Raw genomic sequence first — 67,014 nt, forward strand, 5'->3', positions numbered from 1 at the left:
TATTTGCTGCACAAATACAGAATTTTGTGTTTATACTCTGCTGCGATGCAAACATGCTCCGTTTGGGTCTTAGTACACACATACACACACACACACACACACACACACACACACATTATATATATATATATATATATATATATATATATATATATATATATATATATATATATATATAAAAGAAATAAATTACTACAGTAAAATATTTAAACCAGAGTGGCATTAACTTTGGCTCTTATAATAAACCGAACTATACCGACATCTAGTGTTGTTTATGAGAACTGCAGCTAGTAAGCTTTAAATCCTTTACAAAAACTTTCTTATTAAAAACATGTAGGTACTAATTAGAAATTATAATGTTTTATGTCCAAACAGAAACGAAAAGAGGAAATTAAAAGGTTTACTAATATGTAAGTACAAACTAATCAAACGTTTTCCCACTGTATCCCAGTGTCTGTGTTTTACATTAAGAATCGAAAAGCATGATGTTATTCTTTTACAAAAATCACATCTTTCTCTGAATCGTTTTGTATGTTTTCAGTCATTTTTAAATGACTTCAAATACTCTGACTTTGTAGAAACTCTCATAGAATTTCTGATCTTTTAAAATGGGAATTGTATGTTTTAATGGAAGCTGTAGTGGTTCCTATGAGTCTCTACTGGTAATTTATTGCCTTCTATTGGTGGCATATTATGTCTATTGGATACCATTAAGGACCAGTAATGGTAATGGCAATGGTTTTTATGCTTGCTGGTGGTTTGTTATGGTATTTGTAGAGGAAACCATTAGAATTTCTGTGATTGTTTCTATTGTGTGTTTTTTTCAGCAGGGATTGCATTCATGTGTTGAATTTATCTCAACTTTTGCACTCATATTCTTGTTATATTCAAACTGACAGGGCTTTCAATGTATTAAATTGCTTATTATTTTACGTTTAAAATAATTACTTCACGACTTCGAACCTCCCCCCACCCCCGTTGCTATGTGTAGCTTTTCGCCCATTGTTGTTACAGGGGAGTTTCCCCGATGAGTAACTATGTGACGTAAGACGTCATGAGTTACGTTCAATGCGGAAGTAAAAAGAAGCTTCATATCATTTCCATCATCGAAATTGGTTACGCCTGTATAGTCTTCACACGAAATCGAAGAAAGGTAAGTACAACAATAACTCCTACATTTCTAACTTGATACCGATTCATAAAGACTTGTTTCAAGTATACAGTTTTTGTTGACGTTCTTCCTTTGACGTTAGCGACCTAAATAGCCAGCCGGTTCGTGTTATCTCTTCCTGGAGTGATTGCTCGCGTTTCTGGGCCTTGTTTTTTCCCCCTACCTGTTTTCCGATTCCTGAGCTGTGATTGGGTTAGGTAGTTCTATACGAGCAGTCCATTGGTTATAAGCGATGGTTGACGCAGGCGTTTGGCCTGCTAACCAATCGTAATGAAGGGGCGGGATTTCTACGAATACGGGTAATGGAAATAACATTTCCTGGTTGCTAGCTTAGTGGCCGCTAAGTTATTTATTTACACTCGTGAACTTGATATATATTATTCACAGAACATTAGTGGATTATTATAATATATATATATATGTATATTTTTTTTAAATGAGAAATAATTAGTAGTATAAGCATTTCGACAATAACGTGGTTTGTATGAGAATTAGTTGGTTGTAATGTTTATCCTTTCACGCAAATATATTTAGTTGGGTAGCTTAGCTTATTTTAACTGTACTGTGTTGCATGATTTATTAATTTTTTACTTAGTTTTATGGATACTTTTGGATTAAAAAAACCTATTTATTTATTGAAATAGGGAAATGGTGCAAGATACAGTCGTCTTATAATTATAGCTTAAATAATTGATGGTCTGTTGCCATAGCACCACCCAAAAAGCAGTCAAGCTGAGAACTTTTCAAGCTCTAAAGCTGTAACAAGAATCTGTACATATAACACTGACTACGTTTACATGGAAAGCAGTAATGTAATTATTGACCTTACTCTGAGTAAGACAATATTGTGATTAAGGTGTTTACATGAGTCGCTTTTAGAATACTCCTTTCATGTACCCGTTTTACGTGTTCTAGAACATAGTTCGATTTACGTCACCGCGCCACGCCGTCCGACGTTCCTCTAGAATTTCACGTATCAACATACAATTCGTCTTCGTTATGGTACCATATACAGTTTTGGGTATTTTTATAAAAATTTTTTACGAACGCTTCAAGTGCGGTTAATTATTTGACGTGCTAATAGACAACTGCTTGAAGCCTTGGGCTGCGTTCCAAACCGCGTATTTACTTTCTATATAGTAGGCGAGATGCATGTATTTCTCCTACTATAGGCCTATAGTAGGTAAGTACGCGGTTTGGGACGCAGCCGTGCTCTCTTGTTTGCCGTAAGACGGTTGTGTCCTGTCGCAAAATGCGGTGAAAACTCTCACACGACGTGAATAATGTGATTAAGGTGCGCGCATGTCTGTAATACACCTGGATAATGCGACTAAAATATGAATACTCCACATGTCTTAATTCGATTTGTGTTTACTCTAAGTATGACTTTAATCGGATTAAGGTCATTAAAAATCGCTGTTTACATGATAGTTTCTTAATCAGAGTATCGTCTTAATCGGGTTAATATCGGATTATTGTTGTCCATGTAAACGTACTGACAGTGTCCTTTCTGCTTGTTTTGTGTTTTGTAATCATCCGCAGTGATCTCTCCATCATGCTCGGTGGTGGATTCAAAGGAGAAAGACTGCGAGTCAATCTCAGACTCGTCATCAACCGCCTCAAACTGCTTGAGAAGAAGAAAAGTGAGTCGTCGTCATCGTCGTTCCTCCTTACTTGTTGTTGTTATAAAGAGGTAGATGTTCTCGCTGACTCGTTTTTTCTCTGTATCTCCAGCTGAATTAGCTCAGAAGGCCCGGAAGGAGATCGCAGACTACCTGTCGTCGGGTAAAGATGAGCGAGCACGGATCAGGGTGGAGCACATCATCAGAGAAGATTATCTGGTGGAGGCCATGGAGATCCTCGAGTTGTACTGCGATCTGCTGCTGACACGCTTCGGTCTAATCCAGTCTATGAAGTGAGTTTCAGAGGCAAGCGGTTAACTAATAATCGTCAGGGTTTGTAAGAATGCGTGAAAATCTTTGATTTGCAAACGTGCTTCTTCGTGAAAGAAACAACCAGAGAATAACGAGCTGTTCGTTATGTATGTAAGGATTAAAACACATCAAGATGTGTTTTTATTAGAAAAGAATCAACAACAGGGTGGAGTGAAGCGAAGTGAAGTGGAGTTCCTGGGACCAAGCTGAAGTTAGGGCTGGGGGCGATATGCTAAAAATATCATGTCACGATACTTGAGGACATTTCTGAGATACACGATGCGTATAAAGATATATAATTTAGCTGACAAACTGTCTGCAAAACAGTCGTGAAGTAAACAAAAACAGTTAAACTGAGTGTGACGATACTTTTTCTTTAATGCCTACGAAGACAGAGAAGATTACGTTTTTTAATTTATTTTTGAAATTACATCAAATCAACGGCATCCATTCAGTAGCAAAAAAAAAAAAAATACATCACCATACCAACAATATCTCAGAAAAGTGTATCGTAAAATCATTTATCGATATTTTTACTCGATATATATCACCCAACACTATCTGAAGTTGATTATGTTCTAATAACAGCACACCCTGAAGTGTTTTATAGCTTTTATCCCACAGAAATATGGCATTAGTTGTGATTTTTATTTATTAAACAACCAAAACATTGTACTTTTTATCGGTTTACAGTTATATTTAATGTTGTGGGACATCCTCGGATCAATTTGGATGGATGGATGGATAGATAAGATAGATAGACAGATTGACCTATCTATCACTGTATTCATCCCAGAGGGAAATTCACCTGTTACAGCAGCACAATGAGTTAGAAGTATAAGGTTTCTGTTATTACTTACAATATAGCAGCTATAAATAGTTATTCCTGCACCAACCTGTGTTTTTTTTCTACTTCTTGAGAAAGCACAGCTTGTCATGTTACAGAGAGATCCAGTATCGTAATATGTAAAGCCAAAGCTTTAAAGGGTCATACCAAACACACACAAACTTTTTGAAAAATGCAACTTAGGTCCTGTTAACACTAGTGTGTTTCGGTTTTAAAATGAAAACGATCCTCGTCCACACTGGCGTTTCCGCTGTGTTTCAGAAACGGTCTCCGTCCACACTACACGACCGAATACGCATGACACATGACCATTCATGCACACTGGGCATGCGCATACGAGTGTAAACAGGAAGTTGGTTGGTAGTCACCGGCAGGCACAACAATGCTAGTCACCGGCCGGCATTCCATGTAGGGCTTATGCCGCTTGAGACGAGATTTTTTGCCGATTGCTCTAATTATAGCTTGCTTCCTGCGCATGTCGGCAGCTGCAGTATTATAAAATACAGAATTTAACTGCACAATGGCAGCTAAGAATGACAACAAAGCCAGCAAAGCTTGCGGTTCAGTCTCCGTGTTGTTGTGTATACAATCAAGGTAGTGTCATATGGTAGGGGCTCGACGAATCGGGGAAAGATACGCAATGATCTTGAAGACCCAATCAGGGGGCGAATGTGGGCAGAGCCACGTCTTCGTTTTGGACTGTTTCCAAAAGTCTCTGTTTTCGAGGGTGGAAAACGCCGGAGTATTGTAGACGACAGGCGTAACCGTAGCAACAGTTATGCGTTTTAAAATGAAGACGCACGAGTGTAAACAGGGCCTTAAATGGGCGTGGATGGCTGTGAGAAGAAGTGGGGGAGTGGGCGAGGCAGGGGAGGAAGAGGGTTAATGTGCTGTCATGAATAATTAAGAGACAGCGTCTTCTCATAGGATAAGAACACACAGTCGTGAATAATTGAGACACCCACACGTCATCGAAGTACTATAGTACATTGCCACGTCACGGCCTGTGACTAAACTCACGGTGTAGATTTTAAACGTGGAAGATGAACATAGCGGGGAAAAAAGCTCAAAATTAACCAGTTTTCTCCTACAGTTCAAATGAACGGATGCTAACGTTGGTCTTTTATGACGTGCGACACAAACACCTCTGTTAAGATCACAGAAAATGTAGTTTAGTGTTTCATGACTCTTTAAGCGCTTGCACTGGAGACTCCTTCCAAAAATGCAAGACGATCTTCTCCTTACAGGAAGCTTCACCATATCAATATTTAGTTATTTATTTATTTTTAAAATCAGGTGTTGTGGAATGTCTGCCATACAATTCCTTGTGAATGAGTCGCTACTGTAGAAAAGATACCGCGTTAGAGCGAGCACGTTAATATTAACCTGTGATTTGAATTACAGCTGGAACTATTCAGAGCTGCAGTTATAGAAAAAGAACCAACACCTTCTGAGCAGTCCGAATTGAAAATTCAGCAGCGCTGTGGAAAATATTAGCATGTCTTTCATTAGCACAGTTTCCCTGCGTGCCCACTGAGCCCGCAGCGCCAGATTAATACATCTTAATAGAATTTAATGTAATGACTATAATCAGATTCTAGCACCGGATATTAAACAAGGAAGGTGGCCCGTTCGAGTAATTAAATGATTACCGTTATACTCTGACATCTGACCGGCAGATGTCAGAAGTGAATACAGAGGGCTGAATACACAGACAGCAGAAAGGAAATAGACATCCTTCTGACTTCTGTAATTTGTGCCATATAGCCTACAAAGGCTTTCTAACATTTTTATGACAAAAAATGCTATCTGAAATTCCGTCTATGACACAGCTGTGTGCTTGTATATTGAGCTGAATCTCCTGTGAACGATTTACAAACTATCCAGCTTGATAAATGTAGTCGGACGAATCAAGGAAATTGAGTTTGGTTTTCTTCTTCCTCACAGAGAGCTCGATCCTGGCCTTCAGGAAGCGGTGTCCACTCTGATCTGGGCGGCTCCTCGCCTGCAGTCGGAAGTCACCGAGCTCAAAATCGTAAATATCTTCACGCGCAAGTAACGCAAATGTACGATATTTCACCCCCGCAATATATTGATCTCGTTTCTTTTGTAGGTTTCAGACCAGCTGTGCGCCAAATACAGCAAGGAGTACGGCAAGCTGTGCAGGACGAACCAAATCGGAACAGTCAACGACCGAGTATGACTTCGTGCCAGATAGAATTTATTACTGTATAAAGAGTGCACTTTTATGCTTAACTTCTGTGTTGGTCGTGTTTTACCAGCTCATGCACAAACTGAGTGTGGAGGCCCCGCCAAAGATCCTGGTGGAACGTTACCTCATAGAAATAGCCAAAAACTACAATGTCCCGTATGAACCTGACGCGATGGTGCGGGTAAGGTGCATGCACGTGTTGCTAGGTAGCACTTGTTGTTGTGGTTTAGTCGGATGATTCTGTCTCATCGAGTGCTGTGTTTGTAGCCGGAGGTAGGAGAGGAAGCAGACCTTATAGACGTGGACAGCGACTTCAAGAAGCATGGCGGTGGAGGCGGAGGTGGTGGAGGTTTCACTGCTCCGGCTGCTGCTATGCCTATGCCTATGCCTATGCCCATGCCCATGCCCATGCCAACACCCACAGCCTTCAACTACCCTCCATCCAAAGGAGCTGTGAGTCCCCGTCATTCACACCTCCTTATCAGTCACATCGTGGATTAATGCTAATTTAGCATGCTTTTCTACCACTCTCTTCTCCTTTGTCTATAGGATCCCTTCAGCGCTCCTGCTGCCACTTATGATGTTGGCTTTAACAACTTCCAGCCTCCAATGAGGGGAGGGCAGCCGCCTCAGCTCCCCAGCTGCCCTCCAACCTACGAGTCTGTAAGTGCAAGTACCCCTGCCCCATTCTCACCCTTCCAGACCGAGCCGGACGTCCTGTTGACCTTTCAGGAAAGAGCAGTTTGTTCTAGTTCATACGCACTGTCAATTGTTGCTGCTTTATGTCTTCCTTTTGTTTGGAGAAACTAACCCCTGGGTCTTAATATTTACCAAATCCGGATGCTGGCGTGAATGGAATAGTGCATGGATAAATCGAAATAGATGACCTTCGACCTGAATCACTACACTATAGTCGAGTGCAAAAGTTTTCACACCCTTAGGCGTGAATGAAATGATGAAAAATATGGTATTTATAGCTAGTGTTGTTTCTGAACCTTTGGGGACCTTCAACAAGGTCCTTCTCCTCCTATTTCCTACCACCGGAGTTACTTCCTTCTTCACTTTCTTCATGGCTTCCTTAGTTTGTTCCGTCCTTCCTTCCTTCCCTACTTTCTTCCTGACTCTTTCATTCAGCCTGCCTGATGTTCTTTGTGGCTTCACTCTTCCATTCTTCCTGACTTACATCCTTACTGACTTTCCTTCCTTCTATCATACCTACCTACAGTATCTACCTACTTCCTTCCGTCTTTACTTCCTTACTTTGTGGCTTTCTTCTTCCATTCTTCCTGACTTGCATCCCTCCTTCATGTCTACATCCTTATTGACGGACTTTCCTGACTTCTTCATTGTCTTATCAGTAGTAGCAAAATTTATCAGTATTTTAAGCTGCTTATAAACGTGACTTAAAAATAAATACAAAATTCTCTAATTACTACCGATCTAATTAAGAAGATTCTAGCAGTTGTGGGACATCTTATTTCATAACATGCTTATTAATAGTTTATATGCCGCTTTAATAATTTTGTGTCTGTAGATAAAATGAAGGAAAGAAAAAAAACTCATTCAGAAAACATGGGGGTCCAAACCTTTGCACTCACCTGTATGTAGTGGTTATTGTATGATGTAATTATTTAAATTTTATTTTTTTTAAATGCAGTGAACACGTGCGCAGTCAGTCTCAGCGATTAACATGACAGCAGCAATTAACAGCTGTAATTAACATGCTCTGATTTTTGCTGCTCAATCATGAAAGAAAAATCAGAACTGGAATGAGCAAGCGATTTCCTTTTCCTTAAAGGAATAACACACTAACCCCAACGTCTAATCTATAATATTCAGAATAGTAGCACGTTTTGAATTCTCTCTAACATGCTTTGTGCTTTTATTGAAGATTGATGAGTTGGCTGATTGTCCCCAGGTTGTCCCAGGTACGTATCCCTATTCCCAGACTACCGAAACCTCACGTCGTGGTTGTAGATGTTCATTTCCTCCAGACACCTCACTGTGCGTTTCTCTGTGCAGCCTCTGGCCCGTCTGCTCAGACCTACGATAACAACATGCTTCCCGAGCTTCCCTCGGTTCCCGACACACTCCCTAACTCGTCCTTTGGCGGCAACAACGGTGCGTCAGACGACATCGACTTTGACGACCTGTCACGGCGCTTTGAGGAGCTCAAGAAGAAGACCTAATCTCTCAGAAGCCCACGTCTGTCCACATGTACGTCCGGTGGATGGAATCTTCAGGAGAAGAGGGGCAAAAAAAAAAAAGAAGCCCTGATCAGATTATTAACCCCAAATCTTCATCTGGAGCAGTGATTTCTAATTACTTCAGACATCAGTGTAACATTTACCTCATGTGGAAAAAAACGCACACAAAAAAAACAAAACGCACTGGTGTCTTTCTGGTGGAGGTTATTTTAATCATAACATCTCAACATGAAGGCTCTGATGGAATTTTCAACACCATAAATCAAGACTTTTCACTAGACTATTGCTATAATCCCTTTTTTTAAGCACTTTCCATATATGGCCTTTCTGTAATGTAATGTAATATAGCTAGAGCATTGCCACGCCCAGATGGTGTGACGTCATCGCCAGGCCACCGTTTTACTTTGTTACCGTCATTCATCTGGATAAAGGAATATGATTTAGTTATTAATAAGAAGAAAGATTTAATCCAACCCTTAGTGTTCGTACTATGTCAGAGGTGTTGAATGACTCAGCAGTTGTTTTCAATACTAACAGCACAGACAGGTTGAACCTGTTGCTGCTGATCACACCCGGTGTCAAGGTAGGGACTTTTCGAATGACTTAATCCACCACGTGGGCTACGTCACTGCTCAACACGGCTAATCTGATTCGTCGTGTGACCTGAATATCTCTGGAATGACACAGCTACCTTTTAATTGTTGATTTGAATAAATTAGCAAAGCATCACCTGATTACTAAGTGAAATATTTAGAAGTGGCAGACTTGCTTATTCGTACTTAACGCTAGGAATAACCTTATTAGCAGATTTACCATTTTTTGATGAGATGAAAATTTTCACATGGTCTGACCACATGATAAACTGACTCACTGGTTTTTATCTTCGAAGCAAACACTCCCAGAGTATTATTATCTTCGTCATTATATTACCATCTCCTGATCTGTGGCCTTGCCTTTTATTCCAGTTAGGTCCAGTTTCTAAATGTGTGTGTGTGTGTGTGTATATATATATATATATATATATATATATATATATATATATATATATATATATATATATATAATATAAAATTTTGGTGAAGGTTTTCCGTTTGTTTTTCTTGGCTTCTGGAGAGTGTTAATAATTTCGACATATACAAAAACTGTTTTGTTTGTGTAGTTCCGAAGGCTTTTCTTTTTTTTTTCCTTTTTTTTTTCTTTTCCTCCCCTCTTTCTTTATTCCCCATCCCTGTAACACTACTGTGCACCAATGGGAGCTTTAGGAATGCTTGTTACAAGTTTTACCATGTAGTGGACACATATCAGAAGGTTATATAATAAAGTATATTTGCTCAGAACTTTTCTCACACTATGAATTTTATTAAAAGGACTAATTTGAGCCACGTCTTTGTAAGGTACGTTTCTTCATTAACGGCATGTCACCTGATTTTAATTCCACGTGTATTTACCGCGATACACTTTGTAAAAAAAAACAAAACGACAACAAAAAAAACATCACATGCCAACGTTACATTCTCAAAGTCTTCACCAGAGGGTGCGCTAACTTTTAACTGCGGCTTAGTTGCAGTCTAACCTCAAAGTGCTTTGGATAAGCAGTAGCAGCTTTTTATTTAAGAGCATCACAGCTGCTTTACATTAATGTCCTATAGCTGTGTTTACTGCATTAAGTACTGAATAAAACGCAGTGGTGTGTAGTGTGATGTGTACCATTCAGAAGTTGTTTATTTGCCTCTAACAGCATGTCCTGAAATGTTTTATTCCTTTTAGACCTCAGCAACATGCCAACAATTGCGATCTTCCTTTAACAAAGAATGAAGTCGTACTTTTTTCAGTTTATAATTACAATTATACGACAATTAACTCAGTTTTGCTTATCTGATTGGACGAGCGTTCCAAGAGTGCTTGTATTTAGTATAACCGCATTGGGATGTTTCACTGTGTGTATCACTCTGCTCGTGTTTGTTCGCCACGTACGATTACACTTCTAGTAGCGGTCTCACTGAATCTGTTCCTACAGTAAAGTTGGTGACATCATCATTGGACATACGAAACACAGCAAGCAGCAAGAAACCCCTCTGTCCAGAAGATCTCCCACGGCCGAAACATACCGACTATTACAAACCGCTGACGATGGAGACTCTTTCCTTAAATGTTAAATGAATGTCTTTTTACAGAAAACTTCACCATGATCAATAATTATCATTGTTAAACGATATTGTTTTTGGCTTTTTAGTCTATTCTAAATTTTGTTCCAATAATGCACTGTATAGGGAATAGTTTCAGACATGACAGGAATTAATCCAGGGTCAAGGTTGTAATCGAAAGGTTAATATTTTAGTCATTGGTTTTGTTAAGTCATGGTTAAAATCAAGCGCTGCAGGACAACTCAAATCTAAGCTGAATAAATCTAAAGTGAACAAGTCCTTTATTAAAGCTAAACTCTATTGTTGGTACAAACCACGACAGACTTTTATGAGTTCACCAAGCAAGGACACCGATAAGACACTTCAGTACTTTCTTCCTCTCTCTACACTTTTTCTCCCACTCTTTATCTGTTAACATGCTAACGTGTCATGAGTTCATCCCTGCTGTTTACCATCGGCGCAGGCCATGACACGCTCATAGAAAAGTACGCGATTTAGATTACCTACGCTCTGTGCAGGTGGCCACACTAGACTCCTTGTTCTCAATTGGGTTATGGTTATGGAACTGCCAATCAGCTGTCAACAAGGCTGATTTCATTCCTGCCTTTGCCACCCACTTCTATCGTAGTGTACTGGCTCTGACTGAGACCTGGCTTCGAATAGGGAACACTACAACACCTGCTGCCAAGGTGTCCAATTTCAACTTCTCCTACACCCTCGAACATGGAAATTTACATCTCTCTCCCCCTTGCTCTAACACTTCCTTTGAATTTCAGGCTGCAGCCATTACTGACCCGGCCAAACTGCACTTTATCGTTATATATCGTCCTCCAGGTCAACTGGGCAAGTTCATTAAAGAGCCTGGTCCACCATTCTGGATGATGGAACTCCTCTTGTGGTCCTTGGTGACTTTGATATCCACCTAGACAAACTGCATACATCTGACTTTCTTGCTCTCATGCCCACATTTGACCTCAAGCAGATCCCCACCTCAGCAACTCTCAAAGCCGGCAAACAGTTGGACCTCATCCTCACGTGTAACTGCACCACACAAAATCTTCTTATGACTCCTCTCCACACCTCTGACCAGTTCTTTATCCAGTTCTCTATTTCTCTCCCCTCACCCCTCTCACTGCCTCCACCGCTAATCTTCTTTCTTTACAATCTTGGCTCCCTTTCCCCCACACACTTTTCCTCCATTGTTGCCACCTCATTTCCCTGTAATAACCGCCTCTCCTCACTGGACTTAAACATGACTCAAACGTCCCCTGATATCATCTGCCTCCAAACCTCCAAGCCATCTTGCACGTCACCCCTTAGCCCTTGGCTCTTCGTAACGACCGGACCAAGCTCAGGGCAGCAGAAAGGAAATGGCGTGAATCAAATGATCTAACTGACCTAACCAATTACCAAACTATTCTCTCCTCCTTTTCCAATGGTATGTTTACAACTAAAGCTGCATACTACAAGGAAAAGATTGGCAGCTCTACTAGCACTCCACCTCCTCCTCCTTCCCCAACTTCTCTGACTGCAAATGACTTTGCCACTTTCTTTTCCAACAAGGTGACAATCAGGAACCAATTCTCCACCCCAGTCACCCATAGACAGGCTCCTCCTACATGCAACTCTCAACTCGCCTCCTTCTCCAACCTCAGGGAGTCTGATGTCTCCAAGCTCTCTAGCCATCCTACAACCTGTCCTCTAGACCCTATCCCTTCTCACCGTTTTCAGGCCATCCATCTCAGCACCCATCTCTGCCTGCCTGTCTGACATCTCGGACTGGATGAAGGAACGCTACCTTAAGCTCAACTTGGCAAAAATGGACCTTCTCGATATCCCTGCCTGCACCTCAATCGACCACAACCTCACGGTACAGCTAGGCTCAACAACACTAAACCAACCATGACAGCCAGAAACCTTGGGTTGTCTTTTGATGACCACTTGAACTTTACAGACCACGTTTCTACAACTGCACAGTCCTGTGTACAAGAAAATAGCACCTTAGCTCACTGATCAGGCCACATAGCTATTCATTCAAACTCTTGTTATCTCAAAACTGGACTACTGCAACACACTAATCCCAGGCCTCCCAGACAGCTCCATCAAACACCTTCAGATGATTCAGAATGCTGCAGCACGCCTTGCTTTCAACCAGCCCAAAAGAACCCATGTCGCATCCAGCTTCGTTTCCCTCCACTGGCTACCTGTAGCCGCCCGCATCAAATTCAAGGCTTTGATGCTGACAAACAAGACCTTGTCTGGAACAGCACCCCCTTACTTCACCACTCTCCTTGAGGTTTATGTTCCCTCACGCAACCTGCTATCAGTTGCCCATCGACGACCGATGCCTGGTAATACCTATTAAGTGAGGTATGAGGTCCCTTTCCAGGGCCTTCATACTGACAATCCCTCAGTGGTGGAATGAACTTCCAACCTCAATTTGGACATCAGAATCCGTCACTATCTTCAAAAAACTTCCGCGAACACTTATCTAAGCCCTAACTTGACCCCACGCAACAAACAAATAAATAAATAAACCTACAGGTATGTAAAGTATGTAACACACTGTGAGATTTTGACTCAACGTAAGATATGAGAAGCCATTTATTCCAGAATTTCCATAAAGATACATGAACAATCAAATAGAGAAGGAAATTAAACTGATCTGGTAATGTGTCAATTTCTCTTGGATTTTAGGATGACTGAAATAAACATATGAATAAGGATATATTTACACTTACACCCAACGCTCTGAAATGGAAAACCAGACCACTTTTTCCACTTTGACATTCCCACAAAGCTGTGACGGTGGTTAATTATTATTATTATTTTTTTTTTTTACACATTCTAATGCTAATCATATAATAAAATGCACAGTTGTTAAAGTTTTACTAAGACTATATATTGTAAATAAATTGCAAAAATCAGCACACTCTGTAAGCAATTCACCAGTGACTCGATTTATTTTAGTGCAGAGGGCTATGGAATTAAATATGGCTCCAATTTGGACGTAAATACCTTAAAGATGACGTTGCACTTTGACCGCTTAAGTTATTTATTTCAAATCCTGTGTGCACGTTGTGTCACTTTATAGTTACTTACAGGTTGCACTGCACTTTTGCATGCATTATGGGTTTTTATTAGGAAAATAAAGATACATATAGTACACATTTATGATACAAAAGATAAAACCTCCACCGTGATTGTTGTTTACATCAAGAGTCAGTTTAGGATTTTTGCATTGGTCAAAATCACATTATCAGAGAGGATCCGTCTACTCGTCCGAGTGCCGGACTTTACTCAGAACCATCAGTGCATGTGGCGTCCGCAGTATGACTCGCATTTTTCACGTTGTTCTGCAAAAATAAACACGATCCATTAATATGACTCTTAATAAGACATTAATAAATATTAGAAGCCAAACCTGCTATTCTTAATAAACCAAGTCATCAAAAATATGCTGAGCTGCATGCACTCTGCTTTAGTTCCTACCGTCTAGCAAAATCTCAACCTCCTGGTTGTCTTCGACTGCCACCGGCCTCAGGATGAGAGCGAGGAAGATGGCCAGACCAACAACCTGTAATTTCAACCAGCATCCATGAATTACAACATGCTCCATATCAACACACTGCATATACTGATTTCTAGTGATGTCGTGATGTCATGATTGCATGTACTAATGCCATTACTGCATGTAATGGTGTCATTACTGCTTGGAGTGATATTACTGGATGTACTAGTGTTATTATTGTATAATACTGATTTCATTACTGCTTGGACTGATGTTATTAATACATCAATACTTAGGTCATTACTGATATCATTACTTCATGTACTAATGCCATTACTGAGGTACTGATATCACTATCATACTGCTATGATATCACTGATATTATGTATTGATAGCATTACTAATGTACTGATGTCATTACTGATGTACTGATGGCATTACTGATGTACTGATGTCATTACTGCATGCACTGATGTCATTACTGAATGTACTGATGTCATTACTGATGTACTGATGGCATTACTGATGTACTGATGTCATTACTGAATGTACTGATGTCATTACTGCATGTACCTATGTACTGATGGCATTACTGATGTACTGATGTCATTACTGCATGTACTGATGTAATTCCTGCATGTACTGATTGCATTACTTATGTACTGATGTCATTACTGCATGTACTGATGTAATTCCTGCATGTACTGATGTACTGATTGCATTACTTATGTACTGATGTCATTCCTGCATGTACCGATGTACTGATGACATTACTGATGTACTGATGTCATTACTACATGTACTGATGTCATTACTGCATGTACTTATGTCATTACTGCATGTACTGATCGCATTACTTATGTACTGATGTCATTACTGCATGTACTGATGGCATTACTGATGTACTGATGTCATTACTGCATGTACTGATGGCATTACTGATGTACTGATGTCATTACTGCATGTACTGATGTCATTCCTGCATGTACTGATGTCATTACTGCATGTACTGATAGCATTACTGATGTACTGATGTAATTGCTGGTGTACTGATGTCATTACTGATGTACTGATAGCAATACTGCATGTACTGATAGCATTACTGATGTACTGATGTCATTATGATGTACTGATCGCATTACTGCATATACTGATGGTGTTGATGAGTGACCAAAGCATTCATGTTCACCTTCAGAGGTTGGATGATGAAGATGCTCTGGAACATGGACAGCGACAGGGTGATGACCCATTTAATGGATGACTCCTTCCCGTACTGAAAGCCGTAGAGCAAGGTGAAGAAGGTCGAGATGCCGCTTATGGCAACGAGAAGACCCCAGCCGATAAAGACAAACCACCAGGGCAGCTTGCAGCCGGCTTTTTTCTTCTTCTCTTGCACAGGCACAAAGCTGAAAATGAAAAATGAATGAATGGGGGGGGGGGGGGGGGGGGGTTAAATAAAAGTGATAACTAGTACAAAAGTCTCCCAAAGAGGTTTTATTTAATCCAATTTTTCTTATTTGGTTTATTACTAGTCCAAAATACTTCATTTAACACATTAAATTCTTAGCTTGTTATGGTTATCTTTATTTGTCAGGATCTACAGTGAAACTAACTGGAAAGGAGTGTAGCGTACCACAGTCGTCGGAGATTTATGGGTTAAAACTGAAATAACGCTCGTAAACAAACTGAATTCCTATTTGAGGCATTACTGCATTTGATTTTTTATTACTGATGAAACGAGAACACTTTTTGGCAGGTGACAGACCTTTAGACCATTAGAGCAATGTTTTGAGCCAAGAGGATTTAAAAAAATCTGTCCTTAATTATTCTATTTCTTGCTCATTTGTGTGATAAATACTCTAGTAAAGTGTTTCAGGGCATAACACGTACCCCTGGACAAATACAGTATCTCTCAAAAGTGAGTACACCCCTAAGTGAAATGTCCAAATTGGGCCCAAAGTGTCAGTATTTTGTGTGGCCGCCATTATTTTCCAGCCCTGCCTTAACCCTCTTGGGCATGGAGTTCACCAGAGCTTCACAGGTTGCCACTGGAGTCCTCTTCCACTCCTCCATGACGACATCACGGAGCTGGTGGATGTTAGAGACCTTGTGCTCCTCCACCTTCCGTTTGAGGATGCCCCACAGATGCTCAATAGGGTTTAGGTCTGGAGACATGCTCAGCCAGTCCATCACCTTCACCCTCAGCTTCTTAGCAAGGCAGTAGTCGTCTTGGAGATGTGTTATCATGGATTTCACTTAGGGGTGTACTCACGTTTCTTGCCAGCGGTTTAGACATTAATGGCTGTGTGTTGAGTTATTTTGAGGGGACGGCAAGTTTACACTGTTACACAAGCTGTACACTCACTACTTTACATTGTAGCAAAGTGTCATTTCTTCAGTGTTGTCACATGAAAAGATATCATCAAATATTTACAAAAATGTGAGGGGTGTACTCACTTTTGTGAGATACCGTATTTAAAGAAATCAACCAAACAAAAGTGTTCAGTTTCTTACTATCTAGAACCTAGAATTTAAATGGAGCTAAATTCTCCCGCTACTTGTTTTTTTTTTCTTTTTTTTTCCCCACGCGTTCTTTATTGGTTCATTGGATAATCAATTGTTTGTAGATAACTCAGAATTCTGACCTCTGCACTGGGTGAGTGCTGGTCAACGCCTCAGCCTTCTTCAGCATCAGGTTCACCGTGTTCTTGGCCAGATTGAGGTCCTCGGGGTGAGGGAACACTTTCTCTCCGGCGCGATCCAGTAACGACGACAGATGGCATGACGTGTGAAAGACAAAACGGCTGCAGTGGGCCCAGTGCTGATCCCCGACAGTCTGGCCTGAGTGGACGGAAATGTATGAAAGGTTTTTAGTCTTATCTTCAGAAGAAAGAAAGCATATCACGTATTTCAAAATAGTGTTAACGACGTATTAGATGTAAAGGTGACACAGTGATTAGACGCGTTTCTGTAATGCCTACCTTGTATATGCATTGTGACGTCGTGCATCTGATTAAGCGCAGCGAACAGATCGGCGGTGGTCTCGAGATTTTGCTGCAGTGCAATCACGCAATTTTTGGGGCTTTTGCTGAGGAGACTCACAATATCTTGCGTGTCCTGAAAAAAAAGACGACAATTACGTACATGAGATACAGGTGATCCCCTTAGGATGAAAAGAAGACAAAGAAGTTCAGGAGAAAGGAAAGGACATCAGTTCTTCTACCCCCCCTGATATCATCCCATGACCGAGGAGATGCAAATGTTTAGTCTTATTAATTGTATTAATGAGTGTAAATCTTTAACATTACAGTGTTCATTATACAACAAATAATCAAATGTTACGGAGAGCAGAGCAATGACAATATTTCAGAGCTATTTGACTTGAGGACCTTGAGGATAGTCTGCATGGAAACAGCGGAAGATTTGCTGCTGTTGTTGATCTTGGCCTTGTCCTCGTCTTCTTTTTGAACTCGCGGTTGTATGCTGCGGAATATGGTGACAATGAGGATGTTAATCGGGAACATGAGCAGGGCGCTTTCCACTGCGATCATGATCTGTTGCCAGGTGAGTTCAAAGGACCCTGTGGAAGCAACAGGACAAGGAGTTAGACTTTGTATTTTGAATATATTTCACTCTTTACTATGTAAGGCATAAAACGTGTTGAAGGATAATAATCAATGACAAGGTGGTGTGATGTAGTGGTTAAGACGCTGGATTACTGATCGGAAGTTCAAACTCCAGCACTGCCAAGCAGCCATTGTTGGGCCCTTGAGCAAGGCCCTTAACCCTCAACTTGCTTGGTTGTATAAATGAGATAAATGTAAGTCGCTCTGGATAAGGGCGTCTACCGAATGCCGTAAATGTAAACCACAGCAATTTGCCAACGATTACAGTTTTTATTTGATTAAAGAACGACACATCGTAATTTTAACCATTTACTGTACAATATAATTACATGTACCGCTCTATCTGGTCCAATGTGTACTGTATTCCATGTACAACATAGGAAATATGTCGATCATATATGGACTGCACATTAGCGCACGGCCAAAAAACGATGATAGTCAAGGGTATGAAATGTTTAACATCACTCTGACCTAACTTAATGATGACAGGAGACTCTCCATCTTTGGGAATGTTCCAGAACATGATGTTGATGACCATGGTGCACAGGAGCAGGCACATACAGCAGGAGACTCGCTGCACTCGGCTGAACGGGCTGTGGCGTGGAGGATTCACGATAGACATCCAAATGTGCTCGTCTCGGAACCCGGTGGATGTCCGCGCATGGAATAAATTGCTGGAGTGGGTGGGACACACGGAACGGGAGTGTGAGCGGCATTCTTAGAAATAAAGGTTCAATCTAGAACCCTTAAATGTTTTTCAGTTGTCCGTCTAACGGGAGCTTGTATGTAGAACCTTACAGCAGAGTATTTTCCTGTCAGAACGTTCCAGGTAGAACTCATAGCTCCTTAAAATCTCAGCTGGTTATTTAGTTATTCGTTTTAAAGCATATTATTCACTAACTATAGTGGAACGTTAGGAAACGTGTCTAAGTATGTAGGTCTGGATCTACTGACTAGCCAACGAATCTATCTATCCATCCATTGAAGAACCATCAAGAGTGTAATTATAAACCATAATAAAGTGTAATAAAATGATATGAGCACAAAGTATTAATCAGAACCATGATAGGAAAAAAAAGAGTTCCTCTATGGTTTTTTGTCTAGCTAGAACTGCTACCCAACCTCTCCAAAGTTTTACATAGAACCTTCCCAAGGTGGAACAAGCTGAAGCTTTTAGGGTGCTAGATGGATGGCTTTCGCTAAATACTTTTCATAAACAATTTGTATTTAATTCATCATGGTACCCAAAACTGGTGATCTCGTTCTTCTTTGCAGGATTGAAGGTTCTTTTACAAGGGGTGTCGCCGTTGCCCTTTAGCCAGGTATTACACAGGAAGTGCCAGACCTGACGAGTCTGCAAGTCCTGCACTGTCACCTTCTGCAGGTACCTGATGGGAGACAATTCGCTCGAGTTAATATGACCATCATTTTCAATAATTTGGCTTTGTTTTCCAAAATGTACACTGTTCGAGAAAATCTCGTCCCTATCTACCTTCCTGCTTCTCATCTATTCAATGTATTAAAACCCTGTGTGGAAAAACGAAAGAAGACATGTTCACCAGTCTGGACTTCCTCCAGTGTTGTCATGCCACAGTTTAATGTTCTGCAGCTCTCCCAGAGGGAACGGAGTGCTCAGCATGAACATGTCCACTCCTCCTTTCTCAAACGCAGGCTGGTCTGGGTAAGCTAAGTTATGGATGTCGGTCTCGCCATCTGTGCCCTCTACAGTCATCATAACCTGTTCAAAACACACACACACACACACACACACACACACACACACACACACACACACACACACACATAAACATAACACGACCGCAGTGTCACCTATGAAAAATATGTCTGGTGGTCTGGGAAAACCAAGGTTGAAAATGACTTTTTGACTTTTTCTTGTATAAGCCATAAGTTTGAACCCCCTGAAACACTTATTGATCATTTTAAATGCTTACTCGTGGGTTTCTGACAGCACACAGACAGCGCAAATGTATTTCCTATGCCTATTAACGGACCTTAAATAACTCAGTGATAAAAAAAAATGAAAAATAAAAATATACATTGTGCTTGTTGGATTCTTGGATTTTAAAGGGATAAGTTCTTGTGATGTGACAAATTGCCCGATCGGATCACTTGTACACACCTTGGCCGTGGTTCCTGCTTGCTTCCGGTTTCCTGTCTGTATATTCAGCAGGTAGTTATAATGAGCACACGGATGATTGTCCTCCAGCAGCATTATCTTGCGCTGAAAAGATACAGAAAGAAAGTATTCTCATCTCTCTGTCTCTTTCTCTCCCTCTGGTTAGCATTATCATAATTTCAGATCATATGAGGATGGAAGTGGTCTGTACCGTTCTCTGGGCTTTTTTGTCAGCATATCGTGCCCAGGCCACAAGGATCAGATAGAGGAAAAAGAAAGCACCTAGGACAGAGGCAACCACATAATTCTGATTGATGGTGGCGAAGAGCGCAGCTGTTTTTGACAGGTCTATCGGATTGGGCATCACGAAGAAGGAGCTCCCGTAGAAAGTGTTATGGTTACATAAGCAGTGAGTCATGTTCGGTAGTGTTTTAGGACCAACCTGTGTGAAAGAGTTGACACAGTTATCACACACCGCACACTTTTATCTCCAATCACTTGGATTATATTGGTACTCCGTTTGTAATTCTGTGCCATCTTTATAGATAATGACACACTTACCCAGCAGCCATCTCTGCTCCAATCATTTTGGTTTACATCCCAGTACACGCACTTAAAGTTCATGAGCGTGACATTGACGGTCACTGGACGGCTTGACGTGTAGTTGAACACGGTTATGTTCACATACATGGTCCCGTTAGTAGCACCGTTCAGCATCTCGGGGTGGATGAGCCAGCGATAATTGTCGCCTTCACGTGTGACAGTGAGAAAAGAGGAATAAAAATCACATGCGAATCACACGACGTATGCAAACATGCAAAAACGAGATGATTACTGAGAAGGAAGTTGCATTAAAGCTATATTTAACAATCAAGATTTGAACTCTAGGACTTTTTATGCGAGCAATATTTTGTTGTTTTTTAAAACAACCAAAAAATAAATGAATGAACTATTTATAAACTATAAATTTCCTTCTTTGGTCCACATTTTCTATTCCAAATTATTTTCAGGCTTAAAGGAAAGTGCTTGGGTATAAAGGAAGTGGTCTAGACGCTACTGAAAACCCCACACAAACCACTACTTCTAAAGAAGAATCTGGCAACCCCAGAGACGTAAACTACACTCAGGCTGTTTGTATGTTCTTATTATTATTATTATTATTATTTTTTTTTAAAGTTTTCTATTGCATATATTCCATCTGAAAGCCTGATGGTTTAAATAATCTCAAAGATTTGTATAAACCTTGATTTTTTATTTTTTTTGCTTTCCAAAACACTCCTTACCATTGCCAGTCAGGATGGTGCGCTGACTGCGATTGTTTGATTGGTAAGTGGAAGACAGGAGCAACAGAAGAGAGACATTTTGATCTGGTACTGCAGTTACAATGACAGTTGAGTTTGGATCAGTGATGTTGAAGGATGTGATGAGAGCAAACCCATATTTCACAGGCATGCTTGCAATTGCTGGCTCAGTGGCTCCGGGACGTGGGAGAAATATCTGCACAGAGGAGAGAGAAGAATGCGTAATTTATGCCATTACATGATTCAGATGTGAAATTTAGTCGTGGTTTTTACAGACTTCACATGTTAATGTTTCATACATTTTTCACAGGTGGGGTTTTTCCCACGTAAATTTTCCCCACGATTCATTTTTCAATGTATTTATTTTCGGGTGACTTTTTGTTTTCTTTTTACATAATTGTTTATTTTGCATGATTTTCCCCATATGATTCAATCTTTACATGAGTCATTTATTTTCATGTATGATTTCCCAGCCCCCCTCATCTGTTTTTTTTTTCAGAATTTTTTTTTTTTTATGATTCATTTGTTTCGCAGGTGCTTTTGCACTTGATTCATTTATATCACCTGATTTTTCACATGATTCAGTTTTCACATGATTCATTTATTTTACGTGTCATTTTTTCACATGATTCAGTTTTCACATGATTCATTTATTTTATGCGTCATTTTCCCACATGATTCAGTTTTCACATGATTCATTTATTTTACGTGTCATTTTTTCACATGATTCAGTTTTCACATGATTCATTTATTTTACGTGTCATTTTTCCACATGATTCAGTTTTCACATGATTCATTTATTTTACGTGTCATTTTTCCACATGATTCAGTTTTCACGATTCATTATTTTACGTGTCATTTTTTCCACATGATTCAGTTTTCACGTAATTCATTTATTTTACGTGTCATTTTTTCCACATGATTCAGTTTTCACATAATTCATTTATTTTACGTGTCATTTTTTCCACGTGATTCAGTTTTCACAAGATTAATTTATTTTACGTGTCATTTTTCCACATGATTCAGTTTTCATGATTCATTATTTTACGTGTCATTTTTTCCACATGATTCAGTTTTCACATGATTCATTTGTTTTACGTGTCATTTTTCCACATGATTCAGCTTTCACGATTCATTATTTTACGTCATTTTTTCCACGTGATTCAGTTTTCACAAGATTCATTTATTTTACGTGTCATTTTTCCACATGATTCAGTTTTCACGATTCATTATTTTACGTGTCATTTTTTCCACATGATTCAGTTTTCACATGATTCATTTGTTTTACGTGTCATTTTCCCACATGATTCAGCTTTCACGATTCATTATTTTACGTGTCATTTTTTCCACATGATTCAGTTTTCACATGATTCATTTATTTTACGCGTAATTTTTTCACATGATTCAGTTTTCACAAGATTCATTTATTTTACGCGTCATTTTTCCACATGATTCAGTTTTCACATGATTCATTTATTTTACGCGTCATTTTTCCACATGATTCAGTTTTCACATGATTCATTTGTTTTACGTGTCATTTTTCCACATGATTCAGCTTTCACGATTCATTATTTTACGTGTCATTTTTACCACATGATTCAGTTTTCACATGATTCATTTATTTTATGCGTCATTTTTTCCACATGATTCAGTTTTCACATGACTCATTTATTTTACGTGTCATTTTTTCCACGTGATTCAGTTTTCACATGATTCATTTATTTTATGCGTCATTTTTTCCACATGATTCAGTTTTCACATGACTCATTTATTTTACGTGTCATTTTTTCCACGTGATTCAGTTTTCACATGATTCATTTATTTTACGTGTCATTTTCCCCACATGATTCAGTTTTCACATGATTCATTTATTTTACGTGTCCTTTTTTCCACATGATTCAATTTTCACATGATTCATTTATTTTCACATAGGATACATTTTTCATGATTCAATTATTGTCATGTGATTTACATGATTTTTTTTATATGATTCATTGTGCGCATGATTCATTTATATCACCTGACTCTTTTCACATGATTCATTATTTTCTTCACGTTATTCACAGGTTGTGCTTACTTAGTTCACTTGTGCAAGTTCAGGGCATACCATATAATCATATACACCTGTGAAATAGATGTCTTTTTTTTTCTAATGGTGATCCTTGTAGTGTAAAATGAGGGCTCAGTAAAGAGCTCACTGGAACTCACCTCGATGAAACTTGACAGATTGCTGAGTTTGACATTAGACTGCCCATCCGAGAGTGAGAGGCTGCAGACAGTGCCAGTCACGCTAAAGTTTGATTCCTCAGCCATTGGGTTTGTATTATAACTGAACATCTGCACAGAGATGAACAAAAACAAACACATTTTAAACAAAGAAAATGGTGGAAATTATATTAGAGATTTTATTATAGGTATTAGGTCCTCGAATGCTGCCATATCTTCAGCAGACAGCTGAAAATCAGCGCTATGTGCTACTTGCCTACACAGACATGCCAGTAAAAGTCTGTGATTGGCTGAACAAACCTGAACGTCGATAGGGCTTTTTGGCAGCTGTGACTTAAATGTATCCAAAGAGGGAAACTGGACAACACTCGTGTCTGGACTCCCAAGCATCATGTTTTCCATATTTTCTGGGTTCTGTCTTTAAAAGAGAGAGAGAGAGAGAAATGTGTATGAAATTACAAACCTATTCTTTAAAAGATTTTTAAAAATGTTTTTATTAACCAGGTAAGTACTGTATGGCTTCATAACACCTGCATAAGCTTTTTATGACAACTTACATAAACCTACATAAACATTTACAAAGGTGTTTCAGCAACACGCATCAGCTGAAAAAGACTGCCTTCTTCAATTTTTACTTTTAACTCTTGGTTTAAAAAGTTTATATCAAGTGTCACGAAGGGCTTATGCAGGTGTCCTGTAGCCTTATGAACACTACCATTAATTAAAAACCAAAGAAGGCAGTGATTTATTTTAAGGCAGAAATTTATTGAAATAAACCTTTACAAATGATTATATAGGTTTATGTCAGTTGTCATGAAGGGCTTATTCAGATTTTGCGCAGCCTTATGAACACTACCCTTATGTAAAAATTGAAGAGTGCCGTCATTATGTCAGCTGATGTTTATTGAAATAAACCTTTACAAATGATTATGTAGGTGTTATGTATGTAGGCCTTATGAACTCTACCTTAAGTAAAAAAAAATAAAAAATGAAGGCAGTCTATATGTCAACTGATGCCTGTTTTTGAAACTCTTAAAATAATTATATACATTTATGCCAGTTGTAACGAAGGGCTGTCATGTAGCCTTATGAACACTACCCTTAAGTAAAAATTGAAGAAAGTAGTATTTATGTCAGCTGACAGTTATTGGAATAAGCCTTTATAAACGATTATGTAGGTTTATGTGAGTTGTCATGAAGGGCTTATTCAGGTCTCATGAACATTACAATTATGTCAAAATTGAAGGTAGATTAAATATCAGCTGATATTTCATGGAATAAGCCATTATAAATGTTTAGACAGTTTTAAGTCAGTTGTTGTGAAGAGCTTACGCTGGTGTAGACCTATGTAGACCTATGTCAGCTGACATTTATTGGAATAAGCCATTATAAATAATTACATTGTTTTTTATATAGTTTTTATTATGTCAGTTGTCATGAAGGGTTTATGTAAATGTTTCACGTAGCTGTATGAACACCAGCCTTATATAAAAAGTAAAGAAGGCAGTTTTTATGTCAGCCATTATAAATTGCTGTACAGGTTTATGTCAGTTGTTGGGAAGGGCTTATAAAGGTTGCATGTAGCCTAATGAACCCTTAAGTAAAGATTAAAATGCCGTCTTTATGTCAGCCGATGCCTCTTGTTGAAGCTCTTAAAATGATTATATAAGCTCATGTCAGTTGTCATGAAAAGTTTACGCAGGTGTCATGAACACCTGAAGAAGAAGAAGGCAGTTCTTATGTCAGCTGGCGTTTATTGGAATATAAATGCTTACGTAGGTTTATGTAAGATGTCATGAAAGGTTTATGTAAGTGAGCAATACCTTGAGTAAAATGTTACAAAAAACGTTTTTATGCAGTACTTGAAAGTATGTATCATATACTTACCCGGTTAATACCTACAAGAAAACCGAATCCCAGTATATAACAAATCAAAGTTTGTAAGAGTGTAAATATAAAATATACCTACTTGGTTGCAAAAAGCGTGCCTGATACAAATTCCAAGACATATACCATACTAGTGTCTTGCTGTGTCAGTATATTTATCTCCTGATAAATCTGGACAGCCAGAATAAGCAGCTCCTCAAGCTGTTTGATTCAAAGACACACACATTAAAATTTTTTTAAAAAAGAACAGCACATATCGGTGGTTATGAAATGCTATATGCGTCCCCAGAAATTCTCCCTCTTTTTTTTTTGTTCTTTTGCTTACATGTTCTGGGCTGTCATCTGGTCCACACTGCTCGATGGTGTACAAAATGATGCCTCCGGTACAATTAATAGTGAGGTTCTTGCTCGGGTCATCTATATTTCTAAGAATCTTCACGGTTTTTAGTATACTGTTTAGGTATTTCTTCTGCGAGTTGAAAAGAGTATAACTGAGATCACACACTCACTGACAAATGATTTTTTTTCCCATCTGACACTGAAAGAATCATGACAGAGTTATTTTTAGAAATGGCTCAGAGTATTTAGAGACATGTCACCTTTGAATCATGCGTTATCTCCACCAGTTCGTTCGCAATTTTGACTAATATTTCCTTAGCGAGCTGCAAAATACATGACAAGATTAACGGCAAAGAATATTACAGATCGCCTTATAGATATGTAATGACTTTTTTTTTTTAATGTATAAAATTCACTGACATTGAGGAGAGCTTGCAAGTCCGATGTTGATGAATCCATTTGTGTTAACCAATCAATTACTGAAAAGAAAGAGAAAGAAATGTTAAAAGATCTTTCTACAGAATATAAGGTCCCATATTCTACTGTCATATTACAACGGTTTACTCGTGTTATCCGTGCTCCTCCGGACCCGAATGCTCCTCTGCTCTTGCATATTTTCATCTTCATCTGCTTGGGAATCTGTAAGAGCACAGTATCCGTTATCTTCGGTTTCATTTAAAGAACCGGAAATACTTTGTGTTACATAACACAGTGGAGTTGGTATTTCTATTGGCTCAAAATACATGTAAAAAGCGTCATATGGAAATTTTGTTTTTACCGTGAGTGCACAGGTAACCCAAGGTCATATTGCAGTAGGGCGTGGTCACCAGCTGTAATGGCTCCATTATCATGTAGGTGCAAAATGGTGGACTGGGTCTATCAGCAGGTTGAGCAGTGGGCATTGCTGCACATTTAGCATATGAAGAAAAAAAACATTTACTCTTTATATTTACAGAGCATAAATAAATAAGAGATATGGTCATGCAGGTAAATAGTAAATATGTGTTTATGTTTCATTCCTTAAACAACATGCTGATTCAAGCATATTATTCAGTACAGACTACGAACAGAAGTGAAATGAACATTAAAATAGAGGCAGTTACTGAAGTTACTTATTACAGTAACCACAAACATTCGCATATATTTAGAACAAAATGAAAAAGTAAAGAAAGGCATCTTTAAAGCAATTTTACATTGAATTTTACATCAGTGCCTTTATTACCACGTAGGCCTAGGTGATATGATGACGTAATATCAATATTGTGATAGATATTGATCGATATTGTGATAAATTATGTCACAAAACACTTTTGTGGATACTGTAATATTGTAATTTTCTTTAATAATTACAAATTGACTGCTGATTTGATGTTCAAATTTTGTATCTTAATTAAAGAATTCTCCTTTTAGAGTTAAATGTATATATATATATATATATATATTTTATAAATAAAACTTATTTTTAAGACATTATCTGACAAACATTTTATAGACATTATCAAACATTTGTTTTAAAAATGCAACGCTACTGTATTGCTAGGAAACCGATATATTGCCATACATATCGTATACTTTAGAAATGTATTTGAGAATAGTACCGATAGTGCCTACACATTCTTCCTGACATTCCTGCTAGATTAGTTACGCTGAGTTCTTCAAATCAGTTTTTTCCCCCAAACAGTTTTTCTCTTCATTTTGGATTGTGGAGTTAACGCAGGATCAACCCACATTTCATTCGGAACAGTTTGGAAGTCTGTTGTCTTTCGAGCGATTGTGAAAAACACATACATTTTCACTGTTTTCTATAAATCTTTTTTTAAAAACATGGGGGATGCAAACATTTGCTCTCAAGCGTAAAACTAGATGTTCCACTCTGAAGGATCGGAAAGTTTAAAACCTTTAATCCAATCCAACATAATTACGGTAGTAGTTTTATTATGAAGAACGAACTACCGTGTACATATCACTGCAAGATCTGTGCTTATAATCCGAATCAAAATCTCTAATATGTAATTTGCTAAATATGACATAATCTGTAGTAGAAGTGTGTGCAGGATTGACAATCTCATTCCTGCCTACTTCTGAAGAAATTCAGACGCACTTGACTAATCCTGTGAGCTCCCGGAGAAATTATTTTTGTTTGCTTCTGCAATATTTTTTTAATTAAACTACCTGGTTTCATCTAATAATCTGATTATAAAATCTGAATACAAACAAATTAGCCATTTACACCAGCTGACCAGAATAAAGCAGAGACTGAAGATGCATTGTAGAAGCAGCTCCCATATTAATGAATGTAGACTTTCTTTTTTCCACCATCCTCATATTTGACGCAGTTGCTCCACTATCATCAGAGTAGAATACTTAAACTACGACTATGTTGGGTGGCCAGTCCCTTTGGACACCCTGAGAAATTAAGACTCTGATTCCAAGTAACTAGGTTCAAGACAAAAGTCATTTACTCTGGCTTTGTCATGTAATACCATTTATTTTGATTGGCTAATTAGCTTGAGAAAGAGATAAGGGACATCTGAGACCAATCACAGGCATGTGTTACTAATAATACTATTATTGTACCATCTGTGACAAAGAAAGAACTTTGAATGTCAAACATTTAAAGTCAATCCTAGACAATACTTCCATCCTGCAATATTTGTTACAAACTGGTGACAAACTGGACAGGATTTTTATTATTTTTTTCCCTACTCACCCTGAATAACACATTCAGCGTAAGATCCTGTCAAACCTTCACCGACCCAAAAGCCTGGAGCTGTGGTCTGGACGTCCTTGAACACTTTGGAAAAGAAATCCTTGATCTCACAGTCCAGATACTTCAGAAGTTTCCCTCCTTGAGTCTCGCAGATTTCATTCGCCTGTCCCCATGACTGTGGGTTTGCAACGAATTCGTACGATACGTTCTGAAAAATGGCCTCGTTGATATATTGGTCGTCTGATACATCTTGGGATGTCTTCAGGGACACGGTGTGAGCGGATAAGAGAAAAGTCCCTGTAATCCAGCAATAAATGCAGAATTGCTTTAGGAAAGGCATCGTGGGAAGAGCGAAAACGAGCAAACTTCACTTCCAGCCAAGACTTTGTAGACTGGAAAACAGGGAGCTTCAGTCCATCTTAGGCAAATCGACAGCAACTCTCTTTGTGAAAACAGTGCATGTGAGCTAACTTCCTCATTTTCATTAGGAAAATGATAGGAGACACTCAAACTACATGCAAAGTCTGATTTCAGCTTGCCTCACAGGTTGCTTAGACTGTGCAGTCCAAAACGAAATGATAATGGTTTTTGACTGAATTTAAGTGAAGAAAAGAAATACAACAATTGCTTTTGGCTGATTGATGGCCTACTTGAGCAAAATATAGTTTCACAATTGGATAAATTTGTAAAAAAAAAAAAAATATATATATATACATTGTACATTAGTGTATAGGCCTCATTTTTAAGCTGTCAATGTTTATCTTGTGGAAATCCCAGTTGTCCGAGATGAAAAGTGTATTTCTGAATTAGGATTGGAACATATGAACATTCGGTACATTGTCATATCACTGTCCACGACTATATTACAATAAAGAATAAATGAAACTGATATTTCTATATCATCCCTGCCTGTTTTCATTCTGGCTATAGGTTACCTTTGATTTCATATGTGACACATAAATGCTGCTGTAAATAACATTTTTAAGAAAAAGATCAAAGGTTTTTGTGACAATTTTCACATTTCAATATAGAGAACAGTGTGTTCAATGGTAAAATGAACTTATTTTGTATGCATATTATCAATGAGGAGTTTCCAGTGCTCCCTCCTTCTCTGCACTGCATGTGACGTCGGTGATGCGCACATCTCAGTCAGGAAGTTAAAGGTTATATACGTGCGTATGGGTGTGTGTGTGTGTGTGTGTTTGTGATTTTACCCTATTGTCAATACTGCTACATTCGTAGATCTGTATTTCTGTTTGATGCTGAGGATCTTATCCTGACACAACTTGTATACAGGGTGAATTCAGATACAGTGCCCTCCACTATTATTGGCACCCTTGGAAAATATGAGCAAAGTTTGTCTTTATTGTTTAACCTTTTGATTTTTTATTCAAACTTTTTTTTTTACAAAAATACTCTGCTCTCATGGATATCGAACAATTGCAAACAAAACACAGGTTTATTAAAAAAAAATCTTTGTTAAATATAGGTGTGCAACAATTATTGGCACCCTTTTAGTCAATGCTTTGTGCTACCTCCCTTTGCCAAGGTAACAGCTTTGTGTCTTCTCCTATAATGCCTGATGAGGTTGGAGAATACATGGCGAGGGATCTGAGACCATTCCTCCATACAGAATCTCCCCAGATCCTTCAAATTTCAAGGTCCATGCTGGAGGACTCTCCTCTTCAGTTCACCCCACAGGTTTTCTATGGGTTTCAGGTCAGGGGACTGGGGTGGCCATGGTAGGACCTTGATTTTGTGGTCAGTAAACTATTTTTGTATTGTGTTTGATGTATGTTTTGGATCATTGTCCTGCTGGAAGATCCAACCATGGCCCATTTTAAGCTTTCTGGCAGTGGCAGTCAGGATTTCATTTAATATTGATGGAGTCCATGATGCCATGTATCCAAACAAAATGTCCAGGTCCACTGGCAAAAACACAGCCCCAAAACATTAAAGAGCCTCTCTAATAGCTACCTCTCTGTGTGCCAAAACCACCTTTTATCTGACCATAGAACCCGATCCCATTTGAAGTTCCAGTAGTGTCTGGCAAACTGAAGATGCTCGAGTTTGTTTTTGGATGAGAGTAGAGGCTTTTTCTTGAAACCCTTCCAAACAACTTGTGGTGATGTAGGTGACTTTGGATTGTAATTTTGGAGACTTTCTGACCCCAAGATGCAACTAACTTCTGCAATTTTCCAGCTGAGATCCTTGAATATGTTTTGGCCACTCGAACTATTCTCTTCACAGTGCAACAATATAGACACACGTCCAATTCTAGATTGATTCATAACATTTCCAGTTGACTGGAACTTCTTAAGTTGTGCCCTGATGGTGGAAATGGGCATTTTCGATGCTTGTGCTATGTTCTTATAACTACTTCCCATTTTGTGAAGCTCAACAACCTTTTGCCGCACATCACAGCTATATTCCGTGGTCTTACCCATTGTTATGAATGACTAAGGGAATTTGGTTTGTGTGTTACCTCATATTTATACCCCTGTGAAACAGGAAATCATGGTTGAACAATTTCCTGTGCCTAGTCACCCAGGTCTACTAAAAAAAATAAAATATCAATGGGAATATAGTTCAAATATATTTTTCTCATATCAATTCATAGGGGTGGCAATAATTGTTGCACACCTATATGTAATGAATATATTTTTATTTTGGATAAACCTGTGTTTTGTTTGCAATTGTTTGATATCCATGAGAGCAGAGTATTTTTTTTATAAAACTTTTGAACAAAATATCAAACAATAACGACAATTTTTCCACAGTCTTCTTTGCTCATATTTACAAGGGGTGCCAATATTAGTGGAGGGCACTGTATATCGGGCCAGTTTTTGAATTTCCACATTGTCTAAGCTCTTTTGTCATAAGTAAAACTAAATACCCAACACATGATACATTTCTGAAATCCTCAAGGTGTTCTCTATCTACATGGGAAGGAAACATGTTTCATCATGTTCTAAAGAAGGATATTTGACCCATTTTTAATGATGTTTGGTCGTTCAGTCCAAGGTCAGACTGTTTAATGCTCAGAGATATAAAGAAAAACCCAAAAGCTACACACCAGAATATTCTTGAGATGTTAGGCCATCAGTCCAGGAGTTTAAACTGGGTCCAAATTGGGTCATACAACAGGACAATGATCCAAAGCACACCATCAAATAGAAATCTGAATGGCTAAAGAAGAAAAAAATCAAGGTGTTGGAATGGCCAAGTCAAACTCCAGACCTCAACTCCATTGAAATGATGTAGTGAGATATTAAGAGAGCTTATAAAGAAAAAGCCCTCAAACATCATTGAACTGAGGCGATGTTGTAAAGAAGAGCGGGGAAAATTTCCACAACGACGAGAGGCTGATAAACTCCTACAGAAAACGTTTACTTCAAGTTATTGTTGCTAAAGGTGGTTTTACATGTTACTGAATTATAAGCTGTATTTATTTTTTCTCAAATGCTTTCTGAATGTTGGTTTACTGTACTTTTTGCAAAAAAAAAGACTACATACTGAAATCTGTTGTGCTTTTTATGTTGTCACTTGAGGTTATTTCTTTGTATATAGAGGTTGGTGAGCATGACAGGATTGTTATTTCGATAGATTGAATTGAAGGAGGATGTACTTTCTTTTTCCCCTGAACCATTTGCTCAGTTTAAAAAATAATAAAATAAAAACCCATCAAGGGCGTAGTTTATTATAAATATAGACCAAAGTGACATATTTAATTATTAGTTTGTTTCTTTAATTACACGTTTAATGCAATACGTCACTTTGGACTAATACTACAATGCACGCCTTATAAGTGGCAAACATCGCGAGAACTCACGAGAGTTAAGTCAAATCACGTGACTACCCATCCCGTGTTTACAACGTGAGTGATCATGGCCGGGCAGCTGAAGGTAATTTAGCATTCAGGATCTAAACAACTACAACACTACAAGAATACCAGAAAAAGTGCGACAAATACTATAATGCGATATATAAATATTATATAGCATGACGTGTTTAACCCGTGACTTTTACCAGTTCAGACTGAATATTAGACATGATGAGTTTTCCCTCTCAGATTCTCTTCTATCGTGTGTTAATTCATGACTAATTCACGACTTTCACAATTCAGAGGCTATGAACGGTGTACTTTGAGAAGTTGTGAACAATCGTGTCACACACGCAGACATTACTGGTGCTGATGAATGTCCTCTTGCCATGTGATTGCTGCCCTTCTGGGTTCTGCCTTGTGCACATGCGCAGTATGTTGGCGATTTATTATCGCGATACTGGCCTTTTGCACCAGCGATATCGCAGTCTGCAATATGTAAATGATGAGAGTTTTACAAATCAAAGCACTTTTATGATATTCTGAGATAATCCTGATTAATTCCAAATGTTCGTGAAGAATACATTCATGCGATCAGAGAGATGTGAATAGTTTGGGTCCTATTTATACAGGACGTGGATAGTAGTAAACTGTCAGATTTTCCTAAATTCATCCATTCATCCATATTCGTGTTCCTGTCTCACGCCCAGTTTTCCTGGATTGGGCTCCCGGTTCCACCATGTCCTTGACCAGAATAAAGTGTTCACTGAAGAATGAATGAATGAATGAATGAATGAATTAGAACACACCTGAGGCCACTGAGGTATAGACAGTAATCCCTTTTAAAGGATATAGTGCAGGATAATGTGTAATGTTTAAAGGAAATGTGTTGCGCTATTGACTGGCAGTTTCCTATTGTTACTATAGTTTGATCCTTCCTTTCACTGTTTTACCTGTCAGAAGTCATTGTCCAAGTCTGAGACATATCGACGAAATATGACCATGAACTGCTTTGTTTACTAATATGGTCATAAAAATCAGGTTTAATTTCCTTCTTTTCAGTTTAGTCATCCAGACTCCTTTTTTCCCCGCCACCACAGGAGCGTCTGAAGGACGCTGTAAAGATCCTGGGATGTGGCAGCACCTTATTCCTGGGATACCTGACCGCAACCGGGGACGAGCGCTTCTACGCTACCACCCTCATGCCCGTGCTGCAAAGACTTGTGGGAGCAGAAACAGCTCACGTCATGGCTGTGCGGTTACTCAGCCTGGGCCTGGTGCCCAGAAGTCGCTACCAGGATCCTGCATCACTGGTGAGTGTACAAAATGTCCTTAAATATCGCTATTACTATAATTATTTTAAAAGACTAGTGTTAGAATAGCTGATGTACTTTTTAACAGCCTGATGCTTGGATTGTGTTCTGCTTCAGTTATCGATGGAATTTTTTTTGTCCCAAGCTTTCGATACAATTTGACATGCATCATGTGACAGTTTGTACAAAGTAGGCCTGTCACGATAATTACATTTTCGACTTATCGTACGATATATTTTTCTGACCTATTTCCCATTGTGTTTACATGCGTGTTTGTTTACATAAGAGTGAATGTCACCAACATTTTAGCCGTTCGCACTGTCAAATTAAAATTCCAACTTGGAATATCCGTCGAATTTAAGATAAAAACGCTCATTCGAAAGCAAAAACTGTCTGCATTCGAGTTTAAGACGTGTATTAAGCACTAGCACCGATTTGAATGAAAACATACCGTGGAAAAAAAATTACTTGCGTGCAAGATATTAACAACGCACTAACAATGTTTTTTGAAGAAGAAAAATCTAGAAAGAATAGTTTTACTGTTTCAGATAATCCAGTTGGGGTCAATAATGTCGGGGATTGAGCCGCTTAAGCTGCGTGAGCTGAAGCGCTTCGTCAGCGGGTTAATTAACTCACCTAAACGCATCCTATACACATGTGAGATTAATCAGACATTTACACAACATAAACCTAATATTACAACCCACTTCTGCGCAAACTGACGCAAATACACACGTGAACTTGAATCGAAGTAGGGCGCCGGGTCGAACGGTAAGTCACGTCGTGAAGACGCTCTTTCAGTAACAACGCGCTAAAACACAGACAATGAACAACTAAAGCATAAGGAAATCGCAATATTGTATTCCCGTGTCTGAATGTTCTTAAGAATGAAAAGTTCATGGCTCTTTGAAAGGGTGTACTTGCATTATTATGCTCTTATATTATCATTATATCAGTTGCATAAAATGGTCTTAAAATGACAATAATGTCGTTAATTGCGATTATTTCTGGGACAGTGTATCGTCCAACAAAAGTAGTTATTATAACAGGTCTAGTACCAAGCCTTAGCAATATCAATCTAATTAGATATTTTTTATGTGCTGATCCAGGAGGTAAATGTGATGGGACGGAGGTTCGGGAATCCTGTTGGGATCGCAGCAGGCTTTGATAAGCACGGTGAGGCGGTGGATGCTCTGTATCGGTTGGGCTTCGGCTTTGTCGAGGTGGGCACGGTCACACCGAAACCACAGGAGGGAAATCCAAAACCCCGCGTGTTCAGACTCGAGGCTGACCAGGCGGTTATTAACAGGTATGAGGCAGCTTTGAGCTTTGTTCCCCTTCTGCAACGTCTGACACAATTTATACAGCTTTCTGCTGCTTGGCCTGTCACATTGCACTGCTTAACTATTGCAGATGACCCAAAACGCAATAGTGCACCTGGTCTTCAGTCAACCAAAACATGTCTGCTCTAATCCTGTTTATATTGCAGTGCTTTTGAATCGAATCTGATTGGTCAGATGATGTCGATTAACTCCGACATCAGTGCCAGCTGTAATTCAAAAGATTTAACAATAGCTAAAAAGCATGCCGAACCATGTCCGAGGTGTCCAGGTGATATTTTGATGTAAATAATGAATTTAGAATGTGAAGTCGTTCAAACGGGCAGGAAAAAAAAAAAAGATCTTTGCATGTAGACGTGACTGGCTGCTAGGATTGTATTCTGCCGCACCTTTAAAGTGTCTTTGAGTAAAAGTGTAAAAGTGCCAAAAGCAATAAATGTAAATGTGGCTTGCTGAATTGGAAATGGGGAAAGTACAAGTGTGAAATGTCATGGTAACATCATGGTGATCTAGGACGTGGAAACCCATTTATACGCGTGTCGTTATAAGAGAAGCAAATTGAAATGAACCTTGGGTCGCTTATTGTTTTTAGTCTTTGGGTTAAGTTGTTTGGGGATATTTGTAGCTTCATGTGCCAAAACTTTTGGAAAAATTGCCTCAAATTTTTTGTGACGTCAGAATGGGCAATATTGTAGGTTCACAAGCCCTCATAAGCAAAATGAGTGTAGGATTTATGTAAATAAGATGCAGGCTATTTGAATAGTTGCACATGTACATCAGGATGCATTTGAGAATATTTTTACACAAACACGTCCTAGGCTACGAAATGAATGAAAAATTCCCGTCTGTGTGGCTTGGGACTAGCTTTGATGCACACTGGACACCACAATCATCCATTTGAGCAAGTTCCTCACAGGCAGGTTAAGTGGACGAGCCTGTGCTCTTGACGTAAACGAGCGCAATGTGTACACACTCCTGGTTTTGAATGGCAAATTCTCTCTCTCTCTCTTTGGTACGCATATTGCATAAGATTGGAAAAAGGTGCCCTTAGATGTGCGACAATCCCGAAATCTGAAGTCACGCAAAAACTCCATTTTTTTTTTTTTTACTTTCATCATAAGGTAATATTAGAATCAGCAGGTCAGTTGTGTAGTATCGCTAGAAAATGGTTATTTAGTTTGCTACAGTTAAAATTAAGGCTTTGTTAGTAACACATCTAGCAATTATTTCACAATCTGTAGCAGTTTAATGCAGTGAGGAATACAAAGCATTTAAATTTGCATGAAGCGATTATGAAAAATAAAAAAAGGGCAGAATTGAACAGTATACTCTTCCTTAAAGAGTTTTCCTCTTTTCTTGTTAAAGAGGACAAAATCTTTCACATATATATATATATATATATATATATACATACACACACACACACACACTATATATATATATATATACACACACACACACACACACACACACACACACATATATATATATATATATACATACACACACACACACATATATATACATATATATACACACATATATATGTGTGTGTGTGTGTGTGTATATATGTGTATATATATATATATATATATATATAATATATAATATATATTATTTTGATCAATATTGAGATCTCAATTATGATATAAAATCAATAATGATTTTAGGGACAACATATATTCATTGTACTTTCACATTTAAATAAACAGGCCGCTGCTTTCACCTCCATGTTGTGCTACATTCCTGCTAATGTCCAAATCTTTGCATCAAATTAGACTGGTCCTTAAAGCGCATCATCTCGTAGACGCAAAATATAAATAAAAGTGTTCCCAAAATATAGGATAAGTAAAAATGCCATCAACCAAATGAAAATATACATCAAATATAACAATATGCAACTAAATGAAAACAATTCAGGCGAATGCAGAAAAGGCAATAACAGTGTTTACCGGAGGAGAGACGCAAGACAGTTTCTTTTACGAGAAAAATTTAGGAGCACATTTGAAGCTTAGTGTGTTTTTTTTAAAGAGATGGTAGCGTTAATGTGCCACGTTATAACACACACGTAGGCATGAGAAAACCTGAGCTTATCAATTATGACAGAATTTCGGAAGATAGTGTGGGATCAATAAAAGATGGCGGTTTGTGAGATCGGGAAGTTGAGAGAAGCAGATGATGTTCAGTGTTACTCGTCATCATAATGGCTTCTCTGCAGTATTTCCACACTTGTGCGGTTGACTGAGGAGATGAAAAGCAGTGTGAAAGTAACTGTAGATGCATTTTGGATTTCCTGTAATTTTTATTCCGATTGTATTATACAACTCCGAACAGGTCACTCCCACCTTTATATAATAAATATTTAGTCACAGTCGCACAAAGTACTTCAGTCGCAAATACGAGTGAAATAGTCGCACTGTAGAGCCCTGAGTTGATCTGCAAAGTTTTTTCCCGTTCGGCGTGATGATGTTTAGTGCCCCCGACAACCTCTGTAGCGCCATTTAGCATCGTGCTAGCTAGTGTCATGATTTCCCCTCGCGCAAGAGCTGGAGCTCGCAGAGAAACTGGCAGCTCGAGCACTAAAATGCTGACCCCGTTTCCGGATTTTGGCGCTACAAAATGACGTCATCCCTGCACCGCCCTGTGTGATTGGCTGTAAGCGCTTGATTTGAGGACGAAGCGGAGGACGAAGTTTAAACATCAGTATCGCAGTCGATCATGTTCATTTAATCGTGGGCAGTCAATATCGTAATCCCGATCGATATCCGATTAATTGTGCAGCCCTAGTGTGTGTGTATGTATATGTGTGTGTGTGTGTGTGTGTGTGTGTGTGTGTATGTGTGTTTTTTATATATATATATATATATATATATATATATATATATATATATATATATATAAAAAATAAAATATGCGTATATCATGTGCCATCAGGGGTAATTTACCTTCTATGTAAACGTTTTAGGTAATTTATTTAAATAAAAATAGAAATCAGTATCTACTTTTACTCTTCAGCTCTGTTTTTTTATTATTATTTTTTCATTATTAGCAAAACTAAATATCATGAAATATTGTGGATCATAAATTCACTATCGGCAGATTATATTTTATTAGACCGAACATGTCGACTGTTCTTATAGTTATTTCATTCATTCATTCATTCAATCACTCCCAATCTGGCAACCCCACTTAAAGATATATTTTTTGCCTTTTCATCCATTCCTATTGTCCTGTATATAATGAAGTATGTTATATAATTAGCACTTGAGACAGATTGTATTATAAAACCGCTAGGAACTTAATAAAACTAAACAGCTGTATAAATATTGGCTCCCCTCTGTCATGCTCTTGCTTATGGAAAACAGTGTAATCTCATTAAAGACCATACAAAGCCCAATAGCAACACAAGTCTATACAGCCACCTCTTTGTCCTTCCTGTGTTTCCAGCCTGACATTAAATATCGCCTTCAGCTTTACAGTTTATTTGCCTCGACTCAATTGCTGGGGGGATTCTATTTGTTGCCATGGTAACCCATAATTGATGAGTCCTAACGACTCAGCGCAGCGATCACGGTCACTGGAGCTGTTTGCTTTGCTCGCATTTCAACAGCAATCAAAATATTGTCACGCTTTCAGGCGGAAAGGAAAAGACGTCAGCCGGTTTATAATTAATTCACATTACACTTTAATAAACTGTTGAGTCAGACGCACACGAGCGCAGGAGTGAGGCATAGGAAGGCTGCGTTTTTATGAGCAGAAACGTTTTCCCTGTGGAAAAAGTCAGCTACAAATGAAAACACCCCGTTATATTATATTTGATATTTTATTCTGATACGATTCAGTATCAGTATGTTTTTTTCATTATTCAGTATATATTAAGTTAGGAATAAAACACATGCGAGTGCTGTTATAGGAAAATAATCAACAATGGGGTGATGTGACTCACCCAGATGCCATGCAGCGTTATTAATACCACCCTGAAGCTGATTATTTGTCATCAACATCACATCTCAAAGCATTTTAATAGTCTTGTACCACAATTTTTATTTCATAAAGAATGGCACATCTTGTTTAAAAAAAAAAAAAAAATCCATTTATAGTTACTTTTAAATGTTATCACTTGCGCTATAGTGGCTGTAAACTTTCGTTCCTTCACCAGCCCCTCTTTTTTCCTCTCTCTCCTATGTCATGTTACCGAAGAACCCGGAACTCGTAACTCACTGACTGTTGTAAAGCACTGATGCTGGAGACTCCTTCTATAAGCGTTAAACAAATGTCTCCTTACAGAAAATATCACCTTGTCAATGATTCTGTTTTTCTTTAGTAAATAAACAACACGTCATTCATGCATTTGTTGTTATTATTATTATTATTATTATTATTAGTAGTAGTAGTAGTAGTATTATTATGTGAAATGTCTACCATACAAGTCCCTGTGAATGAGCTGTTACTATAGAAACGATAACGTATTAGATCAAGCGCATTAATATAAAACCGATAAAACCAGAGCTGCACTCTCGTATAAAAATATTGACTGGTATTTCATTAGTAATGATGTCATCACTAGTTATGTATGTATGTATGTTTGTGTGTTTTTCAGATACGGCTTCAACAGCTGTGGCGTTCTAGCTGTTCAGGAGAGATTAAAAGCCAGACAAGGAATTCAGTCTGAGCTCACTAAAGGTAAACCTGAGACATCCTATCGCCTTGCTATGAACATTAGAGCCAGAGAGCAATCGCTCAATAAGTCTCAATAAGCCGGAATTATTATACGATCTCAGCAGGCAAGCCACTGGGCATCAACCTGGGGAAGAACAAGCTGTCCACAGACGCTGTGGCTGATTATCTGGAGGGAGTGAGGACGCTTGGTCCCCTCGCTGACTACCTGGTAGTGAACGTGAGCAGCCCGAATACTCCGGGCCTCAGGGACCTGCAGGGGAAGAAAGAACTGCGCCATCTACTGGACAAGGTAGAACTGAGCTCGGTTACCGAATGCAAATGACTGTCCTTGTCTGTGAAGGCTTACCTGATGTAAGCAGGGCTGATTACCATCTGTGTTGCAAAAAAAACGTACATTCATACATGCATTTCTTAGGCTAATATTGTGGTTTGAAATGGACATGACATCACTCTTTTTATTATTATTTTTTCCTTCTTGTAATTATTTATTTTGTTATTCAGTGCTCAGTGTTTGTGACATCAGATATTTGCAACAAGAATAACAGAGACAAAAAAAAAACAAACAGAATGAAGGCGGGGGGAGTGTAGCAGCTCCTCGAGTAGAAAACAAATGTTCTGATGTCTTTGCTTAAAAACTCCCAGTCTGCGTCAAATACGCTCAGAACTGCGTTCGGACATTGCTCTTATGCAAAATAATTCATGAAAAAATCAATACACAAGCAAATGCAGCATCGTCCAAAAAATAAAACCCCAAACAAATCAGATTTGGTCAGTAAAGTTGACTGTTGGATAGATTAGATTTACCCTGTCTAGATATAAAATTGAAATTATGGTGTGTAACAGCTGGGACTGGATTTTTTAAAAAAATTGTCACCTGGGCAGTCGGGATATACTGTACAGTACACTGTGTCACTGTACAGTGTGTGTGTGTGTGTGTGTGTGTGTGTGTGTTTTTCGAATGCGAACTCAGGTACTGAAAGCGAGAGACACTCTGCAAGGAGCGACTCGGCCGCCAGTAATGGTTAAGATTGCTCCGGATCTCTCCCAGCAGGACAAGCAGGACATTGCAGAGGTCATCACAGAGGTCACTTCTTTCTTTCCACTTAATGAATAATTATCATTTTATAATTTTAATTATACATGTATAATATATACTACCGGACATTTACATAGTTTGCGTGCGGGGTTGTGCGCATGCAGGGTATTTTTATTTATTTATTTATTTTTTTATATAAAATCATATTCCTAAAAAAGTAAAGCAAATAAAATGCAGTATTCCATACCACTGCTGAATTCTCGAATCTGATTGGTTGACTCATTTACATTGATACAGTAGTGCCTGCTGTAATGATATTTAAAGTTTAAAACATGTCTCATCATTGTTACGGTGGAGTTTTCTGTAAGGCGGCATTTAGTTAGCGTTTATGGAAGGAGTCTCCAGTGTCAGCGCAGCATCAGAGTCTGAGTCAGAGGTGTGTGTGGTTTCTCAGTAACATCACATTTTTGTTTTATTAACTTCGAGAGAGCAACTTATACTGTAACATGAGTCAGTACAGGATGTTCCACAATATTAAATGTAATTGTAAACAGATAAAAAAAACAACAACTATGAAGCAGTGTTGTTTAATAAATAAGCTGTAGGCTTTGGAAACCTTCTTGGGTAGGAGAGCAATAAAGCACTTTGGAATGCACTGATATGGAAAAATATTCAACTTAAGGGTTGTAACAATAAATCCGCTTCGTGTTGGGCCACATGACACCAACTGATGGTTGATTTATTTTCCTGTAACAGAATGCCTCAAGTGTTGTTTTCCTTACCTTTTATCGCGGTTGTGTCTGAACTTTTGCTTTCGTGTGCTTTTGTGTGTTAGCTTGGTGTGGACGGTTTAATCGTCTCCAACACCACAGTGTCCAGGCCTGAGACCCTGCAGGACCACAACAGGAACGAGGCGGGGGGTCTGAGCGGGCAGCCGCTTAAAGAACGGTCCACTCGTACAGTACGGGAGATGTACACCTTAACGAAAGGTATAAATATATATATATATATATATATATATATATATATATATATATATATATATATATATATATATATATATATATATATATATATATAAAAATAACACATCCATGGGCAATAAATTAGGAGCTATTATTCACACACACCAATTAATCAAATCACTTCTTTTGTCCAAGCCATTTTGGACCACGTTAAACCCCTTTTGAGACATTATGTCCGAGATTTACGATAAATCCCTCGCGACATCTTTGCGTTATCACCAGGCTCAAAGGTCAACACGTATCCAAACATCTTATCTACATGTTTTTGTTCTGCGAACATTTAGCAAAGCATCCGTAATACGAAACGGAAACTTATTAGCAGTGGACCTTTTTATATTGTCTTTTATGTGGAGATTTGTGATGGAAATGTAAAAGTCTGAACACTGAAACCGTTTTTTGCGTAACTGGAAACGGGCATTTCTTCATGTTGTAGGGAAGGTGCCCATAGTCGGTGTAGGTGGAGTGGCTAGCGGACAGGACGCCCTGGATAAGATCCGTGCCGGAGCATCTCTGGTTCAGCTCTACACAGCGCTGGTGTATCAGGGTCCTCCGGTCGTAACCAAGATCAAAAGAGAACTGCACGAGCTCTTAACGTAAGTACGCTCTGCGGTTCCTGTTTCCGGCCTGTCTTTCATGAGGTGGTGTTTTTTATTATATTTTTTGAAATATTGTGTGTCTCTTGCAGGGAACAGGGATTCAGTAGTGTATCAGAAGCAGTAGGTGCTGATCACAGGACGTCTGATGGCATGACATCATCACACACCGAAGGAGCGACAGTGAATTAGGCTCTAAAGCATAGCTCATACGTAACTCGCCAGCTCAATGGAGTGTCTCAGACTGGTGTTCGGTGGCGGAGTCGGGTTTCCACTGTCAGATTTTCTCCTTTTTCTGATCGGATTTGTGGCATCAGACCACCGACGCATGAATCTGAGCTGAAATGTTATGAATGTGGGCCAGCATGGAATTGAAAGGGTCTGGGTATATGAGGTGACGTGATGAAACTCAATTCAAGTGCCAGCAGTGCGACCCAAGATGGAGTGCAAACTGTTTTGTGACTGACTTAAAAACAAAAACAAAACATACTTTTACCAGAGGACTTATTCCTGAAGCATAAACAAGCTGGACATGGACAACTTTTGTAAAGGTTTTGTGATGTGCCCTGTCAGATTTTTAGAATGTTATAATAATAAATATCATTTGAACACTTGTGGGGTTGCCATTCAAATTTCTGAGCTGTCTGTGGATAAATCTTTGAATAAAATGATCAGGTAGGGTTGCCAGGTCCAGTTTAAATATGGAGATAAAAAAATTTTTTTTAAAGGGTACTTTAAAAGTTAAAGCACATTCGCCTCACACCTCCAGGGTCGAGGGTTCAATTCCCACTGTGGCCCTGTGTGTTCTCCCTGTGCTGCGGGGGTTTCCTCCGGGTACTCCGGTTTCCTCCCCCAGTCCAAAGACATGCATGGTAGGCTGATTGGCGTGTCCAAAGTGTCCGTAGTGTATGAGTAGGTGTTTGAGCGTGTATGTGATTGTGCCCTGCGATGAATTGGCACCCTGTCCAGGGTGTACCTCGCCTTGTGCCCCATGCTCCCTGGGATAGGCTCCAGGTTTCCCCGTGACCATGAAAAGGATAAGCGGTATAGAAGATGGATGGATGGATGGATGGATGGATGGAGAAACTGAATGGCTGGCTCAATTGTGATACAACTTCTTACACAGACACAAAACTACTTCCTGAAAAAGTTCCCCCTCTTTCACTGTGATTTGTCCTTGCAGTCTACACAAAGTCTCAACCGGGTGCCACAATTGCATTATCTTTGAGATTTGGTGCTGTCATTTTTCTAAGGAAGGATCCAGTTTCCCTTCTTTCCTTCTCTGAGCTGTAGTGTGCAGTTTTGACCAATAACCCACAGTCACTTCAGCGAGCGCGTTATTGAAGATTGTCTGCCTGCCTTGAAGAGTCCTGCTTTTTACGTTCCCTGGATTGGATTGACAGATGAGGTCTTTGGCTGATTGTTGGTGTTGGTTTTTCTCTCCCCGTGGGGCAGGAGGTCACATGGAGGTAGAAACTAGTCTGAATAGTTTTAACATCCAACACCTCTCTGTGTGAAGTGGATGGTGAGAGAGTGTGTGTGAATATGAATTGCTTTAAAATTAGTTTAACCTTTTTTTGAAGTCTTCAAAGTAGCTTCAAGGATCTCAAAGATGTCAGAGAATTTTGTAGGCCTTTATTCGCTTCAGCTCAGCTCTTATGGCTCCGAAAGCGTCCTTCCCTTTTCCAGCTCTGCATTCAAAATGTCACTGGTAGCTCAGTGGTTAAGGCATCAGACTATTGCTCGGAAGGTCTAATCACAGCACCACCAAGCTGCCGCTGTTGGGCCCTTGAGCAAGGCCTTTAACCCTCAACTGCTCAGTTGTATAAATGAGATATATGTAAGTCACTCAGGATAAGGGCGTCTTCCAATAAAATGTAAGTATAAATGTAAAGATATCAGACGTGCTGGGGTGTGGGCGCAGCATCTGAAGCTGTTAGTAGAGCTGCCTGCTGGAAAGGAGAGTAAATGTCATTACCTTCCCTGTATGACATTTACAAAAGAGTTCTTCACAATTATAGATCTAGTCAGTATAAAGATATTCAATAAAATTACTCAGACACACGTTTGTGTGCCTTGTGAAGGACATTAGATGTGCTGCAGGGGCGTCAAGATAAAAAAAAAAAGGATGCGAGGAATTCGTAGACAAAGAGTCAGGACGTCTCCTGCTGAGAAGGTAACGTGACATCTTTGACACAGAGAAAAGAAAATCGAACATATTATTGTACTGTTTATTGGGTAGTTTTTTAATCAGTGCAGTTCAGTCCATAACCGTAAGATAATAAAGCACGCTCTGGACCCAAACCAGGTTAAATCGTGCTAGCTGATTTATTCATGCGTCCTGTGTACAGCCTAAGGAAACATTCAGACCAGCTGCTTCCTCATGGGTGGAATGTGCGCTGGCCTGATTCGCCTGGATTTGAAGACAGAACATCTATAGCATCCTCAGAGGTTCGAAACGGGTCGGAACCTAAGACCAGAGATGTCAAATATGACCCCGTCAGTTCGTCCACCTGGGTTTAAGAATAAGAGAGATGAAAGATGTGTGGCTTGTAATATCACAAATACAGAGATTCTCTAAAGATTTGCACCTTGCAAAAACAGTTTATCATCCTTGCTTCAGTGGATAATCACATGTAGATTTGTACCCAAAATCTGATGCTGGAATCATAAACCCTATCCTATGCTCATCCCAGGACTCTGTCTGCGATTATACCAGGATTCACTATCTGTGAAAAAACGTTAATCGAATCAAATTAACTGGTGTCAGTATGAGGATTTACTCTCACAGCTAAGGCTGGTTGTTGATGTTTGTTGCCTCCTACCAGCTAATCCAGTCTTGTACCGTATATTACTGAGCAATCTGTAGTGTTTATGTTCCTTACTGATTTTGAGATTTGGAAATGATTGTCCTGAGGATCACAGTAATACCACACTGAGACGAACTTTGCGTGATTTGTGTCTCAGATGGGGATTTGTGGCTGGAAAAAGACACTGCCTGAGGACTCTGGAGCAGATGCAAGCAGCTCAGCCTCTACTGCAGCCATCATTACATTGCATGATATGGTTCACATATCTCTATGCTATGTTATATTTGGTTGTACCATTTCTGAAAAAGGTCAGAATTTACGTCGCAGCAATAAATTGTTTTCAGAGTCAGTATGAAAACATTTTCTGGTATTTGTCAATAATAATAATAATAATACTGAGACTGATACCAAAAAGAGTACTCTATTAGATATTAATCAATTAGGGATGTCAGAACATTTCATTTAGCTCTGTTTACATCAATTGCTGCTATGTGCTGCTACATTACATCCATATGGATGTTGAAATCACCTGTAATTTATGCATATTCATAGTCAGTTAATGTCCTAGAAAGCAGTTCCCCCAAAATCATCAAGAAAACCTTTGTTAAGTCTAGGAGGGTGATAGATAACTAATAAAATAACAGATTGATCACCCCTGAGATGCACTGCAAGGTACTCAAATGTTTCAAATTTCCCCCAGAGAAATCTGTCTGCAACATAAAGTATGACAGTATAGACAGGCAACACCCCAACCCTTCTTATTCATTCTAGGGACACAAAAGAATTTAAAACCCTGGGGGTGGGGTCATTAAGTACAAAGTTGTTATTACTGTCGAGCCTTGTTTCTGTCAGGAAAAGAAAATCCGGCTCATATTTTAGAACAAGTTGGCTAATTATAAAAGACCACAGAGATGTGATTGTCCATCCATCCATCCATCCATCCATCCATCTTCTACCGCTTACTCCTTCTTCAGGGTTACGGGGAACCTGGAGCCAATCCCAGGGAGCATCGGGCACAAGGCGGGGTACACCCTGGACAGGGTGCCAGTCCATCGCAGGGCACAAGAGATGTGATTGTTCAGTATAATAATCACACCTTAATTAAATGACATGTATTTGAGGACCTCTTCTTTTTCCTATGGCCGGCGCCACCAAATATTGCAAATGGCCGAAATATTCTGAAAAGGAGCATGGTTACCTACATATCAGGTATGGTGTATCATTGTTCCGTTTAAATTTCTTTCTTTTTTTTTTTTTATTCATAATGTGCATCTCTTACTTGAATGCATGCATGAATGAATGCTCTACAGGCCATATTTTTTTGCTTTCGTTCATTTGCAGCCCAGCACACACGAACCAATCTTGCTAAATGGTAAAAAATAAAGGTAAATGGTGCACTTATATCCAAAGCGCTTTACACGGTCTCATTCACCCATACACAGTCACACACCAATGGTAGCAGAGCTGCCATGCAAGGTGCTAACTTGCCATCAAGAGCAACTTGGGGTTCAGTGTCTTGCCCAAGGACACTTCGGTATGTGGAGTCACGTGGGCCGGGAATCGAACCGCCAACCCTACGATTAGTGCACAACCCGCTCTACCACCTGATCCACAGCCGCCCAAGCGATTTGGTTATTTTGGTTGTTTCTACAGTATATGAGTCAGCAGTTAAGGCTTCTGTCATCAGATCTCTGTAAATCAAGAATACCTGCAAACGGAGGTAGTTTGTGGTCCAAAACCACAGGTAGCCTTTATTCAGTTGTTTTCCACCCACTGTATTTTGATTAAAAAACTGCATCTCGGCTTGGAAAGGAGAAGATTGAAGAAAACAGTGGATGACTAAATGGTGCAAGCTGCCTTTCCCTGTCGCCTTGCCAACTGCACTGTTTTTAAATAACTGATTTCCATAGTTGCCTAGAAAAGGAGTGTGACCATGTGAAAGCAGCAGCCATCAAGCAATGCTGGTGTGACCAGCTGCAAAGAATTACAAGACTGATCTGCATGTAATGCTGTGTTTACGGAGCGCAAATCGATGTTGGTTAACTCAAACAGTCCTAAAACAAATATTCCTCCATTTTAAATTCAAGTCTAATCAGTGTTCATTCTGTTACAGTATGTGATGTACCAATGTTTAAGGCTTAAGGTTTAAAAAGTCACATTTCACATTCTGTCTGGAGTGGCACATGACAAGTGGCTGTGCTCTGACAAGCCTCGAGTATCTTTCTGCTTATGATCAAGCTCACGCCAAAGTCACCTTGAACATCTTAGCACTTTGCCCAGTGCCTGCCTATTCAAAACTGTGATGTATGCAAATGTCTGAGAGCTTTCTTCCTTCCACTGGTGTTCTGAGTGCAAATTCTGTTTATTTCCTTTCCCTAAAAATAGCCTTAATTTATATGTCATGTGTGTAATTCTAGAAGAAGAGAGATTTTAGCCAAGCATAAAGTGGTAGAGTACAAGAATAAGAATAAAGAGCTGTACGTCTCTGTTGTTTAATAATACTGCATGATCTGGTTTTCATCTAGAAATATCTATTCAGTGTTAATATTCCTGTTTTATGGCCCTGTAGTTTTCCTATTATTGTGTGACTGCAGAGCAAGCTACAGTACAGGGTGAAAATAAACTCAGTGCAAATCTGCCTTAATTATTTTAACTGTCATTTATTATCGACGTCTATGTAATGTAAAGTCACCTGTTTTAACACATCTCAAATCATATTGATTTGACATTTGATATGAAGACTTAAAAATGTATATATCTGAAATAAAAGACATTTTTTACGGCTTTTCTTAATTTAAAAGCCTTATAAAACCTTCTATTTATATCACAGCACCGCTAGATTCTTGAATCTGATTGGTCGGAATATGTTAATGTATAAATTAAGCAATATCGCACAATTGCGAGTGCGATATTGTTTTTAATATATCAGTCCTATAAACAAGAAATTAACATTTTGGACAAAATATGGCTAAATGTTCTGTTTATTTTTGCTCCACTAATGGAAATAGATCCTGTTTAATATGTTCTGGCAGAAGAACTTGGGGACAAAAATAAGTAAATAAATAAACAAATGACACCTGATCTACTAAAATCTTAATTTTCAGCACACACTTTTCATTGATATGCATTATATCTTGGTTTTTCATTTATTTATTTTATTTATTTCCCTAGGTTTGAAATGACATTTTTCATTACTGATTTATGCACCCAGGTTTGAAACGGTCTTCTTGTCACCACCTAGCTAACAAATTAGCATTTGTCTTTTGTCTTTCAGTTTTGTAAGTTTATGAGCCTGCTATGTGACTAAATGTAAATGGAATTTCATAAGATGTCTATTTGAAGCCAAGTTAAAATAGCACTGGCCATACAGTACAACTGTTACACTCCTAAACACCACGAAAAGAAATTTAACAGCAGTAGCTAAACTAGCCAACTTCTTAAACACACAGTGGTATGCCAGATAAGTAATTAGATTAGCAGCAGTTATTAAATATGTAAACATGTTCTCTAACAAGCTAGCTCATATTAGTGTAAGTAAGTGTATGTAGTTAACGTGCTAGCAAGCTAACATATTAGCAATAACCTATTAACAATATCTAACTTACTGTATACAGTGTAAATCCCTAGCCAAGAATGCTAGCTACCAACATTAAGCTAATTATTATGCAATTAAAAGTCTTCATTGGCCAGCTAGCTAACATTACGCATTTGATTACATAACCAATAGCCAAGTTTGCTTGCTACCAACATTAGACTAACTTTAATATAATTAAAGTGTTTGATGAGAAGTTAGCTAACATTGCTAAGCTTTTTTTTTTTTTTTGTCTGTGTAAACCAGTAGCCAAGTTTGCTAGCAAGTCTTAACTTTCACACATGTGGATTGGTCGCTTCTGATAGAGCTAAAGGTGAGCATCTGGAATTATTTCAGAATCTTTTAAAGGTTTCAAAACTTTTTAAGGCAAAGTCAAGAGAAATGTTAAAATGCTGAGCTAGTAAAATGACCAAACAATTCGTTAATGAATCAGTCTACTGCTGACGAAGAACATTTAAGCAGTGTCCTGGATGCCCAGCCCTGTCTCCTGACATTAGCTTCATCGAGTGCACAAAGCCTTTCAAGTTTCTCAAATGTTGACATTTATTTGAGTATTTAAAAAAAAAACAAAAAAAACCCAAACACATGTCCCAAACACACACGTCATCATCTCATGAACGATGAAATATTCTAAGAACCACAGCAAAGATACTCACTGAAACTTCAACACTTTAGCCAAAACCTTTTTCTCTTTTGTTCTGAGAACATTTAATATGAAAGATCTATAGATGTAGATTTAAATATGTGGTTGTGATGACTTTTGAATATTTTTTCCATACACAGTACATCATTTCATGAAGTATAGACAGTTTTGAAAAAATATAAGTGGCTAATGGGGACAATTATAAATATGAAATATAAATATAAATACATTACTAATACAGTAATCCACTCACCGTGTAAATAGATTGAAATGGATGTAATGTACCAGTTTTTTATTTTTATTTTTACGCTTCCGGTTCTATAACATGACAATTCAAAAACAGTGAACATATACAAGGCAACTGTGTCTTTTTGATCCTGACTGTTACACCATGAAAATGGTTCCCGATATTCAGGATAATGCTGCATTTGGAATTTCCAACTTCCGACTAGGAAACACCAAAGAAAACGCCACCGAAACCACAGAAACTTTGCAAGGTCTTCTTAACTGCAAGTTCAGAATCTGATGTCATGTCAACATGGCTGCTCACACTATCAATAGCAAATAAAGCAATGTTTACACTGCGTAAAGACTGACCAAACTTGAAATTAGTTTCTAATAGTATTTACTTTAGCTCAATCAACAAGCAACAATCAACACAATGGGGTTAAATCTATTACACTGACCATATAGTTAGCTGTATTGAAAATAAATACAGCATAAACTTATCAGTAATGTTATCTGGCTAGCTTGTTGCTAACAAGACACACAGTTTCATGGACGCGTCCATGTTTTTTCCTACATTGTAGCTCAAAAACACTGAGTTTGAGTCCGAGTTCGACTTAAGTTAAGAGTTAAGAGTTAAGTCATGCACTTAAGAATGCAGCAAAATTCCTTTAATAACAGCAAATAAAAGACAATTGTTTAGGACTAATTAGAAAATAAACATCCATAAAAGTCTGTAAAAATCAGCTCATACAAAACCAACAATGCAAAAATTAATTCACAATAAATAAAAATAATAAATAAATCATGTCCTGTACAATTTTCTGGTTCGAAATTAAATAAAGTTGATAATATACATTATTCTGGAATAGTTAAATGATTCCTAAAATGTGATTTCCTTTGACATAGACTTTAGACTTTTGAGGTTTGGATGCTGATTTAATTTTTTTTTCTTTTCAGTATCAGAAATGTAGCAACCTGAAATGTGTGTCAGTTCAAGAAAACCTCTTACACGTCACTCCGGTTGAATTCTGGAAAATAGCTAAAATTGAAAAATGTATGAAAAATTTTGCCTATTTTTGCAGGTAATATACAGTGGGGTCCAAAAGTCTGAGACCCATTGGAAATCTGGGATTTTTTTTAAAACTGAAAATAAACAGAAAGTTTTTAGAATTTAGAAAATTCTAAAACAACAAAAAAGGAGATGTGCAACATGTTGTTTATTCAACATTCAAGATTCTGCACTATGTATAGGTCTCTATTTAAATCTAAGCAAATTAGTGATTTGTTAAGTTCTTTGTACAAAAGGTCAGATTTTCCATGAGTCTTATCCCTTCCATTGAAGAAAGTTGCTGTATTAAATTAGAAAAGAAAACGTAAATATATTTAACCACGACTACATGGAAAAGTTTTATTGCCTTGGCGTCTGACTGAAAAGATCACGTTGTGTAACCAGACTTTAAAATGTTAGATCGTTACTACTGATGGATACACTTACAAAATTGCAACATATTTCAGTTCAGTAACTATATATTCTAGTTAAAAAAAAAAAAGAAGTAAAAATTTGACCGTGTGAAAGGTTTCCCCAGGCATGTCTTTGTAAAATGGAATAAATATTCCACTCAACAATGATGTCATGACAAATCTATAATAAAAATTTAACCAGCAATAACAACAATTCTTTATATACAAAAAGCAAATCCAGCCACGATCCCTGGAGTTGATTTGTTTTTTGGCTTTTCAAAAGCCAGGTGAAAAAATTCCTGAAAGGACCCCACTATCCTCATGGGCACATGATCAGGAATCAAAAAATGTAGGTGATGTAGGTAGACCTGGGATTGAGTCTATACTTGGAAATGTTAGCTCTTCTCAGAGTGTGGTGGCGAACGGTCCCTATGAAAAAGAAGCGACACCCCTTTCCTAAAGCGATGATCCCTGATACTGTAGATAATCACATTACAGCAGCTGTTCCCTGCCAGGATCCAGAAGGCGAAGAAGGAGAAGTTGCACCAGGTGTAGCCAACCACATCGCCCAGCACAAAGATGGCAATGGGTGAGAATGAAGCGGAAAAAGCAAAGGTGAGGATGCCAATAGTTTTGGCTGCCTTGATGTCTGAAAAGGAGGGTTTGTAGGAGCAGGTGCTTGCGCCTCCCTCAAGCCCCTCTGAGAGGAGCTTGCGCTTGCGTGTGTAGCGGCAGATTCTAGTGAACGACAGAATGTTAACAATCAAAGTGCTGCCCAGGAGTGTGAAGTCAAAGGCTGGAAATAGCAGCAATATGTTGGTGTCAGCCGGCAACTGAAGACCCACCACGAGCGGGACATAGATACACATCCGACTGCACTCGTTGTACTCCATAGTAAAGCTGCTGCTTAAGATTAGGGGCGACACCGCAAGCAGGAAGCTGCCAGTCCACGAGGCGAGGATCAGGAGCAAAGTCCGCCGCCGGGTCACGAGTGTATCTTTCTGTAATGGCCATAAGATGGCCACACTGCGCTCCACAGTCATCAAGAAGATAGTGCTGATAGAGACGAAAGTGCAGCCAGCGAACATTGGGCCGATCATCATGCAGGGCTGCCAGGAGCTGGAAAGATCTCGTGCTGAGACCATAGATCCACTCTGGTACCACATAGGAGGGGTGCTGTTCACCATGATGGATATCTCAGTGTAAATGGAGAATGGCACCACCACCATGCCGACCATCATGTCAGCTATGGCCAGAGATACTGCAAAAAAAGACAAAGGCACAAATAAATGATAGACCGTCATAAACGCTGATGAATACCTGATAATGTTAGCTGAGATAAAGTCTTTTGTCAATTTTTATTCCAAGTTTACATTACAACAAGTGTAGAGATGGAAAGCAACTTACTTAAAAGTAACAATGTACAATTACTTTGAAGTAACAAAGTGTGATTGCTTTGAAGTAACAGCATACTATTACTTTGAAGTAACAAAGTACAATTACTTTGAATTTACAATGTACAATGACTATGATGTAACAAAGTAGGATTACTTTGAAATAACAAAGTATGATTGCTTTGAAGTAACAATGTACAATTACTTTGAAGTTGCAATGTACATTTACTTTAAGGTAACAAAGTAGGATTACTTTGAAGTACCAACGTACAATTATTTTGAAGTAAAAAATTAGGATTACTTTGAAGTAACAACATATAATGCACAATTTAAAGTAATAAAATACGAGAAGATGCACTTATTTATTTATTTATTTATTTATATATTTATTGGCGATAGTAAAAGATTCAAGTTAATCTGAGATTATTCAGTATGTGGTCTGTATTCAAGTGTTTAATTTATTTATTAATAAAAAATTTAAGATGAAAGATTTCATTTGTTTATGTTTAAACGCACCTTACAATGGCAATATATTCAAATAACCTTTAGAAAGCAAACTTCATACTGCCCTCTTTTGGACTCCTTGTTGTACTACTAACTCTTCGACAATCAGAGCATGTAAATGTGGGTACCTTTGAGGTAGCCCTGTGGCGTGCGGGACTGGCGCGTCTGCATGAACACTGTGAGCGTCACCATGTTGCCGATGACAATGGCGAAGGCCAGGCCGACCATAAACGCTACAGTCAGTGTACGGTTCAGTAATCCACAGCAGCACATGGTGCAGGGAGGCTCTGGAGAACGAGTCACTCCTGGAGATCCAGCTGATGTGTGATTAGAAACATTGATTAGCACACCGACACCCCAGGGCAAGCTGAGGTTTGCCGTCACTGATGCCATTTTGTACTATTAGTCCCTTTATTGAAGGGTCAAAGTGAAGTGGATTTGTTGCTGGGGCCTTTGCGATTAGCTTTACCACAACCCTATAGAATGGCAGAAAGAGAGAAAATACAGTGAGGTACTGTAGCTCTGTCAGTAAACACTGGTATGATTCCTTTTATTTTTGTTGCTTTGTGTTGTGACTTTTTAGAATTTTTATAAACAATTTTCGTTAACAACCTCATCAAATGAATCAAGATTCTACAGGTAATCAGTAATAAATCGGGTACCCAGTCGAAATAATGGAGTGGCTAGCACTTATTTGTACAAGTAAAGTAATGATTCAATTACTGACCCTCATCAGTTTCTTTCCTATGCACGAGCCAGCTTAGTGGAGCTAGATCCTGACAGTTAATTATAGCTTGTCACAGGAAAGGAATTAATAATGATGGTGGAGTATAAGTTAGATTCGATAATGTAGTTGTAGATGGTTTAATGAGTGACCAATCCCCTTACTCCAGCTGCTGCCTCTGTCAGTATTTCTAATCTCCTCAGGCAGTCCTTGCACTAACAGTATACTTAGCATGCTAAACATTAAGTGCTAAGCAGAAGCCCAGCTGCTGCTCCTTGCTGGATATGACAGGATCCCAGCAGGACCACTGACTGGCTCCTACACATACATGCTCATCAATACTGACACACTCCAATGGTTTCTCACTGTCTGAAGTGTTTCGTAAGACCTGCATTTAGTTTGTAAGTTTATAGCAATGTAATAGTGAACATGGATTTCCTTCAGTCAACTGTCTTCTGAATTAACAGAAGAGAATTTGAGAAGCTTGAGGAAATATAGATGGGTTAAACATTGTAATGAAGCAATTCTCTCAGTAGGTATTCTTATTCTCACATTAATATTTGAACACTATAACAGTTTTAGCTGCAATCCTTGGGGTCCAAGCACCAATTACATATAGCAGGTCAGTGCCCAACCAGTTTTAAATAGACTGCTCCAGTACTGAACTTATTTAAAATTCAGTCCATTGTAGAGGATGTTTAAGGCATTTTATCCACTCAGAATAATAGATTTGATACATTACAGCTAAACTGAATCTAATTAAGTCAACTTTAAAAATATTCATTTTCAGACTCTCCAGATTGTTGTGAGCTAAAGAAAAAATGTGACTACTTCTAAAAAACAATCTAATAATCTAGCAAACCAATTGTATCTATGTATTAGAGATAAAGTATTATCCATTTTGTAAAACAGTGACTCCCCCTAGTGGCCAATTTTTGATTGATTTATTTGTTTGTTTATTGGGTTTTTTCCCCTAGTGACCAATTTTTATTAGGTTACATTTTGTGAAGTTACACCACTGCTTACACTGTCACACGGCTTCTGAAAGCTAATGGCACTACCTGAGGTAAGCACATCGCCACCAGGCTGTGTATTAGAACTGAAAGGCTGGAGTCTTCTACCTTCACTAGATAAGGTTGTATAGAAAAACATCAACACAGACTCCGTTCATTTCCTTAAAAGGTTTACATGGCGCCTGTGCGTTAGCTCCATGCTTTTGTATAATACTTCTCTGAGTGTGAGTAAAGACGGTTAAAAAAAAAGAAGAACAAATAACAGTCAGAGGGTGTCAGTTTGATACGTCCACAATCTCCGTTCTTAAAGCCTTCTCTTCTGTTTGTTCCACCTTACTAACAGGTCCCTTGAGACAGATTTTGTTCCTAGGAAACTCAAAACTATTCATCTCAGTCCACTTCTCAGAAACACAATCCATGTCCCTAATAAACATCAGGATTAAAAACCAATTTCCAATGTAAACTAATGATAACCACGGACCGTTCTGCTCTCCAGCCTTTCCTCTGTTGGTATTTCTGACTCTGATACAAACATAAGAAAAAACCCATTTAAGCAGCTTGTCATATTACTAACAACCCACAAAAAAACAAACGCCGTCATACTGAAGACTTTCCTGTGTCAGAAAACTTAAGGAACAGCTTTATATCTGACTGTTACGAAGCATTGACATGCGACACTCCTTCCATGAATGCTATATAAACATCTCCTCACAGAATACTTAACAAATACACATGTTTTTTAATCCGTTTAAATGTGGAGCATCCACCATGCAAGTCCCTGTGTATGTTGGTACTATAGAAAAGCATTAAAAAACATTATAGATTAACACGATAGAAAAACATTAGCTTTGTAGAAATTTTGTCAACATTTTTAGACCAATCAGAATGAAGCATTAAAAAGCACTGTAGTGTAATAATATACATAGTCATTAGTAAACATAAGGTGTCCCTCAAGGATTAGTCCTCAGTCTCCTTGTTTTTGTCATGTATATGCTTCCCAGATATATTCACATGTACACAGTCTTCCACTGTTAAGCAGGTGATATAGATAAGTATTATATATTGCATCTCAGGAGACCCTGAGGTTAAGAACCTATGGGTTACTGGGTTAATTTGAGCCACGTTTGTAGGCGGTGTTTTTATGTATATATCCGGGATGAGGGATATGGAAGAAATTCAGCATCTTTATGACACTAACCAGGGTAGGAACATTGCTGTCAAGCTGTGGGCCAGAACCAAAGTCATCTGGAAAAGCTGGGTGGTTTGTACCATGGGCTTTTGAATCTTTCGCTGTCATCATTCTCATGACCTACACTTAAGAGAACTAACGCCGTCTCTCTTTCCTCTAGCCTCAGCACCCTCCATCTCACTCATGAGGATTACATTATCCACTTTTTTCCCTTCGGTGCATTTATTTCACACTCCACATTCACCTCTGTAGGCGCTGCACATTGATACAGGTTGTAATGTGCCTGAATGTGATGCTAGATGTTCAGTCAAATACTTGTTCAGTTCTTGGGTACAGAGCGTTTCTTCACATCCTAACATACCAGTAAAAAAAATAATTCATTATTGCAGTAGAATCCAGTGACAGAAATGCCACGGAAAGAATGGATTTAACCTCCATGAAAAACAAAATATGACCAATGTCCCAAAAAATGTGATCTGTGTAAAACTGTGCTATTGAATTTTTTCTTAATAATTAATGAATGTGATCTTTAAACCCAAGCCATGTTGTATGTGATTTGAATAGATATGTGAAAAGAAATATTAAGAAGTACAATCTGAGAATATTAACGACAACAACAACAACACTAATAATAATAATAATAATAATAATAAACTTTAGAAGCCTTAATGATCCTTTAGTTTGTATCTCTGGGGTAACATTAAAGCTTCTGTGCAGAACTTTACATAGAGTGTTTATCCAGAACCAAGTAGAACCATTTAGGACCCTAAAGACCCTTAACTGTCCAAATAACTCCAAAAAAATAATTTTAAAGATTAATTTGTACATTTAATTGAATTTCTCCAATGCATAAGTTATATGTTCAGTTCATTCTTACCTTCATTTCATAGCCTCCTAGTTCTTGCCGTGTGAAAAGACAGTGAAATAATGTCCATTGATCCACAGGATGCATGTAAAAGTCCAGAAGTTACATTGAGTTAAGTCCAGGATCAGTCCAGGATCAGTCCAGACATCAACAGACGTTGAGCATCAAATTCACTGAAATACATCTTACGAACTTGCTCACAGGAGAGATTTCTGCTCCCTCCTCAGGTCCCTTGCTTCTCTCTCACTCCCTTTCTCTCTGTCTCTCATTTTTCATTCTCTCTCTCTCTCTCTCTCTCTCTCTCTCTCTCTCTCTCTCTCTCTCTCTCTCTCTCTCAAACACACACTCCTCCCCTGGATTGCTTCATCCAATGGTCCAATGGTCTCTCCATTCTCTTTATTCATCTCATCACATGCCCCTGATTCCTGTGCCACACCTTCTCTCTTTCTCTTTTATGGTCTTTTCTGATGGCTTTTCCTCCAGTACACTCTAATCAAAGGGTGGTTCTCTTAGAGCTCAAAGGCTGATTCTTTACTTATTTCCTTTAACATCCACATGCCTGCTCTCCATCTCACACTCACACACACACACACACACACACACACACACACACACACACACACACACACACACACACACACACACACTTACACACATACATACATGCACAGTATACAGTATAATCCATAATATGGGTCACTTTCTTTCCACCACAGTGCCCACTATTATGTGTAATTACCTCCCTAAAAGCATACATATACACATTGATGGATGCAGTCTCCCGGTAATCAGTGACACATACATAAGCAGATGCAGGAGTAGGGCCTCCAGCATTATGAAGGACTCCTCCCACCCTGCCAACAGACTATTTGTCCTTCTCCCCTCAGGCTGGAGGCTGCGTAGCATCAGAACTAGGATGACCAGATTAAAAAACAGAAGCTATTAGACTATTAAACTCTTCCACACATCAGAACTGATTAACTGAAGGTTTTTTTCATGTCTTTTGCTATGCTGCTAATTTCTCAGTTTTTAGTGCGTATATATTTGTGTGTAGGATTGGGTATTTATGTTTATTTATTTATGACGGAGTTATTACTTGTGAGTGGTTTTAACCGGACCTTTGGTACTTCATTTCGTTCCAGTTCATGTACATGTGTTGGAATGACAATAAAAATCCTTGAATACTTGCATCAACTATTGTACTCCAGTTTCCTCCCCCAGTCCAAAGACACGCGTTGTAGGCTGATTGGCATTTCCAAATGGTCCGTAGTGTGTGAATGGGTGTATGATTTTGCCCTGTGATGGGTTGGCACCCCGTTCAGGGTGTCCCCCTCCTTGTACCCTGAGTTCCTTGGGATAGGCTCCAGGCTCTCCCGTGACCTATAGGATAAGCGGTATGGAAAATGGATGGATGGGTGGATGGAAGTGTTCCACCCTCATTATTCAGTAGTTTATAAAATAACACTTGATCCAGCACTGTCACATTCAGCTCCAGATCCAGTCTGGACTTTATAGTTCTCGTAACTCACCTGTGTTCCAACTCACCTGTTTCTCATTTCCTATAAATCACTCAGTGGATATAAACAGCACACTTTCACTGAGTTATTTGCAAGGTTTTGCCGTTTCATTGAGTAATTCTGAACATTTTTTCTTTGTCGTTCTAGTTTCCACTTTTTTTTTTGATCATATGTCATTTTTTCTTGTTTTTTTAAAAAAAAAAACAAAAACAAAAAACACTTATTAGATGTGTTCGACTTCATGTGGCGCTGCGCAGACCGATCAGCGGCTGACTTGAAGCAGTGCATGCCGGTTAGAATTTTGGTCCGACTTGAGACGTCACGTCACTGTCACGTATGGCATCAGAGTACCGCTATAGCAATACGAGAGCAGCCGGCTACCTCAGCCAGCTCAGCTTCTCCAGAGCGGTTTCACGAGCTCTGCTGACGACACAGCAATTACACCATTAGCCAGACTCACCGAGGTGCTTTTCGTGTTTAGTCTGACACCTTCAGACTCACAAATACGCATTTTTATAACAGTTAAAACATTTTACATGTAATCTTAATGCTATATTGTGTCATGTGTATCAAAATAAAACTGATTAAAAAAAATAGACCCTACATTATTGGTTTTTAAATAATACAAGCTTATATTGAGCTTCCTTCTTGTACATACAGGAACTGTATTAACTTAACCTATTCAGTGAAAACCAGTGTTTCTGGTTGCTACATGTGAAATTCAGATGTCTGTTTATCTGAGGAATATTACATCTAATCCACTTCGTCTGCGATAAAGGAAGCAAACACCGGGCGAGCGCCACTATGGGAAGCACTATGTGTCCGAATTGACGGTTCCGTTTTCAACTCCTTCCCCAAATGCAAGCGGGAACTCTTGCCGATCGGTTCCATCCAGCCGAACTCGAACACACCTTTCGTTATAAACGACTATACTTGCAACTACATCTGACTGGCGTCCGAGTCAATGACAAGCACATCCTATTATTTTGCATTATATATATATATATATATATATTTATATTTATAACCTGCTCTGATGGTTAATTGCACACACATGTTAATGTACCCATGAGATACTAAATCAAGGTTGTGATATTCTTCTCAACAAGCTCCACCCCATGTGTGCAAATATAGCTCAAAGTCTGAATACCGATGTCGTCAATTTCAGTATTAACGCCTCATTACTTGTGAGTAACTGAACTCTGAATACGATCCCCGAGGAGCACAATTCAGTTTGCATTTCGATATAATCGAAACTGTCCAGGTGGAGAGAGTATTTCGGTCGACAAAATAAATATAGTCCATCTATTCAAATCTCCACTAGAGAGGAAGTCAGAAATAAATATTCAGCTAAGTTAAAATAAACCCCATGCTGTTCCCAAACATTCACCATGAAAAGCAAAGTAAATGGATGTCCACGTGAGGCAGGTAGTCCAAAACTGTTACATGCTGAGGAAGTCACACAGCATAATATGTTTTCCACTGAAAGCTAGAAAACTGAAGAACATTATTTTAACCAGTGTGTTCTATTTCGGTGAAAATGCTCCATTTCAAAGTGTTTCTAAAGGTGTTCCAATGCTGAGAAAGTCACTGGATAGGTGCAGAAAACGATGCACAGAGAAATCTAACTTCGAACTCTGCTGTTCACGTGTAGGACTCGGACGTGACTGATGACTTCACTCAGGGAATATTGACAGTCATTCCTGAAGAGAGTCCAAAGCCAGGAACAACCCAGTTACACCTCCAGTCATCTTCCATCGCAATAATACTTTGATAGACATGTTTGGGGACATTGTGCTTGATCACCTGGAAAGCTACCCAAACACACTTTGTCTTTTGTCACACTTTGTAACGAGGGAATTTCTCCAGTGTGGGATCAATCAAGTTTATCTTATCTTATCTCGTATCTTATCTTTTGTTTGTATGCACTGCATGTAGACTATCCCGTACATTTAACTTTTTACAGAGGGTGATGTTACAGTTAGGCCAGGAAAAACTGTGGCCTTAATAAATGCTCTGGTTTTTGTTGTTGTTTTTATTATGATGATGATGATTATTATTATTTTTTAAATCTGTTTGTGGTTTAGTTAAGACATTTATCTCATTTAGTGCAGTATAAGTAGAACCTTCTGAGTTCTGTTTTAATGTGGAAGGTAATTTCCGCACTCAGACAAGGCGGGATGTTACGTTTTGGCAATATGTTTGCTATTCTAAATGCAATAATTCAAAGTCATTACAGACTGCAAAGTTGAAATGCGTAATCAGTTCATCAGAGAAATGTCTTTTGTGCAGCTTTAGTAGCCTACTATTTTCCGTGTAGAACTTTAAGTACTTTATACAACCCCAATTCTGAAAAAGTTGGGACAGTATGGAAAATGCTAATCAAAACAAATAGGAGTGATTTGTAAATGTGCTTTGACTTTTATTTTAAAAAAAACAACAACAAAAAAACATATAAAGTCAAAGTATTTGATATTTTACCTAATCATCTGCATAGTTTTTTGAAGATAAGCGTTCATTTTGAAATTCATGCATGCAGAGCGCTCCCAAAAAGTTGGGACGGGGCAGTTAAGACTAATAGCATTGTGACAAGTTGAAATAAGAAGGTGATGTGGAACAGGTGAGCATGTGTGGCGCATTATGAAGCGCAAACACTTAATAAGTGTTATTAAAAGAAAAAGTTGATGTTAGACATTCGACTGACCCAACTTTTTTGGAGTGTGTTGCAGTCATCAGATTTGAAATGAGTGAAATAAATTAAATTCACAAAGTAAAACATCAAATAATGTGTTAATAATGTGTTTTCTATAGAGTACAGGGTTATATAGTACTGAATTGAATTTTCAAATGACTCTTTTTTTTTGGGGGGGGGGGGGGGGTGTAAAATGAGATTAATTCAAATCTGTCAAGTGTGAAGCAGTTTTTTTTTTTCTTTACAGGTATGAGTACACATACAATAAGTTGTAATTAATTTTCTCAACGCACCTGATTTCCTAAATTTAATTAAGTGGAGAGAACACAGATAAGCTTGTTTGTTGGAACTTAAGTCGCTTCACATTGTTCTGTAATTGCAATTTAATAAGACTAAGCTAGTCCAATATAAAAAAAATTAATCTACTGACCACAACAATTTTTCTTTTGTTTTAATAACTTAATTGTCAGTGTAACTCAAAAATTTCACACATACATAACTAAATAAATGTTTTCAGTTTGGTATGATGTTTACTTACTTAATTTTTAGGCAACAGGTTTCAACACCTTTTTAAAGTAAAGTCAACTAATCACTGTTTACAGGGAATGTTTGCTTGTCCAAATATGTCGAAATAAGCCAACAATTTCCATGCGGTGTACTTATCTTTTCACATGACTGTAATAAATTGGACACACAACTTATTATGACAATGAGATACAAAATTGAGGTCATAATGAAATGAAATGATAATGTATGCATGCAGTGTAGTTTTTTTTTCATTATTTTTTTAAACTGTCCTTGTGTTATTTTGAATGAATAAATCCAGCAAATGAATGAATTCATAATTAATTCATAACTTCACATTTTTAATGTTCCCATTGAACGTTAGCCTGTAAATTCTTGCGTGTATTACGCTGTCCAAATGTTTAAACCTTAACATTTCTCTAAATGTTGACTTTTCTTAATTCATATTCGCCAGACTCTTTGGAAAACTATATTGTAAAGAAAAAAAGAAAAGAACGTGCACATGACTGTCTGTTCTGTTCATAAGGTAAACATACATGTGATTTATCCCAGCCTGGAATGGAGATTGCGTGTTTTACCTTTTATAAATCATGCGTGAGTGGACATGATATGACTACGGAGCAGATCTGTGGTGTGTTTTTGGGGAACGATGGCACTAATGACTCACCTCATCCTCTCCTTTCCTCGCTCAGACACAGATGTTTTATATCCCTTGAGATACATCGTCAAGTCAAGATCTTGTGAGCTTCCTGGAAAATCACACCATCTGACACTGCATGCAACCTTGATGGAATTCTTGATGTTATCCTTCTCACCTCACATCATGAAGATCTGGCCAATTCTGTTAGAAAAGACATTCAGGTGCTCGTTCAGTTCCTTGTCATCTAGAGATCTACAACATGCTCCTACATTTCATTCGACTCCTGCAACTGATTCTTACACTAGCTGCCTGTGAACAACATCATCATGTAAAACAATGATACTTGCCTAGAAAGCTGAAAACAGACTCTCAACTATCCGAAGGAGCTTCCATTTGAGCCTCTAGCTAAGTTCAACTGAACCTACCATCCCTCAAGGTACAAGGAAGACGTGCATCGAAACTCCTCTCTGTTTTGGCAACCAGTAACTGAAAAAATCTAAATCCTGCCTCGAGCACTAATTTTAACTCATCTCAACTGTTTTGGTTGCTGCTCTACCTCATTTTACTATCTTCTCTCTCTAGCCTGATAGTATTCTTAGACTCTGACCTATTTCTTCTAGCATAAGGATATTTTCTTTTTAAATAAAGCAGATGATAAGGGTGTTTACGAAATGCTAAAAATTTTAATACGAACGTACAATGAATGTATAAATTGTACAACTGTAAACAATTATACAAAATTATGCACAAAAACCTGGGCCTGCAGTTTTTGTACAGCTAAACACTGACCTTTTACAAAAATATGTGCCCCCCCCTATGTGTCAGCTTGCTGAATGAATTTTCGTACATGCATCATGATTGTCACGTCATTGAACGTAATAGAGGTTAGGATGGATGCATGTGCAGATACGAGCTTTTATTAAAGAGAGGCAGACAGAGAAATCCAATTCATGAGATAATAGCGTGGTCAAAAAACAGGTAATAGGTCAGGCGATCGGTTATACTGAATAGGTTAAACACAAAACAGCTGAGATTAATGGTGACACATACGGGAAACAACCAATGACAATACAGGGGCGGAGACAGGGCAAATCATAACAAAACACACGTGTCAAAAGCAAACAAAGTCAGTGTCACTGAAAACCCAAAAGCATGTGCTCACTTTGAGTGCGCGCTTTGAGCTCGGACATCGAGCTCGCGCTTCGGGTTTCTGAACACACTACATGCTACAGCACTAGCTCGAGGGGAGATTGTGACAATGATGTTCAAAGCATTTCTTCTTCTTCTTCTTCTTCTTCTTCTTCTTCTTCTTCTTTTTTTTTTTTTTTACAAATTAAGCTACATTCAAAATAAAGTTTCATGACTGTGAAATACACTTCTCACCTACAAATTCTTTCCAGGTCTACAATGGATGTACAAAGTCTACACACTCGTGTAAAAATATCAGGTTTTTGTAAAGTAAAATAATGACACTGAGTTAAAATGTGCAATCTAATGTGCAGTTAGACAGAAATTTTATAAAGTCAAGTCAGAAATTTTACAGGGACAAAAGAAAAAGAAAAAAACTTACGATAACCTCTAAGCATTGTTTGCCCACACGTCATTCAATACTTTGAAGACTGTCTCACCAGACCAATCACCATCAATACAAACAGAGTTCTGATGCTCGCACACGCTTGTTTTCAGAATCAATGAATGGGTGAAACGAGAGTGTGCTATGCTACTGTGAGTCTATTAATAGTATACGCAGACGTGAGTATTTCGCTACCTTACAGACTTATGGGAAGTGTAGTCACCCCGTTACACTACAATGTAAAAAAAATAGCTGTTAGACATATATAGGCTCATCTTCCACTGATTTATTCGCCTTTCTAGATCGTGGTGCAGAACGTTCTTTCCCAATTTAGCTCCTAAATGTGGAAGAACTACAAGAAGCTAACAGAGACCCATTGAGACAGCAATCATACTATGCCATATTGGGGAGGAGGAGCGGACATGACACTTAATGACAGGGTGCCAGAGTCTTGGTTTTTATGTCAAATTGGGTTAGTTTTATAATATTCTGTGGCCACCATCTTATTTTATAGGAATAATCAGCGTTAAATAAATCCAAACAAAGGCAAAGCGTGAATTCAGAAAGTGTGTATATGATGTACAGAACTATTTCTTTTGTGAAATATTCTGCAAAGATTTGGAGAAGGAAAGGGGACTTATGGGGTCCCTATTGACGTGAATAGACGCATTCACAATTTGACTAATTTTCTTACCTTTTGATGCTGAACGTGAAAGTAAATCTGTGAATCTGTGAAAGTAACTGTATTGTAGGAGGTTGCATTGGAGTACAGCGGTTTTGTAGTTTTATATTATATTAAGAATGATATTAAATTCATGCCCCGGGGCTTTTTTTATTTTTTTATAACAAGGACGTGTTTAGAAAGAAGATCTCAGTCAGAGATAATCAACATAAATGATTTGAACTCTCTGACACATGAGCCCAGCAGCCTGTGCGCTATTCTGATTAGGTTACATTATAGGCTGTTACTTTGTTCTGTGTCCAAATGTATCTAAGCTTGATAGAAATACACTGGTTTCCTGTTCATTTCGTAAATGATGCAAAATAACTGAAGTCAAATTGAACCCTTCGTTCAGTCTTAATTAAGGACACAGAATAGAGATGGTACCTGAGTTGGGTGTAACTTTGTAACATGTTACTGTAATATAATGGCTTTTTAATGACTTTTTCTGATAACGCAGTAATGTAGCGCACTACATTTTACATTTATGTCATTTTTTTTACAGTTACAGAAGTCAAGACAATTACATTACTTGCTTTACAAATGTATTGTTAAAAAACCATTATTTTAAATAAATTCCGTTTTGCCCTGAAGAGGTTTTTCTTTAGCCTTGAATAATTCTCCACTTGGAGCAGTTTGTCACTAGGTACAGTAACTGAACGTCAGTAAAAGAAGACCGCCTGTAATTTAATATCTTCAGTGAATGGAGGGTTTACAGGAAAATACATGGAAACACTCGTGTCTTAAGAGCTGACAGCTCCCAATTCTGCCAAACGCTAGCTCACACAGTCGGTGTGGGGAAAAATGGATATACGCAGATTTTAGTTTTTTTTTTTTTAAAGAGTAAAGGGGATGAAACTGAAACAGTAACATCAAGTTGTGTAAATGTCTATATGAGTTCCAGTTTATGTGAATATGATATGAGCAGAGCATAAGGAAAGACATATACTTGACATATACTTTGCATGGCAATAAAGTCATAGCTTAGCTCTGCCTCCCCTTGACTAGCGACACCAAACTAGCCTAGTTAGAAAAGTTTTATATTTTATCTTTCTGGTCGTCCTACAAACAGTGACGACACTTGAGGCAAGTTTTATGACAGTTTTTGTGATCATGTCATATACTGGCGTGCGCTAAAATCACTGAAAGAACTGTGTTTCACTTTGTAGTGTATTTGTGTAGGTTTGATAGGTTTTGAAAGTAACGTGAAAATAAATAAAGTAATTAGTAATCTGATTACTTTTTACATGCAGTAATCAGTAATTTAATCAGATTACAATTTTAAAGTAGTAATTAGTAATCTGTCGTGGATTACTTTTTTTTGAGTGACTTACCCATCGCTGGATGTCACCAATCTGAAACCCAGGATCGATATCGGTCCAATAGCAGCAAAAAATGGTGGATCGGATACTGGAGCAAAGATATCGAGGTGTCAGATCCTGTATAAATAGCAAAGATTTGGAAAAGTTATTTATTTCTGGAATAGGAAATGTGTACAGACTTTGGGAGGATTGATTTTATTATATTTATACTTTATATTTTATTATGTTCACAATATAAGTGATTTTTGGGTGAAAGAAATAAGATGGGTATGGGTATTGAAAATCAGAAATCAGATGGTATGGGTATTGAAAATCAGAAATCAGACAGGAGATCCTAATCAAACCTTTAAATGAAAATGAAGTCTTTAAAATGCTAGAACTTTACTTGTGATTACGTAATTCAGGTAAATCAGAACATTGCTTTGGATTCGGTATGTTTAGTTAGTATATAATGGGAGGCTCATTATTCACTGGCTCTCTTCAAGTTGCCAAATCTTTGGACTTTGTCCTGTAGCGGGAAAAACCTGGACGTGTCATATCTGTTGACTCTCTGACACAGTGTCCCTGACTAATATTACACTCGTGTCCCTCACTGCCATTATTTATCAACCAAACATGGATAGTCATGGCATTGTGCAAATGTAGTATCTTGTGAAATTATAAATTGATTGTAATATGTCTTTAAATAATCAGCATGTACAAAGACAAAACACAAAACATGTTTCAATTTTGCTAAATAAAAGCAACTGTACTCGAAATTGTGAGTGGACTCAAAAATCTTCTCTTGTAAGGCTGAGTCTGTTTATATATAATCAATGTTTGGGTCTAATTAGTTAAAGCAGCAAGAAAATCAAATCAATTCAATTCAGTGTCCTTTGTCCTTTGAGCTTTTAACAATGGATGCTGTCACAAAGCAGATTTACAGAAATCTAAAAATTCTGGATATAGACGTTAAGTTTATACATTTATCCCTAACGGGCTAAAGCCAGTGGTGACTTCTGATTATAAATAATTCCCTGCTATAACTGTGTACTACATGGTTAAAAAGTGCCATTGTATAACCAGTGGGGAAAAAAGAGTATTTTGTTGTTACATGTTCCATAGAAGAGAGATTTTCTTAGTACTTTTGCTGTAAACTGATTAAGAGAGTGTTGTGTATGAGCTCAGTTAGTGACCAATCATGTGGTGCGTGGAAAGATGTACTGAACAGGAACTGCATGCTCCGCTAGATAATTAGCTAACTTAGCTAATGATAAATACTTTTAATAATTATGGTAATGGTGTGATGGGATTATGGAAGGAACATCTGTGAAACCAAATGCCTTATTGTTATAAATTATTGCAGAAATTGAAAGAAAGAAAGAAAGAAAGAAAGAAAGAAAGAACGAAAGAAAGAAAATTAACTAACTAGCTAATGGTTAATACTTTTAATATTTATTATATTTATCATATCATTATATTTTGACAGGTTTGGGTGTAAAATTAACTGATACTGAAATCCCAGTAGATACCTGGGAGGCTATCTAGCATCCGTTCTAA

At 38.3% G+C, this 67,014-nt stretch overlaps 4 protein-coding genes across 6 annotated transcripts; 2 read left to right on the plus strand and 2 right to left on the minus strand.

Annotated features, from left to right (window-relative positions):
* The first annotated feature begins 1,021 nt into the window (after nucleotides 1-1,021).
* ist1 (IST1 factor associated with ESCRT-III) lies at nucleotides 1,022-9,708 on the plus strand. The gene is made up of 10 exons (XM_017477923.3): nucleotides 1,022-1,153; nucleotides 2,714-2,814; nucleotides 2,906-3,086; nucleotides 5,900-5,987; nucleotides 6,066-6,149; nucleotides 6,235-6,345; nucleotides 6,432-6,617; nucleotides 6,714-6,827; nucleotides 8,056-8,092; nucleotides 8,187-9,708. Exons 2-10 carry the CDS (start codon nucleotides 2,727-2,729, stop codon nucleotides 8,351-8,353), a joined length of 1,056 nt encoding a protein of 351 aa, XP_017333412.1. The 5' UTR covers nucleotides 1,022-1,153; nucleotides 2,714-2,726; the 3' UTR covers nucleotides 8,354-9,708.
* A 3,393-nt stretch (nucleotides 9,709-13,101) lies between these two features.
* On the minus strand, nucleotides 13,102-28,687 carry LOC108270908 (polycystic kidney disease protein 1-like 2). The gene is made up of 22 exons (XM_017477921.3): nucleotides 28,253-28,687; nucleotides 26,321-26,446; nucleotides 26,107-26,181; nucleotides 25,963-26,021; nucleotides 25,803-25,865; nucleotides 25,529-25,672; nucleotides 25,286-25,404; nucleotides 23,617-23,734; nucleotides 23,299-23,427; nucleotides 21,073-21,286; nucleotides 20,351-20,538; nucleotides 20,001-20,231; nucleotides 19,793-19,894; nucleotides 19,212-19,390; nucleotides 18,897-19,040; nucleotides 18,124-18,326; nucleotides 17,416-17,606; nucleotides 17,008-17,143; nucleotides 16,672-16,867; nucleotides 15,216-15,432; nucleotides 14,008-14,092; nucleotides 13,102-13,871 (listed from the first exon to the last, which is right to left on the minus strand). The coding sequence occupies exons 1-22, from the start codon at nucleotides 28,590-28,592 to the stop codon at nucleotides 13,825-13,827; spliced, it is 3,306 nt and encodes a 1,101-aa protein (XP_017333410.1). The 5' UTR covers nucleotides 28,593-28,687; the 3' UTR covers nucleotides 13,102-13,824.
* A 3,366-nt stretch (nucleotides 28,688-32,053) lies between these two features.
* On the plus strand, nucleotides 32,054-42,673 carry dhodh (dihydroorotate dehydrogenase). Of its 3 annotated transcripts, none has more exons than XM_017477917.2 (9): nucleotides 32,054-32,157; nucleotides 33,176-33,388; nucleotides 34,498-34,697; nucleotides 39,329-39,411; nucleotides 39,510-39,697; nucleotides 40,379-40,492; nucleotides 41,280-41,433; nucleotides 41,903-42,062; nucleotides 42,155-42,673. In XM_017477917.2, exons 1-9 carry the CDS (start codon nucleotides 32,140-32,142, stop codon nucleotides 42,252-42,254), a joined length of 1,230 nt encoding a protein of 409 aa, XP_017333406.1. In that variant the 5' UTR covers nucleotides 32,054-32,139; the 3' UTR covers nucleotides 42,255-42,673. The 3 variants fall into 3 exon arrangements, with proteins under 3 accessions (XP_017333406.1, XP_017333407.1, XP_017333408.1); XM_017477918.2 differs by having other exon boundaries at nucleotides 39,513-39,697; XM_017477919.3 differs by having other exon boundaries at nucleotides 32,089-32,157; nucleotides 33,138-33,388.
* A 6,281-nt stretch (nucleotides 42,674-48,954) lies between these two features.
* LOC108270592 (trace amine-associated receptor 13c) lies at nucleotides 48,955-56,770 on the minus strand. The gene is made up of 3 exons (XM_017477422.3): nucleotides 56,498-56,770; nucleotides 52,823-53,170; nucleotides 48,955-52,057 (listed from the first exon to the last, which is right to left on the minus strand). Exons 2-3 carry the CDS (start codon nucleotides 53,085-53,087, stop codon nucleotides 51,192-51,194), a joined length of 1,131 nt encoding a protein of 376 aa, XP_017332911.1. The 5' UTR covers nucleotides 53,088-53,170; nucleotides 56,498-56,770; the 3' UTR covers nucleotides 48,955-51,191.
* Nucleotides 56,771-67,014: the final 10,244 nt, after the last annotated feature.

The sequence above is a fragment of the Ictalurus punctatus genome, chromosome 10, assembly GCF_001660625.3.
Source record: "Ictalurus punctatus breed USDA103 chromosome 10, Coco_2.0, whole genome shotgun sequence".
Taxonomy (NCBI): domain Eukaryota; kingdom Metazoa; phylum Chordata; class Actinopteri; order Siluriformes; family Ictaluridae; genus Ictalurus; species Ictalurus punctatus.

What these genes read in the sequence shown, in the direction of transcription:
- ist1 (XM_017477923.3), top strand. Translation starts at nt 2,727, where the DNA reads ATGCTCGGTGGTGGATTCAAAGGAGAAAGACTGCGAGTCAATCTCAGA. An exon ending in AACCTGACGCGATGGTGCGG is followed by an intron (nt 6,346 to 6,431) that starts GTAAGGTGCATG and finishes CTGTGTTTGTAG; the next exon opens with CCGGAGGTAGGAGAGGAAGC. An exon ending in TTGTCCCCAGGTTGTCCCAG is followed by an intron (nt 8,093 to 8,186) that starts GTACGTATCCCT and finishes TTCTCTGTGCAG; the next exon opens with CCTCTGGCCCGTCTGCTCAG.
- LOC108270908 (XM_017477921.3), bottom strand. Translation starts at nt 28,592, where the DNA reads ATGCCTTTCCTAAAGCAATTCTGCATTTATTGCTGGATTACAGGGACT. An exon ending in AGATAACGCATGATTCAAAG is followed by an intron (nt 25,673 to 25,802) that starts GTGACATGTCTC and finishes TTCAACTCGCAG; the next exon opens with AAGAAATACCTAAACAGTAT. An exon ending in CCATGCAGACTATCCTCAAG is followed by an intron (nt 17,144 to 17,415) that starts GTCCTCAAGTCA and finishes CTTTTTTTTCAG; the next exon opens with GACACGCAAGATATTGTGAG.
- dhodh (XM_017477917.2), top strand. An exon ending in ACCAGGATCCTGCATCACTG is followed by an intron (nt 33,389 to 34,497) that starts GTGAGTGTACAA and finishes GTGCTGATCCAG; the next exon opens with GAGGTAAATGTGATGGGACG. An exon ending in GACCAGGCGGTTATTAACAG is followed by an intron (nt 34,698 to 39,328) that starts GTATGAGGCAGC and finishes TGTGTTTTTCAG; the next exon opens with ATACGGCTTCAACAGCTGTG.
- LOC108270592 (XM_017477422.3), bottom strand. Translation starts at nt 53,087, where the DNA reads ATGGCATCAGTGACGGCAAACCTCAGCTTGCCCTGGGGTGTCGGTGTG. An exon ending in GCCACAGGGCTACCTCAAAG is followed by an intron (nt 52,058 to 52,822) that starts GTACCCACATTT and finishes CTTTTTTTGCAG; the next exon opens with TATCTCTGGCCATAGCTGAC.